The following is a 72089-nucleotide window of genomic DNA, read 5'->3' on the forward strand; positions in this document are numbered from 1 at the left end:
TCCCTTCTCCCCATATTTTTATTCTGGCATCTTCCCCTTTCTTTTCCAGTCCTGAAGAAGGGTCTTAGTTGAAAATGTTGACTGTTTATTCATTTCCATAGGTGCTGCCTGGCCTCCTGAATGTCTCCAGGATTTTGTTGGTGTTGTTTTATACCGCAGTAGTTGGTCCCCGACATAGACACAGTAGCTTACCTAACTTGTCAAGTTGTTTGCTAGGAAGTTTATGCTGCTCGGAGAAAACATTGTGCATGCATGCCTACGTGTAAATATTGATTGGACATGAAAAGTTTAGAAAAGGCAGAAACAGCAGTATCTATAAATACTTTGCTGGGTGGCTTTAAAAATGTCTAACGGGACCAAAGTGTCCCTAAACGCTCCTTTAACCTAGCTTGACATCCCTTTAAAGTTACACTCCATGTGGCATCAAACAGAAGCAATTGAGAGGCTATCCACTCCACAGGCTGTCACGCTGTTTCTGTCCTCTGTCAGGTCAAGCCCTTACCCTGGACATAGTTATAACATTGCAGTGTAAGCACACCAGAAGAGCAGCATCACTGCAGGGGTCTGAGCAAGAGAGGAAATTGAGCTGAGGAAGAGATGGCCTCTGGTGCTACAGGGAACATGAGAAACACTGAATTGCTTCAAGTAGCTAGTAAGCCATGTTTTCTGACAGATTGTATATAATCACATCAAGATAAAGATAGCTTGTCAAAAACGATTCTCTCAAAATTCATAGAACTTCAAAAGTAACAGTCAACAATAACGCTGGACAGCATTTTTTTTTCAAATGCATTGCTTTCTGATAAATATTCTGTGTTTGTGATAGAATGCTTGAAGCTGAACACAAATATAATCTCAGTCTACTTCTAACACGTAGGAGTTTAGAGAAACAAGAAATTATCTTTTATTGACTATAATTCATTAAATTGCATAATGGTGCTGACGCTTTGCAATAGTTCAACTAAGCTAAAAACATTTGTTGATGATTTTCATTTGTACTCAGTGTCTGAAACTTCTCGCTTAAATGTCCAACAATAATCAGCCAGCATTGATGGATTCCAGTTGCCCTGATACCGTTTCTCTATGATCGCATTGTCCTGGTGAAATCTTTCACCGTACTCGTCACTGACAGTGCTAAGATTCGCAGGGAAGAAGTCTAAATGAGAATGCAGAAAGAGAATCTTCAGTGACATGTTGCACTTCTTGGTTTCAGCTTACATTGTGGGCAACATTTTAATTAACGAATTATGAAGTGAAATAACAAATATTGGTGATTTTAAAAAACGGTGCATGATAGGGAAACTTCATGATCAACAGATCAAAATCCATCAGATACACCCAGAAGTATTCAGGAAGCAAAGTCTTTGTTGTCCAGAGTAATTAGAACAAGTAACTGTAAAAATGTTATGGTGCCAACCTCAAGCGAGATTTTCTTGTAATAAGTCAAAACATTTAATTTCTATTAACCTTGCTCTTTTTTTTTTGGAGATATTGTCTTCAAGTTAGAAATATGCGAGCTGTTTTGGTATTGTATAGCATATTCTGCATCCAGCATCTATAGTAGTAAGTTGGTAAGTCAAAGTCCAGCAAACTTCCTAACTTTGCAGCTACATTGAGAAACAGCTATCCCATAGGTGAAATGTTATTGGTAGAGCCCAATGTCACAAGTGTGTAAATTTGTTTTTGATAATTTAATGGAGGCTCCGGATGAATTCTTGCTTGTTTCAAAATTTGAGAAGTGAAATGAATTATTTCAAAGAACTACTTCATTTTCCATATTAATCATTAATAATTGTTTGAAATCTAAAAGGTTGGTAGCTCGGGTTGGCTGCTAGATTGTAAGGTTGTTCACTGCTTCTGGAGGTTAGGTCGCAAACGTTTCGTCACCAGCTGAGGTGACATCATCAGTGAGCAATTGAATGTTGTTTCTGCCAAGTGCTTGCGTTTATTTTGGCCCGAGTCTTTGTTCTGATTGGTTGTCTGTCACGCTAGTCTCTGCTGGGTCCCAGCCAACCAGATAGCTGAGTGATCTAAAATGAAACGTTTGAGACCTAACCTCCAGACTTGGCAAACAACCTTAAAAACAAATTAATAATTGTATTTTTATGGAAATATATGATTATTATCAAACTATACAGATGAGCATAACACAATACTGCTTTATTATTTTGTGAATTTCTTTATAGTTATGTGGTATGCTGACCCATTGAATCCATCAACCTCCCAAAATAAAATCTATTTTCTAAAGTAAGAGAGCAAGCAAAATAATGGTTTCTCCTTACAAGATATAGAACATAGAGTATAGCACAGGCCAATCTATATAAGCCTACTCCACAAGCAAACTAACCTGTCCCTCCTACACCGCCCATTTTTCTTACATCCATGTTAGTTACTGCCCATCATACCACTGGTATTTAGGGCAGCAATGGAAGGTCCTCCATCTCTGGTGGTGTTCAGGGCTTCCTTTATCATGTCAGTAGCTTTCTCTCAGTTTTCACTACTGTCAGTCATGCAAGTCCCGGGTGGAGGCTCAGGAATACCTTTATACTTACATGCAGAAGGATTCTTCATTGCTGTTTCTGTAACAGTCAGGCGTGTTAGCCTTGAGCTGAACTCCCTAACCTTGAGAACCAATGGACCACTCTTAGCCCAGCCTCTACCCTTTGAGCTGTTTAGAATGGGTGACCCTACCAAGAGCCAAAGCATAATGACTTGACTTCAGCCAAATTAGCTCTCTGGGTCACTGAGGCACGCAAGCCTCCAAACCCAATGACAAGGTTGTGGTCCTCTTGGAGGTTACGTCCATGTGTTGAGCTGTTATTATGAGAGTACTTTAACCTTCCATATCGAATGCCTGGTTTTTGCTCAAAATATCTGCTAGCTGTTGACTTCCGCAGGTTTACTAATATCATCTAGATGTGCTTCACCACCACTATCCTTGACTTGTCATTGCGCTGTCTTCACACCTTGCCCAAGATCAGGTCAAGGATAGCCCAAAACTGTCATCAGATTAAAACTTCCAAAGCCTAAACTATGTTTGGTTTTAAATAAATTGTGAACCCTAACTCAATTTCCTTTCCTAGCAGGAAGAATATGCCTGTGAACTCTTTTATACTGTTAGTGATTTTTCATGCTTTATACACAATATAACTGTAAGACAATAAGATACAGGAGCAGAATTAGGCCATTTGGCTCATCAAGTCTGCTCTGCCATTTCATCATGGCTGATCCAATTTCCCTCTCAGCCCTAATCTCCTGTATTCTCCCTGTATCCCTTCATGTCCTGGCTAATCAAAAACTTATAAATTTCTACTTAAATATACCCAATGGTAGCCTTCACAGCCACCTATAGCAACGAATATCCAATGTATAACGATAATCACCAATCCTTTTCCACAATATTGTCTGTCCCAATTGCTTCGGTTATCGCTGATACTCACATTCACATCTTAGCCTCAGCCTAATTTATTCCAACAATGCCAACCATGAAAAATTCAAACTTGTCCAATACACTGGAGTGATCTCACTAAAATGCAGAAAATTATTCGGGGATTTGACAAGGTCGCTGCCAGATTAATGTCACCGCTGACTACTCTATCTAAAGCCTAGCATAACAGGGTTAGCCCCTTTAGAGCAGAGATGATTAGAAATGTTTTCACACAAAGGGGAATAAATGTTTGGAATTCTCTATCTAAAAGGACTCTGGATGATTAGTCCCTGAGTATATTGAAGACATAGAAAGATAGATTTTTGAGATAACAATTACAGCACGGAAACAGGCCATCTCGGCCCTTCTAGTCCATGCCAAACGCTTACTCTCACCTAGTCCCACCGAACTGCACTCAGCCCATAACCCTCCATTCCTTTCCTGTCCATATACCTATCCAATTTTACTTTAAGTGACAATATCGAACCTGCCTCTGATGATACAAGAATTAGCGGAGACAGGGTTAGTATGAGGAAAGGGGGCTAAGGGTCAGAAGTAAGCCATTATTAAAGAGTGAGAAGAGGTGAAAGACCAAATGGTCCATTATTACTGAACAGGTAGGCTAAGTCACAATGAACTCAAGTAGGAAAGGGTCTCTTGAACTTATCTATACTCTTATTGGGTTCGCAGAACTCAGTTTTCTGAATTCAAAAGCTTTGCCCTAATTTAGAAATCAGCCAGTAGGATTTATCTTGCTACATCACTGCAAACATCTTGCATTTAGCTGCACAGTGATATTTTATACAGGCAATTGCTTCTATTTCTTCACTTCTCTCTCATCAGTGAGAAAACATCGGTTTGGAACTCTGCTCTGGAAGCCTTTTACTTATACATTCTTCTCCATCTTCAAAAATCTGGTTTTTACCCATACCTTCTCTCACATCATTTTATTTTCCCCTTGGTACGGAAGTACAGTGGATTCCAGTTAATTAGGCCATCAGTTAATCAGAGCAGTCACTTATTTGGGATAATTCTTAAAGCCCAAAAACTAATTGGGAAAATAGCCTGGATTCCCTTCATTTATGTGGCACATGGTGTCACTTAATTGGGGTAGGAAACTGTTGCCAAACAGTTTCTAACTAACATCAGTCACATCCGCTTGTGTGGCCGTTAGACACTACATCGCGCTTTGAGCGAACAGTTTTTAAATAGCATCAGTTGCATATGTTTGCATTCAAAACACAGCGATTTTTCTCTCTGATAGTTGGTGAGAAATTAGCAATAAGACAACTTGGAACTCTTTTGCTCACTGCAGTTTCAAGCATTCTGGCTTAGAGATGTGAGAAACAACCAGGAGTGAAAAAGAAATAATTTCACAACTTCAACAATTTTCAAACAAAGAAGAATTTGAAGGTATCAACAATTATCTTTAATGTTATAATGAAAATGAAGACTTGGAAGATGCAATCATTGACAGTACTGTATGAAGGTAGCCCATTATCTACACTAGGTGCCTGCACTGACTTCGTCCATTTACCTTCAAGAGAATGTGAGTATCAGGAACTAATACACAGAATTTTATAATACTGTAGTAGTATTGGTCATGTTCTAGTTTGTTCTGTGTTTTACTTAAATACATAACTTGTTACTCAGTTTGTCTTTTTTATACCATTTTAACTACTTCCATGCAACTATTGCCTAATTGCAGCAGCTGGTTAATTGAGCCAAAAAAGTACTAGTCCTGGTCCCAGTTAAACAGAATCCACACTATGTATGTGTGTGTGTGTGTGTGTGTGTGTGTGTGTGTGTGTGTGTGTTTATGTAAATTAATAATAAGCCCAGTGCATCACGGACAAAGGCCTCCCCACCATTGAGTAAATTTACATGGAGCATTGCATCAAGAAAGCATAACCCATCATCAAAGAGCCCCCACCATCCTGATGATGCCCTCTTCTCACTCCTACAATCAGATAGGAGGTACTGAAGCCTCGGTCCCTCACTACAAGGTTCCGGAGCAGTTATTATTTTCCATTCATCGAGCTCCTGAACCTACGAGGATAACTTCATTCACCACTACTCTGAACTGATTCTACGACCGACAGACTCACTTCAAGGACTCTTTACAATTCATGCTCTCTGAATTGTTTTTGTTTGCACAGTTTACACAGAACACAGCTCAGTCTTTTAAAGGCAGAGAAAGTGGAGTATGCTTTATGATTAACTTACTGAGGTCTACAAACATGGCAGTTTTGTCTCAGTCCTGCTCACGCAAGCTGGAACGTCTAGTGGTCAAATGTTGTCCAGTTTATCTGCTGAAGGAGTTTTCCATCATATCCTGGTTGTGGTGTACATTCCACCTCAGGCCAACATCAGGCAGGCAGTGCAGAAGCTGAGCGGCATCATAAGCAGGCACAAAACTGTGCTTTCCCTATCATTACAGGGGATTTCAACCAGGACAGCTTGAAGAAATCACTGAACAATTATTACCATTGTACAAGCTGTGGAACCAGAGGATCCAACACACTTGACCACTGTTATACCACCATCAAGAACGCTTACCATGCCATCTCACACCCACAATTTGAAAAGTCTGATCAAATGAAAGAAGGAACACTGTTCAGTTTTGAAATGCTCAAAGAGAAACATTTATTAGAAAAACAAGACTTTCAACGGTATTTACAGATATGACAGTATGTTAATAGGATGGTTAAAATTGTAACCAAGGCAAGTACATGTCTGATAGAGTTATTTAGAAAAGCATATAATTCTGACAACGGTAGTAGAATAATTTCAAGCATTTATAAGGGTTTGTCAAATCTTAGAACGCATTCGACTTCATACATTAAAACAAAATGGGACAAGGAAGGAGGGATAATAATATCTGAGGAAGACTGGACAATAATATGGAGGTATCAATGGAAGTGTACCAGTTCATAGAAATGGAGGGAGTTTGGGTGGAAAAACTTGGTAAGATATTTTATTACACCCTCCTCAGAAACCCCAGTAACTCCCCTGTCTGCTGGAGAAATTGTGGAAATCAAAATGCAATCCATTATCATATTTTCTGGGAATGCCCCATTATCAAAGACTGTTGGAGTGGGATACATAATGTCCTACAAGACATCTTTAAATTTGAAATACCCTTAGAGAGTAAGACCATATATTTTGGGTACATACCTCAAGAATGGTTGAAAAGAGATAAATATTTAATGAATGTACTGCTGGTGGCTGGTAAAAAGACCCTTACCAGGAAATGGTTATCACAGGAGAGCCTAACTTTAAACGTATGGATGGAAATTACAATGGCCATTTACAAAATAGAGAAGATAACAGCATCTGTTAATCATAAGTTGGAACAATTTGATTCATACTGGGAAAATGGTTTAACTACATAACACCTCATAGACCTGATTTTATTCTCACAGTCAATGAATATGTTGTAAAAAAAATCACTCTCTACTCTGTACATAGTTTTCTTCTTTTGATTATCCTTTCTTTCCTCTCCTTTCTACAAGTGCATACCTCAGATAAATATTACATGGAGATTTGTGACAAATATGACTATATGATACATGTGTACAGTATCTGAAATACATCTTACGGAAATGTTTGTTTGATGATGTAATTCAGTAAAAAATAAAAGTCTGATCAATTGACTGTACTTCTATTCCCAGTGTAGAGGCAGAGACTAAATACTGCAGCACCAGTGGTGAGGACCAAGAAGGTATAGTCAAGGGACATGCAGGACCGATTACAGGACTGCTTTGAGCTGGTGGACTGGACAATATTCAGGGATTCATCTTCAAGTCTGAAAGAATCTGCCACAGTTGTCACCAACTTCATCAAGACCTGTGTGGATAAGTGTATGTGTTCGAGAACATATGCAAACCAAAAGCTATGATGAACCACAAGATTTGTAGTCCATTGAGAATTAGATCTGTGGTATTCAAAACTGGTATTCCAGATTATACAGAAAGTCCAGGTATGACCTACAGAAGGCTATTTTAAGGGTGGAAAAACAACTCCAATTAAGGTCAGAGACAGACTCAGACGCAGATCAGCTCTGGCAGCTTTGGCAGGCCATTACTTTCTACAAAGCAGAACCTAAAGTGAATCACTGTGATGCTTCACGCCCAAATAAGCTCAACACCTTTTATGCTCACTTTGAAAGGGTGAATAAAACTACACCTGTGCAAATTCTTGCACCATCTTGTGACCCTGTGATCTCTGTCTCAGAAGTTTACACCAGAACATCTTCCAAGAGGGTGAGCACTCACAAACCATCAGGCCCTAATGCTGTACCTGGTAGGGTTCTGAAAATTTGTGCCAACCAACTGGTGAGAGATCTTCAGTTTCTCACTGCTGCAGTCAGACGTTCCCATCTGCTCCAAAGGGCGACAGTGTCAAGAAGAAGAGGGTGAGCATCCTCAATGACTATTGCTCAGTGGCACTTAAATCTACTGTCTTGAAGTGCTTTGGGAGGGTGTTCATGGATAGAATCAACTCCTGCCTAAGCAAGGATCTGGGCCTGCTGCAAGTTGCATATCAGTCTACAGCAGACGCAGTCTCTCTGGCTCTCTATTCAGCCTTTGGTCACCTAGACAATAGCAACACCTACATCAGGCTGCTATTTGTTGACTTCAGTTCAGCTTTCAACACAGTCACACTCTCAGTTCTAATCAACAAGCTCCAAACCCTGATCCTCTTCACCTACCTCTGCAACTGGATCCCTGACTTCCTCACCAGGAGACCACAGTCTGTGCAGATCTGGAATAACATCTCCTCCTCATTAATATACCTCAAGAATGCTTGCTTACCCAACTGCTCTACTTTCTCTACACTGGTGACTGTGCAGCCAGGCACAGCTGAAATGCTATCTATAAATTTGCCGATGACACACTATTGTTGGCTGAATTTCAGATGGTGACATTGGGGCGTACAAGAACGAGAGGTATTAGCTGGCTGAGTGATGGTGCAACAACCTTGTACTCAACATCAGTACGAGAAAGGAATTGATAGTGGACTTCAGGAAGAGGAAGTTGAGGGAACACACCACAGTCCTCATGAAGGATCAAAAGTGGAAAGAATGAGCAGTTTCAAGTTTCTAGGTGTCAATGTCTCTGAGGATCTCTCCTGGGCCCAACATATTGATACAATTACAAAGAAGGCAAGACAGCAGCTATACTTCATTCGGATTTCCAGCGTCTGCAGATTTTCTCATGTTTGTGGTATTTCTTGAGGAGTTTGAGAGGAGAATTTGTATGACACTTGCTAATTTCTACAGATGTGAGGAGCATTCTGATTGGCTAAATCATGATCCGGCTACAGCACAGGATCACAAAAAGCTGCAGAAAGTTGCAAACTTGGCCAACCCCATCAAGGGCACTAGCCTCCCCAGTATCCAGGACAACTTCAAAGGTGATGCCTCAAAAGGGTGGCGTCCATTGCTACGGACCCCTATCAGCCAGGACATGCCCTCTTCTCGTTGCTACCATCAAGCAGGAGATACAGGAGCCTGAAGGCACACACTCAGTTAGATTGCATCCACTTTAGAGAACTAAATCTTTGCTATCAGGAGACCTTGAAGCTTAACTTCTGACTCTTCCTCCCTCGCAATCTCCCACCAGAAAAAAACCTCTAGTAGATGTGACTCCAAAATGATGTGTGGTCTTCTTCATTTTATTAACAATGTGCCCAGTTTTAAATATTTTCTAGCAGTCATTTACTTCAGTGACATCTTGCAAAATATAATTTTCTCTAAGAATCCTTGTCTACCCAATTAATAAACTCTGCAGCATTCTTCTCTCAGGCAGAGTTCAAATTAAACCATGTTTAACTTTCTGCTGTGGTCTATTCAGTCAGGCTTTTAGTCTATGGAATCTAATCTGATTTCCTGTGGATTAAGTCAAAAATTTAAGCTCATTGTTCACAACACTTGCATGAGACCACAAAATAAATAACTTCCGATTGTATGTGTAATACTGAACACACACTAATCACAATTTGCCACAAAGAGTGGGTCATGCACTATGTTAAATGGGTAAGCGGTACAAAAGAATTAGGAATTTCTTTGTAGTTGCCAGTCCTGCAGTAATGCTACAAGTTTTTTGTTTACTGACAAGACAAGTCAGGCACCATCCTTTCTCATCTGACCTAAACCATTTCCTGAGTTCCCTAGCAGTCCTGGGGCTGCATGGAATCTTCCTGTGACGCAGCCACTGACCTATTTCTGCTCAGGTCAGAATGAGAGCTGATGGCAGAGGACACACAAAGTTTCCGGACTTTACACAGCTGCTGTGCTCCGGGCCAGTTGCACTCGGCTCAATGAGAGCCAGCTGCAGCTGATATCAGCTGTTTAAGGTGGAAGAGAGGTACTTTTGACAGAGGAAAGGCAAGAGATTCTTACAAACAGATTTCAGCCGGCAGGAAACACATTTGGAGGCAGCTTTTTTTTGTGGTTGCCATTCCGCCTCAGGATAGAAGACCGTTCCCACGGCATCAGAATACAAGCAGATTTAAGTATCGTCCTCTGTCTAACCTCCTTCAACTTCAAGTACATCACAGACATTTGGGAGGAACAAATATGGTATTTCCTATGGCACTGACCTCCCACATCATGAAGACCCTGGAGGGACTTGTTCTGGAGCTGCTCCGGCCTATGGTCAGGCCACACTTAGATCCCCTCCAGTTCGCCTACCAGCCCCGACCAGGAGTTAAGGATTTCATCGTCTACCTGCTGAACCACGTCTACGCCCACCTGGACAAGCCAGCGAGCACTGTGAGGGTCATGTTTTTTGACTTCTCCAGTGCGTTCAACACCATCCGCCCGGCTCTGCTGGGGGAGAAGCCGACAGCGATGCAGGTGGATGCTTCCCTGGTGTCATGGATTCTTGATTACCTGACTGGCAGACCACAGTACGTGTGCTTGCAACACTGTGTGTCCGACAGTGTGATCAGCAGCACTGGGGCTCCACAGGGGACTGTCTTGTCTCCCTTTCTCTTCACCATTTACACCTCGGACTTCAACTACTGCACGGAGCCTTGTCATCTTCAGAAGTTTTCAGATGACTCTGCCATAATTGGCAAGGGAGATGAGGCTGAGTACAGGGCTACGGTAGGAAACTTTGTCACATGGTGTGAGCAGAATTATCTGCAGCTTAATATGAAAAAGACTAAGCAGCTGGTGGTAGACCTGAGGAGAGCTAAGGTACCAGTGACCCCTGTTTCCATCCAGGGGGTCAGTGTGGACATGGTGGAGGATTACAAATACCTGGGGATACGAATTGACAATAAACTGGACTGGTCAAAGAACACTGAGGCTGTCTACAAGAAGGGTAAGAGCCGTCTCTATTTCCTGAGGAGACTGAGGTCCTTTAACATCTGCCTGACGATGCTGAGGATGTTCTACAAGTCTGTGGTGGCCAGTGCTATCATGTTTGCTGTTGTATGCTGGGGCAGCAGGCTGAGGGTAGCAGACACTAACAGAATCAACAAACTCATTGGTAAGGCCAGTGATGTTGTGGGGATGGAACTGGACTCTCTCACGGTGGTGACTGAAAAGAGGATGCTGTCCAAGTTGCATGCCATCTTGGTCAATGTCTCCCATCCACTACATAATGTACTGAGTGGGCACAGGAGTACAATTCAGCCAGAGACTCATTCCACCGAGATGCAACACAGAGCGTCATAGGAAGTCATTCCTGCCTGTGGCCATCAAACTTTACAACTCTTCCCTTGGAGGGTCAGACACCCTGAGCCAATAGGCTGGTCCTGGACTTATTTCATAATTACCTGGCATAATTTACATATTACTATTTAACTATTTATGGTTTTATTACTATTTATTATTTATGGTGCAACTGTAACGAAAACCAATTTCCCCCGGGATCAATACAGTATGACTATGACTATGACTATCTACTCTCGTGCTCCTTCAGGTCAGGAAATGGATCTGCCCAGCATCTATTGCTGTTCACCAATTCCCTTTGACCAGGTGAAGGTGATCCATGTTCATTAGTCACTTCCATTGATATGATATTACTGGATATGGGCTCCAGGATGTACTACAGGCAATAAAGGAATGGGGATACATTCAAATGACCAAGACCGTGTGTGACTTGGTCAGGTGGAATTTCGCTGTCCTTGCTGGTGTGGCACATGAGAAGTGGTTGGCTCTTGGTACTATGCAGAAGGGACACGGATCAGGTCAGATTAGTTTGGTCATATACACCAGCATGCAATAAAATTCCTTGCTCACATGCACGGAGTCAACATTATACATAACAATAATAAATGCAACAAAAAATATGCCACCAAGCGCAGAAGAGCAGAATGGTGCAAAGATCAGAATCAGGTTTAATATCACCAGCATACATTGTGAAATTTGTTGTTATGCTGCAGCAGTACAGTGTAATATATAATAATAAAAAATGTGAATTACAGTATGAAATATATATATATATAAAAGACAAATACATATTAAAAAGTTAACTATGAAGTTAAATAGTGCAAAAAGAGAAAAAAAATGCAGTGAGGTAGTGCTCATGGGTTCCATGTCCATTCAGAAATCTGATGGCAGAGGGGAAGAAGCTGCTTCTGAAACAGTGAGTGTGTGCCTTCAGGCTTCTGTACCCCCTTGCTGATGGGAGCAATAAAAAGATGGCGTGTCCTGGGGGTTGGGGATCCTTAATGATGGATGCCGCCCTTGTGAGACATCGCTCCTCAAAGATGTCCTGGATCCTGAATTGTTGTGCAGCCTGAAGTAGTGTGAAGAAAAAGCGAAAGTGACAATGAGGGAATGACTGAGAAAGGTAGAATCAAAAGTATGGGAATGTGACAGCACCAGCAGGAAGGAGCAGATGTGAAAGAGATGAAAGAGTGTATTGCTACTGAGTTCTAGGAGGTGCTGTTAGCAATAAAGGAAAGGGATACACTTAAGTCAGGATATTGTGTAATTTAAATGGAATTTCCTGTACTTGCTGATGTTGTCCTTGTGAAGTGTCTGGCTGTTGGTCCTGTGCAGAAGGGACATATGACTAATGTGAACTCATCCCTCGCCACCTGGTTCCTACGTGGGGTTGTTAATAGCTGCCTCTCTGGCGGGCTGTGCTGAGTGGCCATGCTTCACTGGCTTTGAGTGAGATGGCAGGAGGCCAGAATGTGCAGTTTCTGAGATACAATCAAATCACGCATTTTTTACTCCATTGATATTATCATCTTCATTGTTATTATGGACCGTGTCTATGACGTGGGTGATTCTGGTCTTCCATCTGTTTTTAATCTACTCTTCTTATTCTTTTCTCGATCCGTGGCCATGACCTCTTGGCAAATATTCTGCAGAAGTGGTTTGCCATTGCCTTCTTCTGGGCAGTGTCTTTACAAGATGGGTGGCCACAGACTTTATCTACACTCTTCAGAGATTGTCTGCTTGGCGTCAGTGGTCGCATAACCAGGATTTGTGATATGTACAAGCTGCTCATACGGCCATCCACCACCTGCTCTCATGGCTTCACATGACCCTGATCGGGGGCTAAGTAGGTGCTACACCTTGCCAAAGGGTGACCTGCAGGTTAGGGGAGAAGAGGAGCACCTTGCACCTCCTTCGGTAGAAATGTACCTCCATCCCACCCCAGCGACCTCAATGAATCTAATTTACCATCATTCAAAAATTCAAAATTCAAAAAAAACTTTATTGTCATTCTAACCGTACATCAGTTCTGCAGGACAGAATGAGACAGCGTTTCCCAGGAGCAGTGCAATCATAACATAACAAACGCAACACTACATAATAAACTTAACAATAGATAGTAAAACACAACAGCCACATGTCAGTTAAAATCAAGTTATAAGTGTCCAGTGCAAGTAAAAAGTGTCCAAAGCAGAGTCAGGTAGAGCAGCTATTTAGCAGTCTGACTGCCTGTGGGAGGAAGCTGTTTAGTAGCCTTGTGGTTTTAGTTTTGATGCTCCTGTAACATTTGCCTGATGGCAGGAGAACAAACAGTTCATGGAGAGGGTGTGAGGGGTCTTTAATGATGTGCCGTGTCTTCTGGAGGCATCAACTCTGAAAGAGGTCTTGGACAGAAGGTAGGGAAACCCCAATAACCTTCTCTGCTCCCCTAACCACCCTCTGCAAGGCTTTTTTGTCAACAGCACTGCAGCTGGAGTACCAGGTTCTGATGCAAAAGGTCAGCACACTCTCAACCACACCTCAGTAGAATGTAATTAAGATGTTAGTGGGGAGGTGTTAAGATGTTAGCGTATCTTCCTTATCCTGCTGTTAGAGACCAGTGATACGGGAAGACAAAAAGATCCTGCCTGTGAAGTATTTTGGAAATATACCTGGGCAACAGTCCAGTTGTTCTGCAGTGTCAGGGACAGCAGGACATCATGTACTTTGGTGTCCTCCACATCAAGGTCTGTCATCATATCCTTGTGAAGTAGTGTATTTGTCTTCCTCATCATGTCCTTGATGGTCTCTGGGCACAGTTGGAATTGATTGTTTGCAAAAAGAAAAACTAATACCAAAACTTAGCTACTTACAACACAGAAGGAGGTCACATACCCTCAAATCTCCTAGAAAAAAAGTACCCAGTAAGCTACACAATGTAAGGTTGGTAGAATGAAAGAGTCTAGGTGCTTAACCGTACATCAGTTCTGCAGGACAGAATGAGACAGCGTTAAAACTGAAAGAGTCTAGGTGCGGTCCTGCATTGTTCCCTACTGTGCTGCTGACTAACACAGACAGAATAATGCATTTGAAAGGTTGCAATGAGGTCTCTCGTTGCTTGTTCCAGTGGTGAATCAATCTCATTCCTGTGAACACAAGTCAGCGTACAGTATATGGCAGCTCTCTATGTATCTAATTCTGGAGCACGACCACTTGCTTAAAACATATTTCCCCGTAATCCAGAATCACAATTCATTATCACATATTTCATTATCTTGGAGAATATATATATGTGAATGAACAATGGGGCCATAAGTTCTGTTGTCAGTTTATATGCAGAGGACGAGACGCTACATCTCTGTTATTTCTCTGCCAATAATAACACGTATAGATTCTGTGTGATGTGTCAGAATTGAATGGCTGTAATGATTTGTAATAGCATGTGATTACCACAGATGTCCACAGAGAGGGAGAGGAAGTCTTTTATCTAGTTTCCTGCACAAAGATATAGTTTCTTTCTTTTCACACCAGGGGTTGCAGAACAGGCAAGGCTCAGGGAACAGGAGAAGGAAATGACACACAGCTACTCAAGCTTTTATCATCATGGAAATCTAAATTGTAGAAAATGAGAATGGACACTTCAAATGGAGCTTAAACGGCAAGGCATTTGTGATAAGGATTTTTAGCTGTGTGTGAAAGGCAAGGAGGTCCTCTGAATGTTGAATTGGCCTTCAAGGCAGCAGTCTTGTGTATTGGAAATGATACAGCCTTCATCTAGGACATGCTCTCTTCTTATTGCTAACATCAGGAAGGAGATACAGAAGCCTGAAGGCACACACTCAATGATTCAGGAACAGCTGCTTCCCCTTTGCCATCCGATTTCTGAATGGACATTGAACCCATGAACGCTACCTCACTACATTTTTATTTTTATATTTTTGCACTACATCTTTAATTTAACTATGATATATATATACACTTCCTGTTATTCACAGTCTTTTTTGTATTATTATGCACTACATTACACTGCTGCTGCAAAGTTAACACATTTCACAACATATGCTGGTGCTATTAAACTAATTCTGATTCTGATTCATTTCAGCCCATTTACTCTATTTTTGATTTGGATCTGATGGTCAGTCATTTCAAGGGATCATCTAATTACAAATGAAAATTACTGTACATATCTTGATATTTTGGAATATTGTGTACAGTTTTGGTCTCCAAATTTGAGGAAGGACATTTAGCTATTGAGGGAGTGCAGCGTAGGTTCACAAGGTTAATTCCCGGGATGGCGGGACTGTCATATGTTGAAAGATTGGAGCGACTGGGGTTGTATACTCTGGAATTTAGAAGGATGAGAGGGGATCTGATTGAAACATGTAAGATTATTAGGGGATTGGACAAGCTAGAGGCAGGAAACATGTTCCCGATGTTGGGGGAGTCCAGAACCAGAGGCCGCAGTTTAAGAATAAGGGGTAGACAATTTAGAACGGAGTTAAGGAAAAACTTTTTCACACAGAGGGTTGTGGTTCTGTGGAATGCTCTGCCTCAGAAGGCAGTGGAGGCCAATTCTCTGGATTCTTTCAAAAATGAGTTAGATAGAGCTCTTAAAGATAGCGGAATGAAAAGATATGGGGAGAAGGCAGGAAAGGGGTACTGATTGTGGATGATCAGCCATGATCACAGTAAATGTTGGTGCTGGCTCGAAGGGATGAATGGCCTACTCCTGCACCCATTGTCTATTGTCTATTTTACAAAAGCAAAGAGCTTCAATCTTAATTTTGAATTTTTTAATTGAGAACTTGTGTCGCATTCATTTTTAAAACTATAATCAATCTATATGATGGAATATAACAAACCTGGTAACATCTTTCACTTCTATCAACACAAGTTCTCACAATAAAATAAGTTGAATGAAACACAAAGTTGTCCATAATCATATATTTATTTAATTATAATAAATAATGTGCTAAATTAAGAAGGAATTAGAATGACTGAAGCTTTCATATAATTGATTAGAAAAATCAGCTGCAGTTAGTTTTCGCACTTTTGGAATATTAGCATGCACTGTGTTTTCAGAATATGCTTTTGTTCGTTAGATTTTGAAATTCAAGATTTGTATTTTTCCAAAATTAAGATCTGGAAAGGCTTTATGCAGACAGTATTTTGTGTTGGCAAGATGCTTTCTTTTTCTCCACAGACTGTTCCTCTAGAGGTAAATATATGAAATTCGAATCCTGATATGCCGGCATGATTCAGCATTCAATTTTAAGTATGAAGTAAGGCAAAGCATTTCCAAAACTTCAAATCTTATAGCAGATAACTATCTAGGTTAGGTCCATTGACTTCAGACAGTGGATGCTTCTCTTTATGGAAAGTCATTTGTAAAGGTGACATTGCTCGAACATTACATTCAGGCATTGATTATTTAATAAAATCAGATAAGATTAGCTTTATTCGTCACAAGTAGATCGAAACATACAGAAAAATGCATTGTTTGCATTCAATCAAATCAGCAAGGACTGTGCTGCGTAGTCCACAGGTGTCACCGTGCTATAGCATGCCTGCGATTTGCTAACCCCAACCCTAACCTTTTGTCTCTGGAATGTGGGGAGTACCCAGAGGAAAGACACTCAGTCGTATAGAAAACGTACAAGTTTCTTACTGACAGTGTCGAGTATCGAACCCCTGATCGCTGGCACTATAAAGCAATTGCACTAACCACTCTGTTACTGTACCATAGTAATACAGGGCTATGTGGGAGGTGTCGTATATTCAATATGTCAGTACTATTTGAGTGATATTGTAAATATATTATTTGATTAAGCATCCTTCATTTGTTTACATAATTCATTATGAGTTATATGTAGGAAGTACATGATGGCATTATGTCATTACACCACCACATCATATGTGAGTACCTCACCTAAAAAAAAAGAATAAACACTAGTCTCAGCTCCTGTGTTTTTCTTTCATTTACTTTCTGGAGTTACAAAACGTAACAGTGGCAATGAGGAAGTTTTAAAATGAACCCAAGATGACTACCTACCAGTTGAATCACAGCACGTTTTTCTTTGGAAGGGGAGAGAGACGTCCAAGTTTAAAAGGAGACAGAAAACAGTCAAAATTAATAAGTAATGAGTATGGCCATGGATTCATAAACAGTGAATACAGGGTGATAATAACATTAATTTTTTTTTTTGAAAGCAGAAATGGCTGGCTATATCGGAAAGATAGACACGTTCCATTGTACAACAGATAACTGGATATTGTGTCTACTGAATGGAACGTGCAGTATTTTGAAGCAAATAAAATGATTTTTTTGTGATACAGTGTAGAATAGGCCCTTCGAGCTGTGTTACCCACAACCCCCAATTTAACCCTAGCCTAATCATGGGACAATTTTTCAATGACCAATTAACCTACCAACTGGGAAGTCTTTTAACTGTGGGAGGAAACTGGAGCAACCAGAGGAAATCTACGTGGTCACAGGGAGAATATACAAATTCTTTGCAGACAGTAGCAGAAATAGCCAATGAAAAATGAATGCCAGTATTACTGAGTGCAATAGATGAAAAAGCATAAAGTTTATTGAGAAGTTTAACTGTTCCAACCAAACTGATGAAATGAGCTTTGCTGATATCATGAACATAATATAGGAACATTTAGAACTGACACCATTGTTGATTGCAGAACACTTTAGGTTTCATAAGCAGAATCAAAAGGAAGGAGAGTCCATTTCAGCTCATGCAGCTGAATTGATGAAATTGTCCAAGCATTTCCAGTTCATTGATGGGCTTGATGATGCACTGAGAGATCATTTAATTTGTGGAATCTTACAAGAAAGCTCCTAACTGAAGCACAGCTCACATTTAAAAGAGCAGTTGAAATCTCTTTATCAATGGAAGCAGCAGGTACAATTGAGTTGCAGTCAGGAGTGAAAGTGAGCATAAACAACATTGTAATTTTCAAAGAGAAATTGCCTGGCTGAATAAAATGAGTTACCCCTGTGGCAGGGGTTCACGTGCACCAGGCCAATGTGGGTTTAAACATAAAACTTACAAAAAATGCAACAAGATAGGACATGAACAGAGAGAACATAAGAACATAAGAAATAGGAACAGGAGTAGGCCATCCGGCCCATTGAGCCTGCCCCGCCATTCAATAAGATCATGGCTGATCTGTCCATAAACTCAACTCCATCTACCTGCCTTTTCTCCATAACCCTTAATTCACTTACTAGGTAAAAACCTATCTAACTGTTTCTTAAATATATTTAGTGAGGAAGCCTCAGCTGCTTCCCTGGGCAGAGAATTCCACAGATTCACCACTCTCTGGGAAAAACTGTTTCTCCTCATCTCCATCCTAAATCTTCTCCCCTGAATCTTGAGGCAATGTCCCATGGTTCTAGTCTCACCTACCAATGGGAACAACTTTCCTACTTCTATCTTATCTACCCCTTTCAAAATTTTGTATGTTTCTATAAGATCCCCTCTCATTCTTCTGAACTCCAGAGAGTATAGTCCCAGGTGACTCAATCTCTCCTCATAGGTTAACCCCTTCATCTCTGGAATCAACCTGGTGAACCTCCTCTGCACGGCCTCCAAAGCCAGTATATCCTTCCTCAAGTATGGAGACCAGAACTGCACACAGTACTCCAGGTACAGCTCTTGATGAAATTCCATTCTTAAATTTCGTTATATTCCACTAAAATAAAATTTGAAAAATGAGAAATCTTCCTACACGTTCATGCCTTAACACTATCCTGCTTTGAACATATCCTGGACAACAGTTCACCTCCACAACAAATTGAGTTGGCATTGTCCAGATGTATTTCAATTAGGACCTCATCATTAGCAGACACAAGACTTCTAACTGGTCAATTGGGACTAGGTGTAAGTGCAGGCCCCAGAAATGGCAAACCACCATACAAATCTCTTTAGAATGACATATATCCGCTGACTGGCCACACCACACTGCTCTTCCTGCATAGAAATGAAGAATGCTTGCATCTTCAGATTGGAAGAAAGACTACAGTATATGGCAGCCTACTAGCCAAGTAGCATCTACAGGGTCAGGGTGGAAGGAATTGTTCACAATTTGGGTCAAAATACTGTATCAGGACTATACAATGGTGTCTCCCATTGAGCAGTTAAGATATTTGCTCTAGTGACTCCCTAGACTTAATTAGCCTTGACTTGAACCCTGACATTTTAAAAAGTGAAGACTTCAGAAGGAAAACAATGTGAAATGAGCATGCAGATAAGTGAAAGTCAATGCAATCAAATGTAATGAGATTCATTTTTGTATAAAGAAAGAGGGTAGATAAGGACTATACAAGGTACAATGATGGACAGGGAGAAAGAAACAGAGATAAATGTGCATAAATTTTGAAAGAGATGAACTATGCCAAATTAAATTTTAAAAAACTAAAATTAGATTTTACTAATATAGTATTAGAATTTAACAAAGAAATTATAACATAACTTCATGACATACAGGTTGGACCTCATCTAGAAACTGTAACCAATAATTAACATTATACTCCAGAAAAACGACATAACCTTAAAATAGAAATACACTACATCAGAGAGAGATCTGAAAATAATTCATCACAATGGCACTGAGTTTTTGTTAACACTGCCCAGGGCATGTATTCAAGGTGGAAATGGAAGGAGATACAGTACAAATATTGCTGTGATTTTTTTGTTTGTTGTCCAATCCCTTAGGTAAGAGGGACAAGGTTCTATGGTACTGCTCTGCACTGCATCATGGCTTGAATATTTCCTTTCAATGACTGTGGGCCAAAAATACCCAATATGCACCATGACAATCTGACCGTAAACTCCTCATGCTTAATTACGAACTGAAACTGCAGGATATACTCAGCAGGTCAGACAGCATCCATAGAGAAAGAAACAAGAGATAACTTTTCAGATCTATAACCTTTTTCAAAATTAGAAAACTTTAGAAAACAGGCATGTTGTGACTTGGTGAAAAAGATGAGAAGTGGATAGCATGAGATCTGTGTAACTAAGTCTACCCTTTGCACAAACACTACCTGATCTGATGGGATTTCCCATTTCTTTATCAGATTTCCAGCCATTGCCATGTTCTATATCTCACAGATATAGCATAGATATATTTTGTTCTCCCTCCCGAGACACACTTTCTATTTACACTATCTCCATAGAGATTGTTATCACTAACAAGACCCTGCCACCATTTCATGGCAGACACCAATCTACCATCAATTTCCTATTGATGTCCACACCATTACTGATATTCCATTTGTTCCCACTACCCTTGCCTCCAGCCTACAACCTTAAAGCATGGCTGCTAACTCACTTCTCCCAGCTGACTAACCAGAAATTTTATTTCTAATTCTCTCTTCACAGATGCTTTGGACCAACTGTGTATTCCCAGCATTTTCTTCTTTTATTCTAAGCTTGAAGCATCTGCAGATATTGCTGTTTGGATACTGCCCCGTGGTCCATTTCACAAGCTAAGACCATAAGCTAGATGAGCAGAATTAGGCCATTTGGCCCATCGAGTCTGCACTGCCATTTAGTCATGGCAGAAGCAACACTCAACACGGGCTCAAACCCACAGCCTTGGCATTAAGAGTCCCATGCTCTACCAAACGAGCTAGCCAGACATCACGCCTAACTCTTTAAATGCTGATATGTAACCATGGGGCACAGTGAGTTTAGGACTCTAATTTATCACACCATATCTTTGTTTAAAAGAATGTTATGACTGGCAAATCCCAGAGCTTGTATCAAATAAGAAAATCTACATCATGGACAAGAGAAATCCTGGTGAGTAATATACCAAAGTAATCCAGGGGTACAAGGACAAGCACTTTGGATGAGCTATAGTGCATGATTTCATTTTCCAAAAGTTGCAGCACAGGCAGAAAAGATTCTCATTCTCATACTGCCATGTCTGTCCCTGGCCTCACCGCCATGGAATAAGCCCAGGCTGGAGGAGTAACACCTCATATTGTCTGGGCATCCAACCTGATGGCAAGAATATTGCTTTCTCTAACTTCCAGTAAACTCTTTTCTCTCTGTTTCCCCCATCCCTCTTCCTCCATTTTCCTTTTTTCCTCCATTCTGATGGCCATCTCACTCCTCCTCTTCTCCTCTATGCCCTCTTGACCTGAATTGAATTGACTTCATTTCTTACATTCTTCATGTACATGAGGAGAAAAATCTTCATTTTACTTCTTCGTCTAAATGTGCAATGTGCAATCATTGTAATTTATAATAAATAGAACAGTCAATGTATCATAAAAATATACTCAAATCAGCGTGAGTTAATCAGTCTGATGGTCTGGTGGAAGAAGCTGTCCCGGAGCCTGTTGGTCCTGGCTCTTATGCTGCGGTACTGCTTCCCGGATGGTAGCAGCTGGAATAGATTGTGGTTGGGGTGACTTGAGCATGCTGGGAAGACAAAAATAAATGGACTGCACAGGGAAGAGAAAAGATAAAAAGTCAAGTTGCAGTTTCAAAAAGGGCATTAATCTGTATGCTGTTGATGAAAAATCAAATAATGATGAGAGTGACACAGGACTGAGTAGACTTGAGACTTACCATGTGAAAACTAACAATAGACAAGCAATTTGGCTTACACCAGAACTGAATGGCAACTTGATTAAAATGGAACTAGACACTGGCTCAGCTTTTTCAGTCAATTCACAAAATGAATTTGAACGGCATTTTAAATTACTGAACCAAAGCCTGCAGATACCTAAATAAGAACTTATACTTGAGAAATCATAACTCCTGTGGGAATAAAATTCAAGGCAATGAAATACAACACACCCGACAAGCCACACTGGACTTGTTTGTAGTAAAAACTGGAGGCCCAGCTTTGTTGGGCCGTGATTGAATGAGATAGCTACAACTTGATTGGAGATCCTTCTACGATTTGCCTACACATCCCCTGCAAAAGAGTTAGTTGAATGCAAATGAAGAAAGGTACTAGATGATGCCACAGCACTATTCAAGGTTGGCATTGGTAAACTCAAACAAATCAAGGGTAAAATAGCGTTAAATGAAAATGCCACACCCAAATTTCTCAAAGTCTGTGTGGTTCCTTATACCATCCGTGATAAAGTAACCCATGCGGTAGATCTCATGGAGCCTGAGTGAATTTTTTCCAAGGTTGACTGAAGCCAATGGACAATGCCAGTGGGTGCTAGTAGCCAAGAAAGATGGGTTGGTTAGGATCTGTAGTGATTTTATGGTCACATCAACCCAATACTGAAAGTTGACGATAAGGATATCTTTGCAAAACTTTCTGGAGGAAAACGATTCAGCAAAGTGGACTTAGTTGAGGCCTACCTACAGATGGAGATGGCAGAAGAGTTCGAAGTGTTTCTGGAGACGGCATATTGATTAGTTGAGGAGAGCAGAGTCAATTATTAGAGAAGAAAGATGTCCAGCATGGTGGGGAACCATTTTCTGCAGTTCCAGAGTCAGCTCCTACAACCACCACAGAGGAGGCCCCAGAACCTGATACTTTTTCACAGCTTTAAGTCTCACCTGCCAAGCAAAATGGCCTTCTCTTGTCAGGAAAGGTGTTATCCCACAAGAGGAAGAAATCCTCCACAATGGTGAAATCTTTAGGTCTGAATAGGACAACTTAATATTTACTATGCTGTGTATATAGTAACTGTATTGCATACTGGGGATGGGTGAGTCCAAGACTGGACATTCTGCTCACATTAGGAAGGTGAAGCATCTCCCATAGCCTTTCCTTTCCAGGTGTAATGATCACCACAGGACCTCTGTTTGGCTTGCAATGCAGGAAGTTGCTCACATATGGTCTCTCCTACACACCTGTGCCTGCAGCAACACCTTCACATGGCATTCCTGTTCTTACTAAGTTTGCTATGTCATGGCATGTCCAAGTGTCCGGCAATGTAACTGGGTGGGTGGGCAGGCTGGGCCACTACAGCCTTGGTTGGCAGCCAGCCTGGGAGAAAGACAACTCCTATTGGAAACCCGGGTAGCTGGGACATGTTTGCTTTGGCAATAGGGTTGTCAACTGTCCCATATTAGCCGGGACATCCCATATATTGGTTTGTCCCATATTTCCGCTGCTAAGGTAGAGCGTTCCTATGAAACCTTTTGTAAGTGAAATGGCGTAAAGCAAAGAAGCAATTACCATTAATTAATATGGGAAAAATTTTTGAGCGTTCCCAGACCCAAAAAATAACCTACCAAATCATACAAAATAACACATAAAACTAAAATAACACTAACATATAGTAAAAGCAGAATCGGGAAGATTAAGCGAAAACCGATTTGTAGAAAAAAATAGGTACGTACACGCATGCGCACACAGGTGCCCACGCAAGGCTTCATGGTCATGGTAGTCTTTCTCAGGGTAAACACACATGTCTCGTATTTGACTGCTATTTTTGTCCCTTACTTGGGAGTGAGAAAGTTGGCAACCCTACTTGGCAGGCAGTCTGCCTAGGAGAAGGAAAACTCTGATACTCAACCTACAGCCTTGTTGTCACCACTGTTATCGCATCCCACTATGCCACTGTGGAACGTTTCCCGGCGTAAAGAGTGGAATCAGTCAATGCACACCAATCCTCACTATAAACCTACGCAGCACAGGCGGGAAGAAAAAAGATCCTACAGCAATGGAGAAGGGGTGCCTCTACAGTCACCAACAATTATGCTATTGCTCCTGAGAACTCTTCTTCCCTCTTGATCTTCGAAAAGAAAGGACCGGCCATTATTATCACTATGTAGTATACTGTGTACATATATATGAAATGACTAGGGAACAATACATTACCTTTTTGAGTGGGAGTTTATAGCTAAACAGGAAAGAGGATAGTGTATTCAATATTTCAGTAACATTTGAGTAATATTGTAAATATATTTGATTCTTTTGTTTCTTTACACAATTTATTATGGGTTATAAGTAAGGAGTATGTGAATGACATTAGGTTATTATGCCATCACATTATCTGTGAGTGCTTCACTAAAAAAAAGAAAAAATTCTAGTCCCAGCTCCTGTGTTTTTCTTTCAATTAGTTTCTGATGTTTCAAAACATAACAAGGAGGAAGGGGTAGATTGATCATAGAGTTGCTTAAAAGGTTAGCACAACATCATGGGCCGAAGTGCCTGTACAATGCTGTACTGTTTTATGTTCTAAAAGTTTTGCATGTGTCCAAATGAATTTATTTATTCATTTATGCACCAACAATCAGGAGGAGTTGTAATTTTCCAACAAAAAAAATCAAGTTCAAAGTTTTTCCTGTTCCTGTACCTCCTATTTTCTAACTTTTACTTGTCAACATCTGGATTGCTCAGAAATAATTACCCATGGAATCTGATTCTTGTGGTTTAATACAACAGTTGGCATCAACAAACTTGAGCACTTCCATCTCACCAAATCAACTCTGAAGGAAAAGCTGCAAGCGAGACTCGCAGGTGTGAGAGAACCACATGAGGAACTGTGGGTTTTTAAGAATCTGGAAGCCTCAAATAGAATTCAACAACAACCAACAGGTTTTCCAAGCATAATCTCCAGATCTCAATGAATGGTGACAAGCTGAAATTTCAAGAAAGTGCATTTTCTGGTCAAGACAAGGATGCTCTGAGTCAGAAGATTCAGCTAGACAGTCAATTCTTTGTTCTGCTCTCTGTACTGGTGCCATCTCTGGCAGGACTCTATCCTGTTAGTTTCCTGTTATATAAAAGGAACCAGTTGTGTCCAGTGAGATCTGGCATACACTCAAGAACAAAGTGCATATGGATCAAATCAATATACAATGTATTATTGTACAAAGTTAATTGAAGCTATTCTTGGCTACAACTTTTGTTAATAGAAAATGGCAAATTATTGTCTGATATCTAAAGTTTGGTCAGTTAACCTCTCACTGATAAAAATTATAATCAAGTTCCTTTCAAGAGTTTTTAAACAAATGTTTACAAGTGGATTATTTTGTTAAGAGTTTTAATCTGTCGCATGCAACTTCACTCTAGTTTCTCTATTATTCCATTATAATTTAAGAACTGTCTAATGAAACGTTGCCAGCATTTCACTCTGCGCTATCTAGAAGATCATTCGTTCATTATGTGCCGTGTTATATGACATGGGCAGTCATGATCTTTCTATAACCATGATCCTTCTTGACAAATTTTTCTACAGAAGTGGTTTGCCATTTCCTTCTTCTGGACGGGTGACACCAATCATTATCAACACCCTTCAGAGATTGTCCACCTGGCGTCAGTTGTTGCATAGCCAGGGCTTGTGCGCCAGTTGCTCAGGCAACCGTCAGCCACCTGCTCTCATGGCTTCATGTGAGTCTGATTGGGGAGTAGGGGGGTTGTGGGGCTAAGCTGGTGCCACAGTTTCCCCAAGGATGACCTGCATGCTAGCGGAGGGAAGCAGCGTGTTACACTTCCTTTGCTCAAGATGTATCTCGGCCCTTATTTGCAATGAATACTCATCAGTCCCTCTTGACTGATGAATCAAAGGCTCTAGCGGAAGTCAAACAGCAAAGGCTGATGCTGCTACCTAGATTTCTTCTGGAGATTGTCATCTTGTGAAACCATGCCTATTGTGCAACTAAATGGACATATTCAATACTGAGGTTTGAGGAGTAACTCCTTAGACTCTGGGACGTGAAGCTCGAGGGGGACCCTTTCCTTAGAGAGGACCCTTTCCTCCTATCAATCTACAAAATTTCATCAGTGGTGCTGCCTGCTCCCAGATCCTTGTGGCTTGTTGCATGGATACGGCAATTACTCAACATCAAGAGCACAGGCATACATTCTTACAAAAATTAAAATGCAGTTATATTTCCCATCCACAGCACAATAGCAGCACTCATGAAGAACATGTACTCAGGGGAGGGAAGTAATGTGACTGTAATGGAATATCCTGACCAGGGTTTATTTTCCTTGACCATTTCTTAGTTCAAATTAGTTTTGGAACATCACTCTCAAAACTGAAATAATTCATTTATAACTTCACACGTCGGCCAGACAAACATTTTATGGTCAGGACTAAGTATTGCTAAAGCATGCAAGTTCTGATTGCTGTGGAGATTGTTACTTTCAGGAACAAGTCACCACTAGGCCAATCAATTCTCTCTGCTGCTTTCACAGTTCTGTCAGTGGTGTTTTGAAACTGGAGTTGAAAGAAATGTGATTTGTCCAGGCTTTCCTTAAGTCACTTCTTATCAATAGGTTTCAAAACCTGTAGCTGCAGATAACCTACATCAAAGACAGACTTCCAGGAGTTTTATGAGCATCATAATCCAGCACACTTATCAGCTATTCCACTTCTCACAGGTAATGTTATAGAATGCAATCTCTCTCTACAAGCTGGGATAATCATATCACTCCCACTAATATTTTATTTGGCTTGCTCACCATTCATCTGAATAGAATCTTATTGCTGAATCTACAGGGTGGCTTTCAAGGGATTACATCCAGCTGCTTTATTTTTAACTCATTGTGGACTGGTTCCAGACTGATGTTGCTGAATTGATTTCAAGACTGTATTATTACTAGTTGCTGTTGAGAATGCCTGCTAATGAATGGTCAAGGGTTAGCCTCTCTCACCTTATCTCCTCACCAGCCCATCACCTCCCTCTGGTGTTCCTCACCCTTCCCCTTCTTCCATTGTCTTCTATCCTATCATATCCGATTACCCCTTCTACAGCCTATTTCACCTATCAATGTCCCAGCTCTTTACTTCATCACCTCCTCCTCTCCTTGTTTCACCTATCACCTGCTACTTTGTAATTCTTCCTGCTCTCCCTCCACCTTCTTGCTCAAACTTCTCATTTTTTTTTCCAGTCTTGATGGAGGGTCTTGGCCTGAAGCATTGACTGTTTACTCTTTTCCACAGATGTTGCCTGGCCCGCTGAGTTCCTCCAGCATTTTGTGTGTGTTGCTCCAGATTTCCAGCATCTGTAGATTTTCTTGTCTTTGTGTTTATTAATCCTGTTTTGAGGTTCCGAACCAGCATTGATAACTTCACTCATCTCAACTCTGAACTGATTTCTCAACCTATGGATTTACTTTCAAGGACTCTGCAACTCATGTTGAGGAGGCACAGTAGTGCAGCGGTTAGTACAACCCTTTACTGTACAGGCAACCCAGGTTCAATTCCCACCTCTGCCTGTAAGGAGTTTGTACATGATTAGGCCCAGATTAAATTGGGGGGATTGCTGGGCAGCATTCCACTCTGTATCTCAATAAGTAAATAAATGTTCTCAATATTATTTATTTATTTGTCTTTTTACATGCACAAGTTGTCTCTTTTTCCACATTTGTTATTTGTCAGTCTCTATGCATAGTGTTTCATTGATTCTATTGCATTTCTCTGTTCTACAAGAAAATGAATCTCAGGGCAGTATATGGTGCACTTTGTTGATAAATTTACTTGGAGCTTTGAGATACTATGCCTCTCAAATGTTTTGTTTCAGAAGCAACCAGAATCTGAAATTCTGGGGCTTAGGGAATGACTGAAATTCTGATTCCTGCCAAGACAGGGATTTGAGGAAAGCTTGGTAGTGCTGGCATTGCTCTTATTTGTACAAACCCTCCAATGAGTTTACATCAGAAAAGCCTGGTTTAGGGAGGCTCTGAGATTCTTAGGAATCCATTGGCACTCGGGCTAAATGAAAGAGTGAGAAAGAAATGTTCTATTTCCATCTTGGCCAAGGGCTATTACTGCATGACCAAAAACAAGCAAAACAAAGAAAGAACAACTCTGTCAATATCAATAGAACATAGATGAACTCATGCAATGGTGAAGCTAATGGAGTTCTACTCTGTCTGCATCTTGTATGCTGCATTCAGCTCTGATCACTGAAGCTCCGCATAAGGATCTAAGTGTAACATGCTGTAAGGTTTCACTGCTGATGTAATGGCTTCTCTGTAATGCTCCACTGCTAAAGTAATGGTTTCTCTGTAGCAGCAATGTTTGGGTTATGACTAGAGATAACAGAGCACGTTAGCCACTGAGTGGGATGTCGCTGTTTCTTGTGTGTCTGGGAGCCGGGAATTCATGGACTTTTGCTGGGGAGAGATGAGGAGAGAAGACGCGAATGGAGAGAGTTGGTAGACCGCCGGACAGAGTAGACTTGGAGTGAGGGTCCAAAAATCAGCGACGATCAGAGGAGGTCAATGGTGGACGAACAGCTTATCAGTGAGCTCCAACATTGTGCTTTAGACTGTTTCATGAGAATAGGCTCTTTTTCTTTTTTTTTTGTCTTCTTTACTAACCATATAGTCAAATTAAGAATTATAAAGCTCAATTGTTTAATCGCATATTGTGTACTGTTTGTTATTTGATGGGACTGATTTGTAACAGGGGACACATTGCGCAGCATCCACCCAAACGAGATTTCTTAAGTTTGGCCGGGCTGGAGGGCTATCATCCCCTATATTAAGCTGCTAGCCAAAGCCAGAGTCACATAAGCCATAAACAGGCTGCATTGAAGGATTAGGAATATTGTACTCCTGGGCACAGTTCTGGGTTTCCCTTTGTTCTCAGTAGTTTTGTAGAATGTTGGATAAATATCTGAAGTGCCAAAATCAGCATGACTAATACCAAGGATAGAAGTTAGAATTAATAGTTCTTAATTAGCCACCAAGCTCATAATCGACCAAAATGCTGCTGTCCATTTCAATGATTCTATGGTGTGCAGATGTGTGGTTCGTTCATTCAGTATGGAGACATGTTGTATGATGTGGGCAATTATGGTCTTTCCATGACCATGATTGTCCTTGGCAAATTTTTCTGTAGAAGTGGTTTGCCATTGACTTCTTTTGGGCAGTGTCGTTACAAGATGGGAGACCCCAGCCATTATCATTACTCTTCAGAGACTGTTTCCCTTGACTCAGTGGTTGCCCAACCAGGACTTGTGATAAGCACCAGCTGCTCGCAAGACTATCTAACACCTACTCCCATAGCTTCACGTGACCCTGATCAAGGTGGGGTGAGGGTGGGGGGGTGTGTTTCGAAGCAGGTGCTGCACCTTGCTTATGGGTGACCTGCAGGCTATCAGAAGGAAAGAACACCTTACACCTCCTTTGATCGATATGTAGCTCCACCCCAAGACCCTGGATGCTTACACTTTGTTATAATAATTACAATCTCAATGCTTTCAGAATTTGCATAAATTGGAAGTATGATAAATGGTGAGGAGATACTTCGAAAAACAGGAATTCTGCAGATGCTGGAAATTCAAGCAACTCACTTCAAAGTTGCTGGTGAATGCAGCAGGCTAAGCAGCATCTGTAGGAAGAGGTGCAGTCGACGTTTCAGGCCGAGACCCTTCGTCAGGACTTCCTGAGGAGACACTTCGATCCAGGCAGGCTGGACAGACAAATAAAGAAATGGTTCAATGCCAACTTATGTGAACGCAGTGCAATTTGATAAAAGTAGAAAAATAAACTCGGATAGCAGAGGATAAAGAGATTCAAGGATTTAGTACAACATTTCCAGCAAGTACTGATCAATAATATCAAATTCCAGGTATTAAAAAATTTGCTTTTCACACCTCACAACACCTCCATGCAAATTGTATGCACTTGAATAGAGTTGTTTCCCAATGCATGAGGAAATTCATAACATTCATAAAACATAAGTATGATAGAGATTCACTGTCCTGAGGCCAAGGGGGCAGGCAGTTTCTTGCCAAGCTCAGCTTTCTAACATAGCAGCAGATGCTTCCAGAGATCAAGGAGCCATTTTTGAGTAAGTTAACGTTCCAATCAATATTCTTTGTTCAGCTTCTTGTTGTAAAGGAGTACCAGTCTTTAGTTTATTTTTTCGGTAATTTATTTTTTATTGAAGTTTATCATCAAACAAAAGTCTGAAGTTAAAAGGACAGCTTTGTAAACAAACAGCACTGACCATAGAGCACAGAGTGCTGGCCCACAGCACAGGGCCGACTGCTCAAAACCATGAACCATAAGACACAGGAGAAAGATTAGGCCATTCAGCCCATCAAGTTCACTCAGCCATTTGATCATGGCTGATCCTGGATCCCATTCAACCCCGTACATCTGCCCTCTCACCATATCACTTGATGCCCCGACCAATCAAGAATCTATCAACTCTCGCTTTGAATATACCCACGGACTTGGTTTCTACTGCAGTCTGTGGCAGAGAATTCCATAGATTCACTACTCTCTGGCTAAAAAAATTCCTCCTTACTTCTGTTTTAAATGGTCACCTGTCAATTTTCCACCCTATCTAGTCCTTTCAACATTCAGCAGGGTTCAATGAGATCCTCCCACATTCTTCTGAATTCCAGTAAGTACAGGCCCAAAGCTGCCAAATGCTCCTCATATGTTAACACCTTCATTCCCAGAGTAATCCTCATGAACTTCCTCTGGACTCTCTCCAGTGACAATATATCCCTTCTAAGATAAGGGGCCCAAAGCTGTTGATAATGTTCCAATTGCAGCCTGACTAGTGTCTTATAAAGCTTCAGCATTATCTCCTTGTTTTTATAAGCCAAGAGATACAACATAAAACAATGGCTTACATTAAATGGGTTTCTACCAAACCAGACACCATTGGCTACATTATTTGGATCAAGAAAGCTTGTGGACTGGATTGCTTCCATAACTTAATACATTAAATAGCTGATCTATCAATAGTTGGAATATTTGTGTGCTCAGAGGGTAACCTCTCACAGCATTAATTCTGGGTATTTGGGAATTCTGGCCCCAAATACTTTTAGACCAGTGATTCCCAAAAGCGTTCATGGACCCTTCAGTTAATGGTAGGAATCCATGGCAATATTAGAAGTTTAGGAACCCCTGTTTTAGACTATCCTTGTGAAAAGGATCTGAAAAAAATATCATACGCGTGCAAGGTCAACCAAGTGGCAAAAAAAAGCATAAATGTTATTCAGAAGTCAGGCTTCTTAGGAATGGTCAAGGAACAGCAAGAAGAATGACAGAAAGACAGGGTGAGCTAGAATCCATCCCCCTTCCTTCAGTTTCTCTGACAGACGATTTGCTCATCTGCAACTCATTGTTGCGTCTTTTCAGCTTACAGGAACTGTACCTGTGTTTTAGAAATCCTTTGTAATTTGGAAATCTTTTATAAGATAGAAATCCTCTGTGAGTTTTAGGTGTGCTTTAAGAATCTTATTTAAACTCAAGTGAGTATCACTAAAAATAATAAATGAAATATGTTTAAATGACTACTAGCTGGAAGTATCTCCTCCTTGGTAGGAAGGGGAGACCAACTACTCACATAATGGTGTATTGGCAGCTAAACTTGCCATGGAAGTGGTATAGCTTTTGAAGAGTCAGATGTTAGAGTATAAGCTCCTTTTATTGAAGGTACCCATAGCTATGTCAATCAGATAGTGCTTAAGCTCTTCATTTGAGTTTAGAATTTCACAGTCTATGTCATGTTTAAATTTATAGAAGATCCGTTGTTCAATTTCTGAATCTAGCCAAGACTTTCAAACATTATGGGGACCATTTTTGAACTATTTTCAAAACCTTTGATTTGCTGATAAAGTACAAATGTTGGCTAATAACATATTTCACAACATGATAAGGATTTTTTTCCTTTTTTCTTTCTTTACCAAACAGATTCGATCTTGGTAGTGGGTTTAGATTCTTCTTTTTGTATTGTTACATGCCCACAGTTTGATCACGGGACAGTGGGATGATGTAATGGTCTTGTGAGTGGGATGATATAATTGTCTCATGACCATGGGGTGATGTTATGTCATGTGATGGCATGTTCCCTACGGTATTTAAGGAAGCAGCCAAAGTGTGACACAAAGTTTTACTTTCTGTTGCAAGGTGCAAACACGTTATGCCAGTAGTTTCAACAAGCGCTGCCTGTTTTTGTTTGTTGCACCTTTGTTTTACCTTTACAGTCTAGTATTGGAGAGTGAAGACCTTACCAAAGTACAAGAACCCAAAAGTTATGATGTTCGGTGTTTTGGTAGTGACCAACTATTTGGAATCAGAATCGTCCGGGAAATTGTGGCATGCACGTTTGAGTACACCCCTGCAAGGTCAGGACGGTTTGTGCAGTGTCCACCCTCCCGAGAGAAAAGGTCAGTTATTTTATGACTTTATATTCAGCGTGACTCCTTTGGACAAGGCATTGCTCAACTGCGATTGGCAGATTCGTCATTTTCTTCGGAGGAATTATTGCTGCAGTGAAGTCTCTCCTTAAAGACTGTAAAAATCACTTGCGCTTTTCAACTTACTACTTTAATACTGTGTTTGAACTTATCACTTTTAGAAGTATTTCTATGTTCAACTGTTTGTTCGATCTAGCCGAATAATGGTTAACTTCCAGTTAAGCTAGTTTGTTTACTTTTCTGTATTTTGAGTAGAGGTTAATAAATATCGTTGTTTGTTTATATAACCTGACTCAATTTCATATCCATTGTTGCTGGATTCGTGACAAAGGTGGGGGCTCATCATGATCTGTTCTGATTTTGAGCTTAATTGCTTGTTTAATTATCGATCCAATTTGGAGAAGGGGAAATATTCGATTCCCTTTGTTTGATTGGTTTGTGTGTGGTAATCAGCAGCAATGAATATTGACGGCTTTCTGACATCTCCAGCCTTGGCGGTATTAGCAAAGGCAAAAAAGGGTGATGTATTAGAGGTTGCTGGAAGGTTAGACCTTAAAGGAATATCTTCAGTTACAACCAAGCCAGAAGTTCTGAGGAAAATAGCGGAACACTATATAAATTCGGGAGTATTGATGAAGCGGAGTTAGATAGGTTCCCTGTAAGTAAAGAAGCGATCCAGTGACACATGGAACAGGTAGCATTAGAGAATCTTAGAGTAGAAGCTGAGTCAAAACAAAAATAATTAGAAGTGACTTAGAGCAATATAAAGAGGAGGTGGCGGCTAGAGAAGCAGATAAACAGAGGGAATTTTAGCTTGCGATAGTGAAGTTAAGGTTCGAGAATCAGTCCTCTGGTTCTAGGAAACTGTTTGTTGCTAGAAATGAATTTAAATTGGCTCCTCCATTTAACAAGGCAGAAGTTGATAAATACTTCCAGCATTTTGAGACAGTTGCTCAGATTTCAGAGTGGTCGAAAGAGAAATGGCCAGTGGTGCTACAAAGTGTAATTAAAGGTAAAGCGCAACAAGTTTATACAGCTTTAACTGCTGAACAAGCACTTGATTATGATATTGTGAAGCAGCATATGCTGAAAGTGTATGAACTGGTTCCGGAAGCATATAGAGAAATATTTAGAAATTTGAAGAAATCTATGGACCAAACTTATTTGGAATTTGCATACAATAAATCTGTGTGCTTTGAGCGATGGGTTACCTCTAAAAATGTGAATAGGGAGTATGATACCTTGAAAGAGTTGATTTTAATGGAGGAGTTTAAAAGGTACGTCCCTGTTGACATAAAGATATACTTGAATGAGAGGGACACGGCTACATTGCAGGAATCTGCTAAGTTAGTAGATGAGTATGCTTTAATCCATAAAAGTAAATTTCCTATGGGTAGAACTTTTAAGAAAAAAATTAGCATGGGTAGTCAGGGTAAACCCGAAATTAAATCAGAAGTTAGTGAGAAAGCTAAGGAGGAAGGGAAACAAGTGAAGGAAAGACCTTTTAGTCCTATTTGTAATTATTGTAAGAAACCTGGTTAAGTAATTGTTAACTGTTTCCTACTGAAGAAGAAGGAGAAGGAGGCAGTCCCAGATGCCTGTGTGCAACATATTGAAACAACTGTAAATCCACAGGGTTCAAGAAATTCAAATGAAGCTTTGTCAGGGTCTGACCAAGTTAACAGGGGATATGACAATTTTATAACTGAGGGATTTGTATCCTTGAAAGAGGGGTCCACTTTGGTGCCAATAAAAATTCTTAGGGATACTGGAGCTTCTCAGTCACTTATGTTAGACAGTGTTCTAGAAATTAGTAATGAGTCTGACATTGGTGAGTTAAACTATATACAAGGTGATGGGAGTGCCCTTATGCCTGTACATCAGCATAGAGTAATTTTAAGGTCAGGGTTAGTTTCAGGACCTGTTAAAGTAGGACTACAACCCTGTTTACCCATGAATGATGTTTCTCTATTACTAGGGAATGACCTAGCGGATGGACAAGTTTTTCCTGAAGTGCATTTGACAATTAAGCCCATCTCTGAGGAACCAAAGATGGATTCCTCCTGCATTGTAACCAGAGCTATGGCCAAAAAGATTGCTGTGCAAGATGGGTCTGCTACCAATGACCATTCAATTCGGGACTCAAATTTTGATGATTTGCTGGAAACTTTCTTACCTTCATTGTTTGATCAAGGTTCTTGTAGTAAGTCTGACCATGGAGATTTTTCTCTGTCTCGGAAGGAAATTATAGCAGAGCAGTGTAGAGACCTTGAGATTATCAAATTAAAAGGACAAGCTCTTCCAGATAGTGAAATTTAGAAGGTGCCAGGAGGATAATATTTTAAGAGTGGAGTGTTAATGAGGAAGTTGAGATCACCTACAATTCCTGCAAGTGAGGAATGAGTGGTTATTCACCAGGTAGTGGTTCCTAAAGTTTATAGGAATGAGATTTTAACTTTGGCTCACAGTATGCTCTTGGGTGGCCATCAAGGTGTGAAGAAAACTGTGAACAAGGTTTTTAAACATTTTTACTGGCCTGGTTTAAGAAAAGATGTGGTGACATTTTGTCAAACTTGTCACACTTGTCAGGTGGAGGGTAAGCCTAATCAAGTTATATCATGGGTACTGCATCTAGGTTTCCAGAGTCAATACCTCTTAGGAATATAATGGCTAAAACTGTAATAAAGGCTTGTATAAAATTCTTCACTTATTTTGGATTGCCCCTTAAGGAGACCTTAGGCAATCTGATCAAGGTAGTAACTTTATGTCTGGAATGTTCCAGTAGATAGTTTATAAGCTGGAAGCCAACAGATTACAACATCTGCGTATCATCCCGAATCACAGGGGGCCTTAGAGAGGTTCCATTCTACCCTCAAAACCATGATTAGGACATTCTGTGTTGAAAATGAGAAGGATTGGGAGGACGGCATTCATTTACGTTTGTTGTCAGTAAGGGAGTCAGTGCAGGAATCCCTAGTTTTAGTCCTTTTGAACTTGTGCTTGGGCACAGAGTACGAGGACCTTTGGCATTGTTAAAGGAACAGTGAACAAAGAAGTACATACTAATTTGTTGGATTATGTTTTAAAATTTAAGGAAAGATTACAAAAAGCTTGTAGTTTAGCAAGGGAAATTTTAAAACCTGCTCAGGAGAAATGAAAACTTGGTATGACAAGAAAGCTAGAATGAGGTCATTTAAGCCTGGAGATAAGGTGTTGATTCGTTTCCCAGTGCAAATGAATCAACTGTAAGCTAAATTTCATGGTCCTTATGAGATTATATTTAAAGTTAATGATGTAGATTATGTGGTAAAAATACCAGATCGAAGAAGGCCAATGCAGCAAAGAAGGTACAAACACGTTATGTCGGCAGTTTCAACAAGTGCTGCCAGTTTTTGTTTGTTGCACCTTTGTTTTACCTTTACAGTCTAGTATTGGAGAGTGAAGACCTTACCAAAGTACGAGAACCCAAAGGTTAATGACGTTCGGTGATTTGATAGTGATCAACTATTTGGAATCGGAATCGTCCGGGAAATTGTGGCATGCACGTTTGAGTACACCTCTGCAAGGTCAGGACGGTTTGTGTAGTGTCCACCCTCCCAAGAGAAAAGGTCAGTTATTTTATGACTTTATATTTGGCGTGACTCCTTTGGACAAGGCATCCCCCGACTGTGATTGACAGATTTGTCATTTTCTTCGGAGGAATTATTGTTGCAGTAAAGACTCTCCTTAAAGACTGTAAAAATCACTTGGACTTTTCAACTTACTACTTTAAGACTATGTTCGAATTTACCACTTTTCGAAGTATTTCTAAGTTCGACTGTTTGTTTGAAATAGTCGAATAAAGGTTAACTTCCAGTTAAGCTAGTTTGTTTACTTTTCTATGTTTTGAGTAGAGGTTAATAAATATCGTTGTTTGTTTATATAACCTGACTCATCTTCATATCTATTGTTGCTGGACATGTGATGGTATAATAAAGTTATCACAATTCAATATTACGATTTAATTTAATTTACATGAATGTAAGGTAATGAGATTGCAAGTGTGACTCAAATATAATGCATTTGGTAGTATTTAATCGTAAACACAAAATAATCTGCAGATGCTGGGGTGAAAGCAACACTCACAACACGCTGGAGGAACTCAGCAGGTCGGGCAGCATCCGTGGAAAAGATCGGTCGATGTTTCGGGCCGGAACCCTTCGTCAGGACTGAAGAGGGAAGGGGCAGAAGCCTTATAAAGAAGTTGGGGGGAGGGTGGGAAGGAGAAGGCTGGTAGGTTCCAGGTGAAAAACCAGTAAGGGGAAAGATAAAGGGGTGGGGGAAGGGAGGCAGGGAGGTGATAGGCAGGAAAGGTGAAGAAAAAATAGGGGAAAACACAATCGATAGTAGAAGGAGGCGGAACCAAGAAGGAGGAGGTAAGCAGCTGGGGGAGGGGGCAGAGAGACATAGGGATAGGGGAAGGCAGGGGGAGGGAATTACCGGAAGCTGGAGAATTCTATGTTCATACCAAGGGGCTGGAGACTACCTAGACAGTATATGAGGTGTTGCTCCTCCAACCTGAGTTTAGCCTCATCATGGCAGTAGAAGAGGCCATGTATGGACATATCTGAATGGGAGTGGGAAGCAGAGTTGAAGTGAGTGGCTACTGGGAGATCCTGTCTGTTTTGGCGGACGGAGTGGAGGTGCTCGACGAAGCGGTCCCCCAATCTGCGTCGGGTATCACCGATGTAGAGGAGGCTGCACCGGGAGCAACAGATGCAATAGATGACTCCAACAGACTCACAAGTGAAGTGTTGCCTCACTTGGAAGTACTGTTTGGGGCCCTGAATGGTGGCAAGAGAGGAGGTGTAGGGACAGGTATAGCACTTGAGCTTACAAGGATAAGTGCCAGGTGGGAGATCCGTGGGGAGGGACGTGTGGACCAGGGAGTCGCGGAGGGACCGATCCCTGCGGAAGGCGGAGAGGGGTGAAGAGGGAAAGACGTGCTTAGTTGTGGGGTCCTGTTGAAGGTGGCGGAGGTTGCAGAGGATAATGTGTTGGATCCGGAGGCTAGTGGGGTGGTAGGTGAGGACAAGGGGAACTCTGTCTCTGTTGTGGTGGCGGGAAGATGGGGTGAGAGCCGAAGTGCGGGAAATGGAGGAGATGCGGGTGAGGGCATCATTGATGACAGCAGAAGGGAAACCACAATCCTTAAAGAAAGAGGACATTTGAGATGTCCTGGAATGGAAAACCTCATCCTCAGAGCAGATGCGGCGGAGACGGAGGAATTGGGAATAGGGAATGGCATTTTTGCATGTGGTGGGGTGGGAAGGGGTATAGTCGAGGTAGTTATGAGAGTCAGTGGGCGTGTAGAAGATGTCAGTGGACAGTCTGTCTCCAGAGATGGAGACCAAGAGATCGAGAAAGGGGAGAGAAGTGTTTGAGATAGACCAAGTGAATTTGAGGGTTGGGTGGAAGTTTGAAGTAAAGTCGATGAAATTGACGAGCTCAGCATGGGTGCAGGAAGCAGCACCAATGTAGTCGTCAATGTACCGAAGGAAAAGTTGGGGAGCAGTACCAGAATAGGTTTGGAACACAGACTGTTCCACATAACCAATGAAGAGGCAGGCATAGCTAGGGCCCATATGAGTTCCCATAGCTACATCCTTGGTCTGAAGAAAGTGGGAAGAGCCAAAAGAGAAGTTATTGAGTGTGAGAACCAGTTCCGTCAACCGGAGGAGGGTAGTGGTGGTGGGGAACTGGTGAGGTCTATTATCCAGAAAGTAGCGGAGGGCTTTGAGGCCTTCTTCATGGGGAATGGAGGTGTATATAGATTGGATATCCATAGTGAAAATGAAGTGGTTGGGACCGGGGAACTGGAAGTTATTGAAGAGGTGGAGGGCATGGGATGTATCCCGGATGTAAGTGGGGAGGGACTGAACTATGGGTGACAAAATGGAGTCCAGGTAGGCAGATACAAGTTCGGTGGGACAGGAGCAGGCAGAAACTATGAGTCTGCTGGGACAGTCAGGCTTGTGGATCTTGGGGAGGAGGTAAAACCGAGCGGTACAGGGTGTGGGCATTATGAGTTTAGTGGCTGAGGATGGAAGGTCTCCAGAGTTGATAAGGGCGGTGATGGTATGGGAGACAATGGTTTGATCTTTCCCCTTACTGGTTCTTCACCTGGAACCTACCAGGCTTCTCCTTCCCACCCTCACCCCACCTTCTTTATAGGGCCTCTGCCCCTTCCCTCTACAGTCCTGACGAAGGGTTCCGGCCCGAAACGTCGACCGATCTTTTCCACGGATGCTGCCCGACCTGCTGAGTTCCTCCAGCGTGTTGTGAGTGCTGGTAGTATTTAATCTTCTTTTTAACTTATAATATATAACTTCGTGTACTCTGTATTCTTCTATGTAGAAGTTAATAAAAATATTGAAAAAGAAAATAATTTCACAGTCAGCAAACCCAATACCATCACATAAGAAGACTGAGTTCTGAATATATGCTAAGTAGAAAAACTAACAATTTATTTAAAGAAAACATAGTTAAGTACATTACAATTATGAGCATACATATAAGAAAAGGACATAAAGCCAATAAAGGTTTACAAAGATTTACTAGCCTATGTTCAAGGACAGATTAGCATCAGAAGTCACATTAATTTAATGCAAGGGTATACTGCATGTGAAAACCAGTTTTGAGCTATGTATTGTTGAAGTGGGCTTTAAGGAAAGTCTTAAATAGGCAAGAGGATGGCAGATGGGCAATGGAGTGGTTGATTTGAGGACTAATAGTCATTGCCATCAACACATTGCCCTATATCCTTGCCACTGATTCCCTTCTCATTCAGAGGCATTGGCTCAGGTTGCAGTGAGCTCCGGTAACTTACAGTGTAACCAAGTCTTTATTGTTAGAACAAAACACTGCCGCAAAGGAAGGAAAACAAGGCTGGACTCCTTTGTTTCTTTCCACTGAATTCCAGAGGCACTGGAAGTCAGTAGTTCCAGTAATTCTAATTTCTTGAATAGATATTCATCAGCACCTCATCTTCTAATTTGGAGCATTTGAATGAAAACTTAGAGTGCTTATAATCAACCCTAAATCAGTAGATATTTAAACACAGCCAAATCCATATTTAGTGAACATCAATATAAAATTATGATTTATTTTGGCAGGTTGACATTTATTCTATGTATGGTCCTTCTTATTAAACTGTTTACCGACTGCTTTATCATATTTCCTGAGGTTTAGTAACATCCTAATGTAAAATATCAGGATTTCCTGGTAAAATCAATCCTAAATGACTCCATGGTAATGGAAGCCTAGCTAGAAGTGCAAGGACTAATTGTTTGCACGTTTCCCTGGTCAGCTCATCTACATAATTATTCATAATTCCCTGCAGGAGTTTTGGCCTTATGCAAGGAGCAGGTCTGATGGGAGGATCTGTAAATCAGGTCAGCCGAAATTCAAAAGGATGCATCTACTTAAAGTCTAAGTTGTCAACATTTGGTTTTGGAAGGATTCAAAAGACACTTCAAGATGTTGGCAGCTTTTTTTGAGCTGGAGGGAAAAAAGGTGGCTCAAGCAGAAATGAAGTGAAAGGAAACACTTTGAGGTCTTGAAATCTGCTGGCAAATAACTAAGTAGCTCTGTACTACACCGCCTGTTTTAAAGTTCCAAAAAAAGACACAATAAAGCTTGAAGTGATTCTAAGAAAGGTTGCCATGTTTGGCACTCCTTGGTGTTCTCCCTATTGTGCAGCATTTCTGAAATGAAGCAAGAGGAATTAAAGTTTCAGCCAAAGAAACTTCCATTTCATTAGCAGTGACATGCTTATGACAGAGTTTAGTGGTAGGTCAGATCATATCTTTCCACACAATTGTGCCATTCATTTCCTAATGATTCAACAGCCATTCCCACTTACTTACACTGTGTAGTGGAGAGTGTGCTGATTGGCTGCATCATGGCCTGGTATGGAAACACCAATGCCTTTGAATGGAAAATTCTAGAAAAGGTAGTGGATTCAGCCCAGTACATCATGGGCAAAGCCCTCCCAACCATTGAGCACATCTACACAGGTAAGCTGCACCTATCATCAAAGACCCACACCGTTCAGACCATGCTCTCCTCTCACTGCTGCCATCAGGTAAAAGGAACAAAGAGTCTCAGGACTTGCACCACCAGGTTCAAGGACAATTACTACCCCACAACTAACAAGCTCTTGAACAAAAGGGGATAATTACACTCATTTGCTCTTCCATTGATATGTTCCTACAACCAATGATCTCAATTTACAAACCCTTTATCTTGTAATTTCATGTTCTTGTTATTTATTGCTAGTTATTTATATTTGCATTTGCAAAGTTTGTTGTCTTCTGCACTCTGGTTGATCTTTCATTAATCCTGTTCTAGTTACCATTCTATAGATTTGCTGAGTATGCCACAGAAAAATGAATCTCAGTGTTGTATACAGTGACATGTATGAACTTTAATAATAAATTTACTTTGAAATTTGAACTTTGCTTTGACATTCATCTCCTTGCTAAATCTCATTCTCTCGCTCTCACTTAGAATTTATAAAACAGAATGGAATTGAGCGAGCAAATAAAAGTAGCATGAAACACCCTGCATTGTTCCTCCACCTTCTTTGGAATGTTAACACACAACAGGGAAGTTCATTAACCATCCTTCTAAACTTAAATCCAACATGGCCATACATCCAAGATGACATTATCAATGAATCTCACCAACCAGGTGGGCAGGGACTTGCTGACAAATGTTGCTCAAACTTATTTCTCATCCTCCTCAGTAATATTACATTAACATTAGCAACTGGCAAAAACCTAGTAAAGACTGGATCCCCATTGTACATGGACATTACAAGTGAATGCTGGTTTTAAAGAGTGAACGAGAAATGGTGAGGGTATCTACATGGCATTATAGTCACCTTTGCTCCACTATGCTGTTGATTCCCTTCCAAATATCTTTTTAACCCTAATAGCATCCTCATTGAAATATGACAATAATTCCTTTTTTCCTCTCCCTAGTAAAGACTGGGTACATTTACATGTACATGGACGTTACAAATGAATACTGATTTTAATGAGGGAAAACATCTTTTTTGATATATGAATGTGATAATGATTCTTTTTTCCTCTACCAGCAAAAACCAGCCCACATGTACAGTCGCCAAGTGGTTGTAGATTAAATATGGCTGCTCTAACCTGCTTTGCACTCTAACGTCTGACTGGAATCCAAATCAGAGGATCAGATTGTGGCGTAGAACTTTTTTATTTTTATTTATTTAGTAATATGGCATGGAATAGGTCCTTCCTGGCCTTTGAGACATGCCGCCCTAGCAACCCCACAAACCTGATTATTGCTAACCTAATCACAGGACAGTTTACAATAAGCAATTAACTTAACCCAGACGTCGTTAGACTGTGGGAGGAAACTGGAACACCTGAGGAAAACACAAGCATTCCACAGAGAGAACATTCAAACTCCCTACACTGGAATCCCAGAACACCCAGAGCTGTAATAACATCATGCTACTGTAGGGCCCATATTTTTTTTTATGGGGAGGCCTGTTTGACAGTTCTCATGAGAAGCCTGTTTCTTTCAGCCAAGCAATATCAGATACTGGCGCGTCTTGATGCAATTAGAATGAAGAGATGTCCTTCTGTTCGGATTCCTACCTATTTTTATATCAGTTTGAAATAATTTTAGCAGCTCTTATCTTTCCTGGAAATTCTTGCACAGTCTGAGTTTTTGATGCAATGAGGACTTCATCATTGATTTTTAAATATTTACCATCTTACAAATTAGGTTATATTTAATTAATTAAAACTACTAACCAAGGAATCACTTGTCAGGTTGAATTTGATTTGAAATCAATAAGATTTCCCTGAGCCATGTGCAGAGTTGGATAGAACATACAGTGTATAGTTAATTTCAAACCTGATCCATTTTGTGGAACATTTTTGAACGTATCGTACAACTACAAAAATAATACACATCTTTAAATGGGTGTTTGGCACACATTAAGGTTTGAAGAGTCAAGTTTTTGCTGAGGGTGACCCTGAAAATCTCCATCACCTTCAGTCACACATGGAAAAAAATAACCAAATCTACTGATGCAAGGTCACAGTTACTTACTTTGAGAAAAAGGACAATAGAGACTAACTATCACTGGTGGAAAATTATGTGTTTCACAGGAAAATGTTATCTTTATTAATGTGAACAAACAGTATATTTCCACTAGTGTTAGCACACCTCGGTTGTTTCTTTTTCCCCATGTTAACAGAAGTGTGCTTTAAGTAAAAGGGAATATTAATACTACTAGGGCATTCAACAGCAAAGCTAGATTTAAACACTGTTTAAGAATGTTTAGATTATGTACATAATTGATTATGTGCAATTTTGAAAGATACTGACTTGTGAAAAATCAGTTCACAATTCACTCACACATTTATCAATTATTTTATATTATATTTTTTTCTTTATTTATTGAGAAACAGCACGGAACAAACTTCTCTGGCCCTTTGAGTCGCGCTGCCCAGCAATCCCATTTAACCCTAGCTTAATCAAGGCACAATTTACAATGGCCAATTAACCTTCCAGCCAGTACATCTTCAGACTGTAAGAAGAAACCACAGCACCCGGAGGAAACCTAGGTGATCACGGGGAGAACATACAAACCCCTTAAAGACAGCTGTGGGAATTGAAGCCCGGGTGCCTGTACTGTAAAGCATTGTGCTAATCACTATGCTACCAGGCCATGGGGTAGTTGATTTATTAAAAGCTTATGAATAAAACTAAATTGAAAATATGGATGGAAATAATTATCCAAAAGCATTAATAATTAGGTAGCCCGAAATATCTACCGTCTAAATTTTGCTGAATCGTAAATAGACAATTTAAATACATGTTTTCCACTTTAAATCAGCAATTGAGAAACCACACGAGGATAAATTTGAACAGTTTATTAAAAATAATTATGTATCAGCAATCTGAAATTACTACAAATATTCAACCTTACACACCCTGTCACTGGCATTCTCATATTTCACATTGGTACAATTTATTCTGGATTTCTTTTTCAGCATTTTGCCTGACCTAAATATTCTCCTTCCTGTACAGTTTTCCCAGGTAAACGCTATCCCCATTGTTATGGTTGTTTCAAAATAACACATCAGTCAAAAGAAGTTTCTGCCCACTCATATTTTCAATTCAAAAGTAATACGTGTAATTGATGTATATCATTCATTGTACTGTCAATTCAATAAATTTTCTCAGAGAATCTCGGGGCCACTGATGTTTCCTCCCAAACTGCAGTTGTACAGGGCCCTGGTGAGACCACACCTGGAGTACTGTGTGAAGTTTTGGTCTCCAAATTTGAGGAGGGACATTCTTGCTATTGAGGGAGTGCAGCGTAGGTTCACAAGGTTAATTCCCGGGATGGCGGGACTGTCATATGTCGAAAGATTGGAGCGACTGGGCTTGTATACTCTGGAATACAGAGGGCTGAGAGGGGATCTTATTGAAACATATAAGATTATTAAGGGATTGGACACGCTGGAGGCAGGAAGCATGTTCCTGCTGATAGGTGAGTCCAGAACCAGAGGCCACAGTTTAAGAATAAGAGGTAGGCCATTTAGAACGGAGTTGAAGAAAAACTTTTTCACCCAGAGAGTGGTGGATATATGGAATGCTCTGCCCCAGAAGGCAGTGGAGGCCAAGTCTCTGGATGTTTTCAAGAAAGCGATGGATAGAGCTCTTAAAGATAGCGGAATCAAAGGTTATGGGGATAAGGCAGAAACTGGATATTGATTATGGATGATCAGCCATGATCACAGTGAATGGCCCGAAGGGCCAAATGGCTTACTCCTGCACCGATTGTCTGTTGACTATTGTCTATTGTCAAACAATGCACCCGTTAAGGGTTAGAGAAGATGTTACACAGGTCCTGTCCAGCCTACCAGTCTCCAGTACCAGCAGGACCACAGACGCTGGGCCTTCTCCACCAAACCTTTGCAGTGGCTGCATCAAGCTACAGTGAATTCCTGAGACTGCATCATGGAAAGTTGCAATTTGCAGAATTCTTTTGTTCAACGTCCTTCCCGTGGAAGGCCAACACATAATTAATATCATTGACATGTAATATATCATGAAATGTGTTTTATTTTTGCAGCAGCAGTACAAAGCAATACACAAAAATATGAATTACAGTTAGAAATATACAGTATATAAAAAAAATAAAAAAGTGCAAAAGAAGACTAAAATAGTGAGGTAGTGTTCATGTCCGTTCAGAGATCTGATGGTGGAGGGGAAGAAGCTGTTTCTAAAATGAAGTGTGTGCCCTCAGGCTCCTGTAGCTCCTCCCTGATGGTAGCAATGAGAAGAGGATATGTTCTGGATGATTGGGGTCCTTAATGATGGACGCTGTCTTATAGAATCATCACTCCTTGGAGATGTCCTCGATGCTGGGAAATGTTGGGAAAGCCAAAATGTATCTTCCACTGAGCTGATAATCTTTCAGCAGAAGCTGTTGTCTCTCTCTGTATGGTTCCTGGGAACCCCCATAGATCACAGAGTCCTCTGTTATGCTACTGCTTGTGGTAAATTTCAAGAAGGATCATCGCATCCTTGGTGAATCCGCTTTATGAAGAGTGGCACTACCCTTCATAGAGTACATTTATAATAGTGTAGCACTAACCGCGATGGTAATACAGCATTTGGAGTTCAATTCCAGCGCTGTCTGTACATCCTTACGTCTCATGACCGCATGGGTTTTCCCTGGTTCTCCAGTTTCCTCCCACAGTCCAAAGGCACACCTGGAAGGCGAATTGGTCACGGCAAATTGTCCTGTGTTTAGGTTAGGGTCAATCTGGTCCATCAAGGATGATGGAGCAGTCTGGTGCAAAGGGCCTAGGGCACACTGTATCGCCAAATACATAAATAAGAACTGGATAAGCATCTCATCCAGAGCAGCCTCACATTTACCTTGAATTTGTCACTCTTGGCCATTCTATTATCCAGTCTACCCCAGCACTGGAAACTTACTGATGCCACATTAAAGGAATTGGTGCCAAAGATCCAAATACATTTTATGGCAAAAAAATGTTTTCATTGTTTAAAGCTGTAGAAAATTCACAAAAAAAAACTGGAATACATTCCAATAATAGAAGCATGCAAGATTGTTCCATGAGGAAATACCTGGATCTTCATTTTTGGGTGGAATGGAAGGGAAAAATAAACATTAAAAAATACTAAAAGAAGGAACTCGTTCAAATTTCTGTCTATTTCCATTTTGATTTATCTCTGGAAAAGTAGCAACTTCTGAAATGGAACTTTCAATAACTTCTGTAGATTATATACCAAATGCTATAGTACCTGTAGTATTCTAGTGAAGAGTTCAATTACTGTGGCCAAAAAGGCAATGTACCAAAGCAGTTAAAACATCTTAATTCACAAGCACTTGCCAATTTGGCTGCCAGGAAGAGTTTGCTTCAGCAAAAACATGGACAGCCTCAATCTTCTAATGCAAACCTCAGCTTAAAGTTGTGAAATTGGACACATAGAAACATAGAAAACCTACAGCACAATACAGGCCCTTCAGCCCGCAAAGTTGTGCCGAACATGTCCCTACCTTACAAATTACTAGGCTTACCTATAGCCCTCTATTTTTCTGAGCTCCATGTACCAATCCAAAAGTTTCTTAAATGACCCTATCGTATCCACCTCCATCACCGTTGCTGGCAGCCCATTCCACGCACTCACTACTCTCTGAGTAAAAAATCTACCCCTGACATCTCCTCTGTACCTACTCCCCAGCACCTTAAACCTGTCCTCTTCTGGCAACCATTTCAGCCCCAGGAAAAAGCCTCTGACTATCCACACGATCAATGCCTCTCATCATCTTATACAACTCAATCAAGTCACCTCTCATCCTGCGTCGCTCCAAGGAAAAAAGGCCGAGTTCACTCAAGCTATTCCTATAAGGCATGCTCCCCAATCCAGGCAACATCCTTTTACATATCCTCTGCACACTTTCTATGGCTTCCACATCCTTCCTGTAGTGAGGCGACCAGAACTGACCATAGTACTCCAAGTGAGGTCTGACCAGAGTCCTATATAACTGCAACATTACCTCTCGGCTTCTAAATTCAATCCCACGATTGATGAAGGCCAATACACCGTACGCCTTCTTAATCACAGAGTCAACCTGCGCAGCTGCTTTGAGCGTCCTATGGACTCGGACTCCAAGATTCCCCTGATCCTCCACACTGCCAAGAGTCTTACCATTAATACTATATTCTGCCATCATATTTGACCTACCAAAATGAACTACTTCGCACTTATCTGTGTTGAACTCCATCTGCCACTTCTCAGCCCAGTTTTGCATTCTATCAAAGTCCCGCTATAACCTCTGACAGCCCTCCACACTATCCACAACACCTCCAACCTTTGTGTCATCAGCAAACTTACTAACCCATCCCTCCACTTCCTCATCCAGATCATTTATAAAAATCATGAAGAGTAAGGGTCCCAGAACAGACCCCTGAGGTGCACCACTGGTCGCCAGCCTCCATGCAGAATGTGACCCATCTACAACCACTCTTTGTTTTCTGTGGGCAAGCCAGTTCTGGATCCACAAAGCAAGCTCCCCTTGGATCCCATGCCTCCTTACTTTCTCAATAAGCCTTGCATTGGGTACCTTATCAAATGCCTTACTGAAATCCATATATATTACACCTACTGCTCTTCCTTCATCAATGTGTTTAGTCACATCCTCAAAAAATTCAGTCAGGCTCATAAGGCACAACCTGCCCTTGACAAAGCCATGCTGACTATTTGTAATCATATTATACTTCTCCAAATGTTCATAAATCCTGCCTCTCAGGATCTTCTCCATCAACTTACCAACCACTGAAGTAAGACTCACTAGTCTATAATTTCCTGGGCTATCTCTACTCCCTTTCTTGAATAAAGGAACAACATCCACAACCCTCCAATCCTCCAGAACCTCTCCCATCCCCATTGATGATGCAAAGATCATCGCCAGAGGCTCAGCAATCTCCTCCCTCGCCTCCCACAGTAGCCTGGGGCACATCTCATCCGGTCCCGGCGACTTATCCAACTTGATGCTTTCCAAAAGCTCCAGCATATACTCTTACTTAATATCTACATGCTCAAGCTTTTCAGTCTGCTGCAAGTCATCACTACAATCACCAAGATCCTTTTCTATGGTGAATATTGAAGTAAAGTATTCATTAAGTACCTCTGCTATTTCCTCCAGTTCCCTACATACTTTCCCCGTCACACTTGATAGGTCCTATTCTTTCATGTCTTACCCCTTTGCTCTTCACATACTTGTAGAATGCCTTGGGGTTAGTAGCATGATGCAATTTTGTCAGTACATTGTTACAGTAATTGCAGTAGTGTGCATGCTTAGTGTTCTAAAGCTCTTGCCTTGAATAGGAATTGACTCAAATTATATCACTTCTTCAAAGCATGAACACCTTCAATGGTTGGTGGTGAAATTTGCTCTTTTGGTTGATACCAAGTTACTTTGTTCACAGTGATATGTTAATTGTATTGAATTAGGCAGTTATAGCTAGAGAACTGTACACCCAGTGGCCATCTTATCAGGTACACCTGTACACCTGCTTGTTAACGTAAATATTTAATCAGCCAATCGGTGACAGCAACTCAATGCATAAAAGCAAGCAGACAGGTCAAGAGGTTCAAACATCAGAATGGGGAAGAAATGTGATCTAAATTACTTTCGCTGTGGAATGATTGCTGGTGCCAGATGGGATAGTTTGAGTATTCAGAAACTGCTGATTCCCATTCATTTTCATGCACAACAGACTCGAGGGTTTACAAAAAATGGTGCAAAAAAACACAAAAAAATCCAGTGAGTGGCAGTTCAGTGGGCAAAAATGCCTTATTTTTGAGAGGTCAGAGGAGAATGGCCTGACTGGTTCATGCTGACAGGAGGAGGACAGTAACTCAAATGATCACCCGTTAAAACAGTGCTATGCATCTCTGAATGCCCAAAGCATTCAACCTTGAGGTGGACAGGCTACAGCAGAGTCCCACAAACATATACTCAGTGGCCACCTTATCAGGAGGCTACTGGGTGTATATTGCTACTAGCCAGAGTCCCACATCCACATGATACATTGCTCTTTGAATTCAAGCACACGTTTCTATTGTCTACTTTTCCGTTAGGATGAGTAAGCAAAGTTGGCCATATGTTTCATACACAACACTCACGTTCCATACATTTAAAACGAGTAGAAGATTAGGAAAAAAGAAAAGAGGGAAATGCAAAGTTATTAGTCACAGCAACATGAGACGGTGTCACAGGCTGCTTCGCTCTATCCTCTCTTCTGGGCAAGTCCAATGAGACCACCCAGCTTCCTGGCCGATAGTCCTACAGGAGGCAATAGTCCCATAGGAGTAAATAATCCCACAGGAGTTCATAGTCTCACTCTGGTCAATAGTCCCACAAGCATCAATAGTCCCACATGAGTCAATAGTCCTACAGGAGTAAATAGTCCCACAGGATCAATAGTCTCACTCTGGTCAATAGTCCCACAGGAAACAATAGTCGCACAGAAATCAATAGTCCCACAGGAATCAATAGTCCCACAGGAGCCCATAGTCCCACAGGAGCCAATAGTCCCACAGGAGCCAATAGTCCTACAGGAATCAATAGTCCCAAAGGAACCAATAGTCCCCCAGGAGCCAATAGTCCCACAGGAATCAATAGTCCCACAGGAATCAATAGTCCTACTGGAATTAATAGTCCTACAGGAACCAATAATCCCACAGGAATCAATAGTCCCACAGGAATCAATAGTCCCACAGGAACCAATAGTCCCTCAGGAGTCAATAGTCCCTCAGGAATCAATAGTCCCACAGAAATCAATAGTCCCACAGGAACCAATAGTCCCCCAGGAGCCAATAGTCCCACAGGAATCAATAGTCCCACAGGAATCAATAGTCCCTCAGGAGTCAATAGTCCCCCAGGAGCCAATAGTCCCACAGGAATCAATAGTCCCACAGGAATCAATAGTCCCACAGAAGCCAATAGTCCCACAGGAACCAATAGTCCCCCAGGAGCCAATAGTCCCACAGGAATCAATAGTCCCACAGGAACCAATAGTCCCCAGGAGCCAATAGTCCCACAGGAATCAATAGTCCCACAGAAGCCAATAATCCCACAGGAATCAATAGTCCCACAGGAAACAATAGTCTCCCAGGAGCCAATAGTCCCACAGGCATCAATAGTCCCACAGAAGCCAATAGTCCCACAGGAATCAATAGTCCCACAGAAATCAATAGTCCCACAGGAGCCAATAGTCCCACAGGAACCAATAGTCCCACAGGAGCCAAAAGTCCCACAGGAATCAATAGTCCCATAGGAGCCAATAGTCCCACAGGAGTTAGTCCATTTTAAGATCAGAATCAAAATCAAGATTGTTTATAGTTATTTTTCAGTCCATGAGTGTAAAGAGGAACAAAATGATTACTACTCCAGATCCGATGCAGCACAAAATAACACAATAAGTATAAAGAACACATTAAAAAAACAACTTTGTGGGCTAAGAAACAGATTGTGCTAGAAAAAAAAGATGATTTCACAATGCTCAATCTCTTCATAACTCTGAGAACAGTCCATTGCTATGTGAACCAGGGCCTGCATAGCATTCAGGCATGAACTGAAAAGTGACAAGTCACATTGTGGGCATACACACACAAGCCAACAATGGTCCCTAACAAGTGTGACGAAGAGAGACGGACAGAGTGTCATCAGATGAATGCAACACTAACACAGTAAGTTTCATGTTATTCAGCACTAAGTGATCCTCTTTATCAATGCCTGCAAACTCTGATGGATATGGCCCTTATATTTCCAATTAATCATTCTCTGCTGGCAGGTTAGAAGTATGGCAGCTTTTTTTATTACCGCACATACAATATTGGGAATGCTTAAAATTAAATTCAGTATTCTTAAAGAGGAAATGTAATCAGTTTCCCTAAAAAGATAACGAAGTAGCATAACCAATCACAATAACATAACAATCATGGCACCCAGTCAGTGTTCCCTCTAAATTTTAGTAGTCAGTGTGTGCAAAAATCTTAGGTTGTGCAAATTTTTTTCTGGTGACAAAAGTATGTGCGCACTGAATGCACACATGGCACAGTTTATGTAGGTTTACAAAATACTTGGCATAAAATTGCACAGAATAACAACAAAATAACATTTTAATATTTAAGTCACGCAGTTATTTTTTCTCTCTCCTGTCTTTGGCATTTACCCATTCTTTGTAAACTCTATCTAGACTAACAGAACTTCCATCCAATTGATAGCTTTTGATTCTCATTAACATATCCAAATGACATTCACCTAAATGGTTTCTCAGCTTGTTTTTGAGTTGATTCATTAGGCTAAAACCTCACTCGCAGTCCACACTAGATGCAAGAAAGGTTACCCCAATGTCCATCAACTGTGCAAGGTCGCAAAACTGTTCATTTTGAAGTACAAATGCCACCATTTGAGAAAAGTTTGAAATCAGTTTGGATTTAATTTTTTCTTGCACAGAAAATTTGAAAGCATTAAACTGTCTAACTATTACAGTATTTTCAGCTAGAAAATCATGATATTTTAGACATAAGGCATTAACTTGTTCATCGCCAAATGTGAAGTCACAATCTGCAATTGCGGAGAAATCAAAAGCTGGCCATTCTTGTACCTCACCTTGAGGAAACCTTTCTTCTAAATGAACAAAGACTATTTATAAAAGTCAACAGTGAAGTTGTATCTACTGTGATGTTTTCTTGTTAGCTTAGCAAAACTTTAACTTTGTCACTCCACAAAACATTGTCTCCCAGATACTGCTTTCTTATCTTGTTAATTTTGCCTCGCGCAAAATGAAGTGAATCAATCGGTGTCAGATCACTCTTTTGCAGAATCTTGCACAGTGCAGCCAGTTCATCAAAGACATCACTTAAAGCCTGTAAAGCTACTTTGTATGTGATGTTTATCAGTTTCTTATGACAGTATTTAGCCACAGGGTCATTTGACTGGTCTTTTTCAATAAAAGCTTAGCAAGCCATCTACAGGATTTGAAACAGATCTTTGTAAACTTTACAATATGAATACTGTCCACCAAAGATGGCTGCTGCTGTGATGCAGCTGTACAAACCGGAACAGGAAAGGTGAGGTGACATAAATTAGTGACGTGCATTGTGGTATTTGAAAAACTGACTAACTAGTTAACAGAAACATTTAGCTAAAAGATTATTTTCAATAAGTATAATTATTAATTACTACATTATTTTAGGTAACTAACCTTCTGTGCACACATTAATTTCTTTTGTGTACTGGTTGAAAAACGTGTTTGCACGCGCACACGCACACAGCTTGGAGGGAACATAGCACCCAGTCCTCATTTGTTCCATGAATTTTAGCTACAATATGTACCATCTAAAAATGCTCTGCTATAGCATGCTAGTTCTTTATCTCCCAATGAAGAATGATATGGTGAATACTTTGTTGTAAAAAGCTCCCATTTTTATTCAATTGCTTCCATCACTTTATATAAGCCTTGAGCACAGGAAGCTTCAGGTTATCCTAACTTTTAAAATACACCAGCATGTTACATATATTCATAAGAACATAAGAACGTAAGAAATAGGAGCAGGAGTAGGCCATCCGGCCCATCGAGCCTGCCCCGCCATTCAATAAGATCATGGCTGATCTGTCTGCAAACTCAGCTCCATCTACCTGCCTTTTCTCCATAACCCTTAATTCCCTTACTATGTATAAACCTGTCTAACTGTTTCTTAAATATATTTAGTGAAGAAGCCTCAACTGCTTCCCTGGGCAGAGAATTCCACAGGTTCACCACTCTCTGGGAAAAACAGTTTCTCTTCATCTCCATCCTAAATCTTCTCCCCTGAATCTTGAGGCAATGTCCCCTAGTTCTAGTCTCACCTACCAACGGAAACAACTTTCGTACTTCTATCGTATCTATCCCTTTCAAAATTTTCTATGTTTCTATAAAATCCCCTCTCATTCTTCTGAACTCCAGAGAGTATAGTCCCAGGCGACTCAGTCTCTCCTCATAGGTTAACCCCTCCATCCCTGGAATCAACCTGGTGAACCTCCTCTGCACTGCCTGTCAGTATATCCTTCCTCAAGTACAGAGACCAGAACTGCACACAGTACTCCAGGTGCGGCCTTACCAGTACCCTGTATAGTTGCAGCATGACCTCCCTGCTCTTGAATTCAATCCCTCTAGCAATGAAGGCCAACATTCCGTTTGCCTTCTTAATAACCTGTTGTACCTGCAAGCCAACTTCTTGTGATTCATGCACAAACACTCCCAAGTTCCTCTGCACAACAGCATGCTGCAATCTTTCACCATTTAAATAATAATCTGCTCTTCTATTATTCCTTCCAAAGTGGATGATCTCTCATTTACCATTCAGCATCCTTTTTTAAAAAGTGGCGTGACATTTGCTGTCTTTTAATCCGCCGGGATCTGACCAGAGTCTAGAGAGTTTTGATAAATGATTACCAACGCATCTACTATAACCTCCGCCAATTCTTTCAGCAACCTAGGATGCATCCCATCAGGACCAGGGGACTTATTTACCTTCAGGCCCTCTAGTTTTCTCATCACTATCTCTTTATTGGTAGTGATTTTATCGAGGTCCTCACCTCCCATTTCGTCCATAACATCATTCTTTGGCATATTAGACGTGTCCTCCACTGTGAAGATCGACACATTCCTAGACAGAAGAGCTACTGCAGATGCTTGAAATCTAGAGCAATACAAACAATGTGCTGGAGGAGCTCAGCAGATCAGGCAGCATCTACGGATGGGAATAAACAGTCGATGTTTCGGGCCAAGACCCTTCATTAGGACTAGAATGGCAGGGGGAAGAAGTCAGATTAAGAAGGTGGGAAGAGGGGAGGACAAAGTACAAGGTTGTTGGAGATAGGTGAGATGGGGAAGTGGGGAGGGGGTGAAGTAAAGAGCTGGGATGTTGATTGGTGAAAGAGTTAAAGGGCTGGAGAAGGGGGAATGTGATAGGAGAGGACAGAAGACCATGGAAGAAAGGAAAGGGGGAGGAGAACCAAAGGGAGGTGATGTGTAGGTAAGAAGAGAAGGTATGAGAGGGAAGCAAGAATGGGGAATGGTGAAGTGGCGGGGGGCAATTAGCAGGTGTTCAAGAAATCGATGTTCATGGTATCAAGTTGGAGGCTACCCAGACAGAATACAAGGTGTTGCTTCTCCAACCTGAGTGCAGCCTCCTAGAGTTTTGTGAAAACAAAATCATTTCCCTGGGATGCCGTGGGATATACTAAGGTTCTCTGACAGCTGGGGTTGACCATGGATATTGCACTCATGCTGTCTATGTGGTACTCAAACCAGGACGGTACAATATGGAGAGCAAGCTGTTGCCCGTGCAGCAGGCTCTCCCTCTCCGGGTAGCTGATAATCCAAGAGAATGTTAGAGACCGATATTGTTTAGCACCAGCAGCATGGCAGAAGTTGTCAGGTAGCATTGAACTCAATATAGGACTGCTTTAGGGTCTCCAGCTTCAGACTTTTCCTTGGGTTTACTCCCAGAGCCATCCCCATGAACGGGTATAGGTACCAGGCAACAGAGGTTTGAGATCAGAGATTTCCTTCTCCTAGAAGAGCTGCCAACCACAGTTGATGAGCCCCATCTGCCCAAACCCACTGATTTGGGCCTTTGCCCCTTCTTCTGTCAGTACAAACGGTTCAGCTGGGATCGTAACTAAGCCAGACATGAAGGCCAGGAGCTGGACTTGGTTGTCAGAGGATATTTGAGACGCACGTCGTTGGGAGCATTCAATAGGTCATGGGAGCCTATCCCCACTACCACACTGGTTATAACAACTTTAAGGAACCATGGGGTAAAGTAACAATCATGGATTTTGTTGAGAAACTTTGCTCCAAAAAGGCAAACATCAAGAGGCTAAACATTAACTTTGACTCTCACAAATAATTTGGAGATCTGATTCCCCAGTGAGAGGATGAGTTTCTTCTGTTTACTCTACTGTTTCCAAACACCGCCCTGGAACTGCAGTCACTGGGCATCAACATTTTTATTCTATCACAGAACAGGGCTCTATGTCTCTTTATTTGGAATCACACAGAGGTCAAACCAGGTATGACAGAGAGTGCATGGTAAAAGCACTCCTTAGACACACACACACACACACACACACACACACACACACTCTCTCTCAAAAAACAATGCCCTGTCACTTTGTTGATTGTACGCACTTCAGTGTTTCCCCAGCATGTTCTAATAACAGTGGACAACAAAGAATTTGCTTCCTCAATACTTTTGGGTGAATCTTATGAATTTTGGGCTGCAGATCATGAGAATCACCATGAAATTTCCCTATCAAGCACGATTTTTTTGAAATCTCTTGTATTTGTTATTCCAATTCATAATTCAAGTCAGAATAAATGATGCCAAGATTAAGGAATGCATTTTGTTAGTCCGCAAATCAAACAGGTCAACAATGACAGGCAATTCAAAGAACTTCTAGTGGGACTGGAGAAAATCACATGGAAGGCATTGAAGGAAGTTGTTGAAAATTTTCTTAGCAACTACAGAGCACCAAGCTATGTGTGGCTGGTTGACAACATGCTACAAATATACAAAACCATGAAGTGCAACATGTCACTAAAGATTCATTTTCTGAATTCCCATTTAGACTTCTTCCTTGCATGATGAAAGGACTCACTAGGACATTACGGTCATGGAGAAACTGTATCAGGGTCATTAGGATCCATCAATGCTGGCTGATTATTGTTGGACACTTAAGCGAGAAGCCTCAAACACTAAGTACAAATGAAAATCATCAGCAAAACATTTTAGCTTAGTTGAACTGTTACAAAGCATCAACACCGTTATGCAATTAAATGCATTATATTCAACCCTTGCATATCATTTGTGAAAGAAGGCTCCAAGTCAAGGGTGTACAGCGCAGGCCCACGATCAAGCATATTTTCTTCAGCCAATGATTGGTGTGTCAAGGCCAACCTGGATGGGAAAGGCAGTTTCCCGGAGCAAATAGCTGTCACCACATTGAGTCCAGATATAATCATATGGTCTGACACCAGTAGAGAATTGGTTATGGGTGAACTCACAGTCCTCTGGGAAGGCAACATTGATGAAGCCCTTGAGCGCAAGATAACCAAGTATGCAGAATTAAGATCAGAGTGCAGAGACAGAGGGTGGAAGGTCTCATGCTATCCATTCGAAGTAGGCTGCCGTGGGTTTATTGCGTTCACTTTCCAGAAGTGGCTGCGTGACTTTGGTTTCTCTGGAAGAGAGATCAATTCAACCAGCAGGGCTGTAGCTGAGGCAGCAGAGACAGGATCAGCATGGGTGTGGACCAAGTATGTCCAGAAGGGCAGATAGTCAGACAGTGTATCCATCTTTAGCAAACTCTTCAGTAGTTCCATAGATACTTGAAGAGTAGACTATCTGTTGGATGGAAGCGACCAACAACTCTGATAGAGGCAGATGCCAAGTTTTTAAGCTCACTAGTGGGAGGTGGTGCCTTAGCACTGCTGGCCCACCACCTCAAGGGAGTCTTGATCATAAGCGGGCCGAAACTCCTGAAGACAGGTGGCAGATCAACTGACGATCCCACTAGTGATAACACAGAATAGTTAACATCTAAGTCCATGCGTATTTTCAATTCAATTCTTCTTTCTCCAAATTCCTATGTGATACAAGTAGTCCAAAATGATATTCGTGTTCAGCTTTAAGTGGTCCATCATAACCAAAAATCATTTCTGAGGAAGTAACACTTCCAAAAAAATGTGTAGCCCAGTGTTGTCCAGGTCCTAAAGGGGAGCCTTTGCACTGTGTTTCCTACCATACAGGGTGGAATATTCAATTTCTTTAGCAATAGGGATATGTAAATGTGTAAGGGTTCATCCATCGTCATCGATGAAGACCTCGACACCATTAGTACCTTTTATGAGGTTGAGTGGCTAGCTCGACACTCAACCCGGCACGGATGGAAAGCATGCCCGGGAGCAGCCCAACTGGATTCAATCTCGGGAACCTCTGCTCCGGAGTCCAGCACTGATGTCACTGCATCACCAGCCAGCTTGATGGTGTCGAGACTAGCACTGGATTTGGATTTAAGTGAGGGAAAGTTGCGCAGTGTCAGCCTCACTCTCTCTTCCCAATTCCCATCTGGATCCAGTGGCAAGACAAGAGTCGAGACGGCTGGAGATGGGACTAGGCGCAGTGGATGACCAGGATGTCTTCTGTGACTTGTCCTGCTCTGCACGTTCCACGACGCTTGCAGAGATCGCCTTCGTGACCGTTGGACCTTCCATTGGTCTCGTCCGCTCAATCCACTGGAGTCTGTCTTCACATGCTGGGATAGACAACTCCCTATATCATGGAGGGTTTGAGACCCATCGGCTAGCCTCACTTGGTTTAGCCGGCTTGTCAAAGCCGTTGCCCGGGGTGTGGCCACTGTCGCATGCAAACAGCTATGGGGAGCCACAGGTGAGAGCTGAGTGCCAGGTGGGGACCAAAGGTGGACTAACCGCCTTGAAAAGGACGCGATATGTTCCCCCACCAGAGGTGCTACCCCTCCCTGACACCCCATACACTCCATGTAAATGTGTATGTATTATTTGTATACTGTATTTAAGGTAGATACTTTTGTTTATTTTGTCATATGATTGTAACTACATTGTGTAGTCCATCATATCCTAATTCATGTGTAGCCTTAAGTTAACTTTGTGGGTGTTCAGACCTGATGCCTGATAAACAGGGCTCATCGCTCGCAGTGGGAGAGTGAGAAAGAGACTGCCAGGAGTTCACACTGGACTAATTGTATGGAGCTATTAGTGTGTTATCTGGTTGATATCCTTTTATAAATATTGGTAGTTTTCTTTTCATTATTTTTGCTAATTTTCAAAAGTTTGATTTATGATGCATCTAATGAACACCCCTGCACTACAGTGCGAAGTGACTCCACCCATTTCTTCTTCAGTCATAAGAGACGTACCCAACACCAGGTAAAAACTGCACATTTATTTCCTTCAACTACGCAAGTAACCCAGATGAGTTTTGACAACAGTTCAGTAATACCATGGTCTTTGTTATGGGTCCTGGTATTTTTTTTCTTTCATTCCAAATTATTTATTTGACTTGAATTCCCTGGTTACCATGGTTACACTTAAACCAATCATTAATTCAGTAGATAAACATACTTTATTGATCCCAAAGAAAATTGCAGTATCACAATAGCATTACAAGAACACAGATATATAACTATTAGAAGAAAAGTGAAAGAATTAAAAATAAGTTACCTCAGTCAAACAGGAGGCGAGGGTCATCACTCCTCCAGTAGTTGGGACTGATAATATAGTAATTTAACCATTATGATATCTTATCAATTGTAATGGTCGGAACGTTAACAGACCAGTTTTAAATACAACCTCAATCTTGGTACAATGTTGAACTCTTTCCTCTGATTCAGAAAGTCATATGTTCAAGACCCATGCCAGGATTTGAGAAGTAAACATCCGCCCCCTACAACGACCGCCGGCTACCCGATATTCGATTTGTTTTTGTCCTTCTGCATATGTAGGGTCACATATGGAAGTCTGAGGTGACATGAAGGTCAGATGCCACTGGGCTCACCACTGAGCCCAGCAGTGGAACACTAATGGCAGGCATTCAATTCCGCAGCTTCACACCAGGGGCACTGGTTACCGGAGGAATGGCAATCACTTTCTTTAATGGTGTTGCCAGGGCTGGAAAATTACAACTGTTAATTGGATTGACCGGTGTTGTTTTCTTTGAAGCAGAGGAAGCAAAATGAAGATTTAACTGCAAAGAATGAGAGGCCTGTAAGTATGGAGTAAAAAAATGATGTCTGTTTCTCTTAGCAGAGAAATCAATGATGTGGATTTAACACAATGGACAGAAGGATAAGAAGGGTGATGAGGAGGAAAATGCTTTCCACGCAGGGTGCGAGGGATTTGGAACTTACTGCCTGAAGGTTAAAAACTCTCATCACATTTAAACAGAATTTGAAAAGCTGTGACCTACAGGTGAACAGACTCAATGCTAGGGTGTGGGACTAGGATAAGTAGCTCCTAGAAAAAACATAACAGACTGAATGGCATCCTATTGTGCTGAATTAAAAAAAAACGAATCTGACCAGGTGCCTCTTCCATGCACAAACAAGAGAAAATCTGCATATGCGTGAAATCCAAGCAACACACATAAAATGCTGGACGATCTCAGCAAGTCAGGCAGCATCTATGGAAAAGAGTACAGTCAACGTTTCGGGCTGAGACCTTGCATCAGGACTGGAAAAAGGGATGAGTAGTCAGGACAAGAAAGTAGGAGGAAGAACCCCAAGGTGATAGATGAAACTGGGAGGGGGGTGGGGTGAAATAAAGAGCTGGGAATTTGATTGGTGAAAGATACAGGGCAGGAGTAGGGGGGATCTGATAGGAGAGGACAGAAGGCCATGGAAAAAAGAGAAAGGGGGATGAGCACCAGAGGGAGATGATTAGCAGGTAAGGAGATAAGGTGAGAGAGAAATGGGAATGGAGAACAGTGAAGGAAAGGGGTGTGGGGCATTACCGAAAGTTCGAGAAATCAATATACATGCCATCAGGTTGGAGGCTACCTAGACAGAGTATAAGGTGTTGCTCCTCCAGCCTGAGTGTGGCCTCACTGTGACAGTAGAAGAGGCCATGGACTGACATGTCAGAATGGGAATGGGAGTGGAATTAAAATGGGTGGCCACTGGGAGATCCCGCTTTTTCTGGTGGGAACACCTTATATTCCATTAGGTTGGAGGAGCAACACCTATCCATATCCCTATTCTGGAGAATCAGAGCATCTAAACCCTAGAGTCTGGTGTGGTTGGGTGCATACCGTATGTATGAAATACTTTGCATGCCCTCCAAACAAAGTATTTCATACATAAATACAATGAGGTATTACGAAGAGGAAAAACAATACTAGAATGCAGGATTCATTGTCAGCAAGACCAAATATCTGATTGTGGACTTCAAAAAGGGTAAGCCAAGGGAACACAAACCGATCCTCATAGAGGGATCAGAAGTGGAGAGAGTGAGCAATTTCAAGTTCCCAGGTGTCAATATCTCTGAGAACCTAACCTGGACGCAACATATTGATGCAGCTATTAAGAAGGCAAGAGAGAAGCTATGTTTCATTAGGAGTTTGTGGAGATTTAGTTTGCAAATAAAACACTCATAGACTTCTACAAATGTATTGTGGAGAGCATTTTGACTGGCTGCATCACTCACTGTCTGGTTGTGGGGGCACTGCTCAAGATTGAAGAAAGTTGCAGAAAGCTGTAAAGTTAGTCAGCTCCGTCAAGGGTACTAGCCTCGATGGTATCTGTAACATCTTCAAGGAGCGGGGCTCAGAAAGGCAACGTCCAACATTGAGGACCTCCATCAACCAAGGCATGTCCTCTTCTCATTGTTACCATCGGGAATGAGGTACAGAAACCTAAAGGCACACACTCAGCAGTTCAGGAACAGCTTCTTCCCTTCTGCCATCTAATTTCTAAATGGACATTGAACCTACAAACACTGCCACAGTACATTTGTATTTCTTTACTTTTTGCATTGCTTATTTTAACTTAACTATTTAATAGACATAAGACTGGAAATATCACAGTATGCTTCAAGAAGGAAGAGAGGCAAAAAAAAAGGAATTATAGGTCAGTTAATCTGACCTCAGTGGTTGGGAAGATGTTGGAGTTGAATGTCGGATCGTTAAGGATGTGGTTTGGGGTACTTGGAGGCACATGAAAAAATATGCCATAGTCAGCATAGTTTCTTCAAGGGAATATCTTGCCTGACAAATCTGTTGGAAGTCTTTGAGGAAATAACAAGCAGGATAGAGAACGAAGAATCAGTTGATGTTGTATACTTGGATTTTCAGAAGACCTTTGACAATATGTCACACATGAGGCTGCTTAACAAGCTATGAGCCCATGGCATTACAGGAAAAAGCAGGATAAAGCAGTGGCTGATTGGAAGGAGGCAAAGAGGGGGAATAAATGGAGCCTTCTCTGGCTGGCTGCCAGTATCTAGTGGTATTCCACAGGGTCTGTGGCGGGATCAATTCTTTTTATGCTCTATATCAATGATTTGGATGATGGAGTTGATAGCGTTGTTGCAAAGTTTGCAGATGATACGGAAATAGTTGGAGGGGCAGGTAGGTTTGAGGAAATGGGGAGCTACAGAAGGACAGATTAGGAGAATGGGCAAAGAAATGGCAGATGGAATACGATGTCGGAAGTCTATGGTCAAGTACTTTGGAAGAAGAAATGAAAGGAGTGATTATTTTCTAAATAGAGAGAAAATACTAAAAAAATCTGAGGTGCTAAGGGATTTGGGAGTCCTTGTGCAGGATTCCCTAAAGGTTCATTTGCAAGTTGAATCTGTGGTGAGGAAGGCAAATGTGATGTTAGCTTTTATTTCAAGAGCACTAGAATATAAAAGCAAGGATGTAATGTTGAGTCTTTATAAAGCACTTGTGAAGTGACACTTGGAATATTGTGTGCAGTTTTGGGCCCTTTGCCTTAGTAAGGATGTGCTGAAGCTGGAGAGGGTTCAAAGGAGGTTCACAAAAATGGTTCCAGGACTGAATGGCTTGTCATATGAAGAGTGTTTGATGGTTCTGGACCTGTATTCACTGGAATTTAGAAGAATGAGGGGTGACCTAATTGAAGCCTATCAAATGGCGAAAGGCCTTGATAGAGTGGATGTAGAAAAGATGTTTCCTATGGTGGGAGTGTCTGAGCCGAGAGGACACAACCTTAGAATTGAGGGACGTCCTTTCAGAACAGCGATGAGGAGGAATTTATTCAGACAGAGGGTGGTGAATCTGTGGAATTCTTTGCCACAGTCCACTGTGGAAACCAAGTCTTTATGTATATTTAAGGCAGAGGTTAATAAACTCTTGATTGGTCAGGGCATGACAGGATATGAGGGAAGGCAGGAGACTGGGGCTGAGTAGAAAATTGGATCAGCCATAACAAAATGGTGGAACAGATTTGATGGGCCAATGACCTGATTCTGCTCCTATATCTTGAGGTATATATACTTACTATAACTCAGTTATTTTTTCTCTTTATTTATCATGTATTTGATTGGGCCGCTGCCACAAAGTCAACAAATTTCACACCATTTGCCAGTGATATTAAACCTGGTTCTGATTCTGATATAGTGAAACAATTACAGAGAGAGTGCAGTACAGGTTGACAATAAGGTGCGAGGACCATAATGAGGTAGATAGATCATCCTTATCATAAAAGAAGCCCATTCAACTGTCTTATAATAGTGAAGTTCAAGTTGTCCTTGAGCCTGATGATAGATGTTCTCAAACTTTTGTACCTTCTGCAATACGAAAAGGGGGAGAAGAGAGAGTGACTGGTCTGGGAGGGGGCCCTTCACTATACTGGATGCATTCTGGAGGCAGCAGTAAGTGCAGACAGAGTCAATGAAGGGCCTGTTCGCCATTCACCGAGACTGTGACTGGTCCACCAACTACCTCCATCTTCTCACTTGTGGTAATAGACTTGGATTAATTATCTTATTAGGTAAAAAGAATGGTAGGAGCTTAACAGATGATCTAAACTTGTCACTGAACAAAGAACACTCTGAGTTCCTTGCTTTTATTGCTAAGAATATTGGAGAAAGTTGAAAGAGAGATTTAAGAGAGGGTATACCCAGTGAAGCAAATAGATCTGGCAGAAAACAGAAAACAATTGCACATTAATTTGTCAATTTTAAACCCAAACTTTTGATGAATATCCACTGAAATATAACTTGACACCAATCTTTTAAAGTTTATTATGTATGCACAAGAATGAAATTAAAGCAAAGCTACTGTATATTCAAAATGCATCTTTACAACCTAGTTTAAAGGGAATAATGCGGTAAGTACTATATATACCCCAAAACTCACTAGGTGGTGTTTGACAATATTGTACTCAGTGAATGGTAAATGGCTTTTTTCAATCATTCATTCGACTTGCTCCTCCATAGAACAAACTGGCACTGCATGAAACACTCGGTAGAGATTAAAAGGTATTAAGAGAAAAGGGAAATCTCTGTTTGTCTTTCTATATTGCTGCAACTACAGGAAATCTCTCTCCAATTTTCCTTCCAGTTTATTGAAAATCATTTGCAAGCAGAACAAGAGAGAATCCCTTGGGATATTTATTTCTACTCTGGTTAGGTGATCCATTCATTATGCTTGGCAGGCATAATTAGATTTTCTACATGATAAAGCATTAGCCTTCATTCAACTGCTAAGTCAAGGAGGGTGTTACTCAATACTACTTTACTTGTGAAAAAAAGCTGCTCCACCCCCTGATGAAAATATTTTCTTTCTCAAAAGGAGTTTATTTTGTAAAGGTTGGGAAATATTTTCATGTGACATCGTAGATTATCAACTCTGATAAGAATCGTGTGAGAAGAAGGCTTAGATATGGTTCAAAGTTCAAAGTAAGTTTTATTATCCGAGTACATATATATTACCACATCCAACTCTGAGATTCATTTTCCTGCAGGCATACTCAGCAAACATATAGAATAGCAACTGTAAACAGGATTAATGAAAGATTAAATAGAGCATAGAAGACAAGAAACTGTGCAAATGAAAATATAAATAAATAGCAATAAATAATGCAAAGATGAAATAACAAGATAAAGTGTGCTTGAAGTCAGATCATTTGTTGTGGGAACATCTCAACGGATGAGTACAGTTTTCCTCTTTTGTTCAAGAGCCTGATGGCTAAGGAGTTGTAACTGTCCTTGAACCTCCTGGTGTGAGTCCTGAGGCCCTTGTACCTTCTACCTGATGGCAGCAGGGACTTATTGCTGAAGTTTGGTAAAGCCATTCGATTAGCTGCTCACATAAATGCCCATTTATAACATACTTTTAGGAACATCTTAAGGATAGTGTAGGACTTGGAAAAGATCATTATGGCTGCATCACAAAAGATGTTTACATAATAAATTGAACTGAACCTCATGGAATAACTTTACCTCTGTTCTCTAGGTGTCAACCAGGAAGTAAAAATTATTCTGGTGTACCACCTTCCTAAAGCTGTGGAAAGCTGAGCAATGGGAATTTAAAGCTATTCAATTGAACTGGCACCAGAGGGCATTGACATGAATAGTAATAAAACTTCGATGGTGATGTGAAAATTTTATGAATAAACCAATTCAAAGAGTAGGTTAAGCAGCTTTTACTTTTGTCTATGGCCTTTGTGTGCTCAGTACATACAGTGCATGAACCGGATTCAGTTACGTTCACGTAATTTGGTATAGTTGAAGTTTTTTTTCAATTTAAAATTTCTAAGAGAAAGGTTAAAAATTAAAGTAAATTACATCATTTGTTATTGTTAGAGTCTTTTTTCATGTAGTCATATTGGGTCCTGATGACATCAGCAAAACTGGTGTTTGATTTTAACTGGACCATATGAAAAGGTCACATTTTTTTTTAAAACTCATAGCTGGAGTTCTCCAAAGCCCCCTCAAGGAAATCTTAAGCCTCCAAGTTATATTTTCTCACCCTCAACCACTCACCTACCAATCTCCCTGGAATGCACTCAACAAATCCCTGGTCTAGTATTCCTGGCAGGGCTACCATTTTTAACCACTTTCTACCTTGAAGGTCAGGGTAGTCAACTGACTCAGTTTAAATTTAGCAGAAGCTTAAAATACCTTAGCTTCAGTTTGGAAACAGGTTAGATTCTAGCTCTCTATGCTGCAAACTTACCCCCAAATTAGCAATCAATATCAGAGCACTGACATTGAAATGTCTTTTTTTAAAGTAATGGTTGGCTTATAAAACAGCCATGCCTTGATCAAGTAGAGGATAAAGAGTTGAGATAAAAGATATATCACAAATCTTTTATCACTGCTAGGATATATGGGTCAAGTGATGCCGCTTTCCAGTATTGAGAGATTTTCTTTAAAACATTTCATTTTACAACTGTTGTTCAGGAATATTTCCCATGGAGGAACCAGTTCCAGCTGCACGGTGTATGAAATATTTGGAGAGTTAACTTTGGGCCACACTACATTAATCACTCTAACCACATACATCACAAACAACAAATGGAACAGATTGGAACACGACTATACATTTGTGGGCATGGTGACAGCTCATTAAACAGTTCACCTTGTCTGTAGAATGGCTCTACAGAGCCAATATAGAGAAACCACGTTCCCGAAAATGGCTGCAGCCAATTTGGTTCAAAATTAATATGCAATCATCAGGCAGTACACTGGCAAGATTACTTAGAGGTCAAGTGAAGCCTGATAAATTTGCATTTATGTAGATAAGGTCAATTAGAATTAAATTGATTCTTTTTCTTCATTGGCAATGTTGAGTCGTTCGATTTTTAGCATTCTAAAAATAAGTTTGTTTAATAGGAACCCTAATTTTTATTACAATATTGGAGCAATTTCACAGAGATTTTAGCATGGGAGTGTTAACATGAATACAAATTAGACTTCTAAAGTGATGTGACAATTTATGTGATTAAGATAATCTAAGGAATTAGTCAAGCAACTTGCTTATGTTAATGGCCATTTGCTGCAAGATTATTCCACTCATTGGTATGTAGGGTACACAAGCTAGAATCATTTATATTCCCCTAATTTGCTGTAGTTATTTTTCTTCAATTTGAAACGTGAAATGAGATCTTAAAATTCAAAGCAAACTGCATCAATTATTGTTACCCCAGTAACACACATTTCATTGAGTTCAAGCAAAAGAGATTGTTGTTCACAGGGGAGCATCTGTTCTCCAAATCCTTGGGTTCCATTAATGCAGAGCACAGCCAGGAGAATTGAAGAAATAACATGCACATAAATTGTGAGTGGTTGTGGTGGCGGGGGTTTATATTTAGGATAACTACCTTCCTTAACACTGGTTTCATTAGAACTGCTACATAACCTGGATTGGAAACACACAATATGCTGACGGCATTCTTGATAGATGGTCGCATGTGAAATCGATCTGGTAAATCTGAGGCATGAACCCACAAATAATCCACACTTCTCAGCCATCGCCTGGAAAATTGTGGCTAAAAGATTCCTGTATTTGCAATAAAAAGAAAAAATTTGAAAACAATGAGCAAGTCAGGAAGCATTGGTGGAAAAAAAACGCTGTTCATCTTTTAGATCTGGAGGGTTTCTGAACTGAAACGTTATCTGTTTCTTTTTCCATTGATGCTACCTCACCTGCTGAGTGTTTCCAGCAGTTATGTTTTCATTTCAGATTTCCAGGATCTGCATTTGTTTTAATTTTCACTCTCATATTCTCAACTGGCATCAAATGTGCTGACAGTAACCGAAGATAGCTTGTATAATTTTTTTCAGAGATTGATTACATCTGGATCAACATATTGTGTGAGCAAAATTGAATCCAAATTCCACAGCCAAATCCATTTTTAACTGTATTTGATATTGGATGAGAGAAAGCTGAAATTCTTGGAAGATAGGTCTGCCTTCAAATTCACAATCTGAAAATAAGCTTAATGTTAGCTTGGAAAGAGCTTAGTAAGAGAATGTTAGCTCTTTGGTGACACGAGGCAATCGTAGCTCTGCTAAGTTTGATAGAAATAAAGCTACACATAGTTCCAGAGAAACATTACCAGTGAAGGACCATCTATCAAAGTAGCCAGGACTAGACACCAAATGAGAAAAATATCAACTTTCATTATACTGGACAACAAAGGTTTTGTTTTCTGAATACTATTAGGTCTGTTTTATAAATTTTGGGCTGCCTATCATGCAGATCACCAGGAAATTTCCCTATCATGCACCATTTTCTAAAAATTAACTATATTTATTTCAATTCATAATTCAAATCAGAATAACTAACACCAAGATTGAGGAATGCATTTTTGTTGGTCCGCAAATCAAACAGGACATCCATGATTGACAATTTGAAGAACTTCTAGTGGGACCAGAGAAAATCGCATGGAAGGTATTCAAGGATATTGTTGAAAATTTTCTTGGCAACTGCAGAGCATCAAACCACATGAAGCTGATTGACAACATGCTTCAAGCATACAAATTCACGAGGCGCAGCATCTCACTAAAGGTTCATTTTCTGCATTCCCATTAGGACCTCCCTACAAATCTTGGCTCTGTCAGTGACAAGCATGGTGGAAGGTTTCACCGGAACATTGCGGTCATGGAGAAACCGTATCAGGGCAACTGGAATGCATCAGAGCCGGCTGGTTATTGTTGGACACCAATATGACAAGCCTCAGACACGGAGTACAAATGAAAATCTTCAACAAAACGTTTTTGGCTTAGTTGAATGCTTGCTAAGTGTCAGCACCATTATGAAATTAAATGCATTATATTCAAAAAAAGTTAATTTCTTATTTCTCCAAACTACTACTTGATATAAGTAGTCTGAAATTATATTTGCATTCAACTTCAAGCGATCTATCAGAAATAAAAAGAAATTTGAGGAAGCAACACTTTCAAAAAAAATTGTTCTCCAATATTATTTTAAATATATTCTGAGTGTTTGTAAGATATTTCAAAAAGCTGAGAGGCTTTCAAAAGCTTCAAAATAACCTTAGAAATGTGAAACACTTTTAAACACTGAAAAAAAAGCGATGGTTCATGACAGCCATTTTGCCATGAAAGCACTAGATCTTTTTCTTAGTTCATGACAGAGTTTTTGTGTTAAACTATTTGATATATTTAAAGTCTTTATCAATTAATAAGCTGTGGCATTGTGCTTTTATATTTACAAGCAGTCAACTAAATCCTTTTGCAGTCATTCCATCTTTATTAAAATTAACAAGGAAATTCTTGTTGCCCTTTCTCAGGTCTGACACAAGATCTCGAGGTGAGTTCTCTATGAAAGTAAAAGATGGTCGGCACGAGTTCTTCTTACCTTTTGAAATCCACAGTGATTTCAAAGACTAATTGCAGCCTGAATCCTTGCAATATATCATTGTCAGGAGCTTCAGATTTCTGCTTCAAACTCATAAACAAGGAAATCCCAAATTTGCCATCAGGACTGGTGAAAACTGGCAAATGTGGCATCATGACTCCTGTAAAACTCTGACATGAAGTTCACCCAGCCACTCCCAAAATAATTTAGACAATAAGACCATTAAACATGGATGCAGCAGAATTAGGCCATTCACCCCATTGAATCTGCTCTACCATTCCATCATGGCTGATTTATTATTCCTCTGAACACCATTCTCCTGCCTTCACCCTGTAACCTGTAAACATCAATCAAGAACCCAGCAACCTCAGCTTTAAAATTACCTGGCGTCCATCACAGTCTGTAGCAGTGAATTCCATAAATTCAACACCATCTGACTAAAGAATTACCTCTTTGTCTCTGTTCTAAAGGGACATCCCTCTACTCTGAGTCTGGCACTCTGGTCCTAGACTTCCCCACTGTAGGAAATATCCTTTCTACATCCACTCTTTCTGGACCTTTCTATATTGATAGGTTTTAATGAGATTCCCCTCGTTCTTCTAAACTCCAGTGAATACAGTCCCAGAGCCATCAAAGGCTCTGTTATAACAAATGCTATATATTAAGAATCCAGCTGAGTGGTGCCATAACAACAACCTTTTACAACAAGACCAAGGAGCTGATTAGAGACCTCAGGAGAAGGAAACCAGAGACAGTCCTTATCAGAGAATCAGAGGGTTAGCAATTTTAAATTCCTCAGTGCTATTATTTCGCAGGACCTGTCCTGGGCCCAGCATGCAAATGCAATTACAAAATAGCCTGGCAGTACCTCTACTTCCTTGGCAGTTTGTGGACATCAGGTATGACATCCAAAACTTTGACAAACTTCTATAGATGTGTGGAGGAGAGTATATTGACTGGCTGCATCACAGTCTGGTATGAAAACACCAATGCCCTTGAAAGGAAAATCCTATGAAAAGTTGTGGATAGAGCCCAGTCCGTCACGGGTAAAACCCTTTCAATAATTGAGCATATTTTCATGAAATATTGTTCCAGGAGAGCAGCATCCATCATCAGGAACCCCTACCACCCAGGTCCATAGAAACCATAGAAACTACAGCACAGAAACAGGCCTTTTGGCCCTTCTTGGCTGTGCCAAACCATTTTCTGTCTAGCCCCACTGACCTGCACACGGACCATATCCCGCCATACACCTCCCATCCATGTATCTGTCCAATTTATTCTTAAATGTTAAAAAAGAACCCGCATTTACCACCTTGTCTGGCAGCTCATTCCATACTCCCACCACTCTCTGTGTGAAGAAGCCCTCCCTAATGTTCCCTTTAAACTTTTCCCCCCTCACCCTTAACCCATGTCCTCTGGTTTTTTTCTCCCCTTGCCTCAGTGGAAAAAGCCTGCTTGCATTCACTCTGTCTATACCCATCATAATTTTATATACCTCTATCAAATCTCCCCTCATTCTTCTACACTCCAGGGAATAAAGTCCTAACCTATTCAACCTTTCTCTGTAACTGAGTTTCTCAAGTCCCGGCAACATCCTTGTAAATCTTCTCTGCACTCTTTCAACCTTATTTATATCCTTCCTGTAATTTGGTGACCAAAACTGAACACAATACTCCAGATTCGGCCTCACCAATGCCTTATACAACCTCAACATAACATTCCGGCTCTTATACTCAATACTTTGATTAATAAAGGCCAATGTACCAAAAGCACTCTTTACGACCCTATCTACCTGTGACACCACTTTTAGGGAATTTTGTATCTGTATTCCCAGATCCCTCTGTTCCACTGCACTCCTCAGTGCCTTACCATTAACCCTGTATGTTCTACGTTGGTTTGTCCTTCCAACGTGCAATACCTCACACTTTTCAGTATTGAATTCCATCTGCCATTTTTCAGCCCATTTTTCCAGCTGGTCCAAGTCCCTCTGCAGGCTCTGAAAACCTTCCTCACGTCTACTACACCTCCAATCTTTGTATCATCAGCAAACTTGCTGATCCAATTTACCACACTATCATCCAGATCATTGATATAGATGACAAATAACAATGGACCCAGCACTGATCCCTGTGGCACACCACTAGTCACAGGCCTCCACTCAGAGAAGCAATTCTTTACCACCACTCTCTGGCTTCTTCCATCGAGCCAATGTCTAATCCAATTTACCACCTCTCCATGTATACCTAGCGACTGGATTTTCCTAACTAACCTCCCATGCGGGACCTTGTCAAAGGCCTTACTGAAGTCTATGTAGACAATATCCACTGCCTTCCCTTCATCCACTTTCCTGGTAACCTCCTCGAAAAACTCCAACAGATTGGTCAAACATGACCTACCACGCACAAAGCCATGTTGACTCTCCCTAATAAGTCCCTGTCTATCCAAATGCTTGTAGATTCTGTCTCTTAGTACTCCCTCCAATAACTTACCTACTACCGACGTTAAACTTACTGGCCTATAATTTCCCGGATTACTTTTCAATCCTTTTTTAAACAACGCAACAACATGAGCCACTCTCCAATCCTCCAGCACTTCACCCGTAGACAGCGACATTTTAAATATTTCAGCCAGGGCCCCTGCAACTTCAACACTCGTCTCCTTCAAGGTCCGAGGGAACACCCTGTCAGGTTCCGGGGATTTATCCACTTTAATTTTCCTCAAGACAGCAAGCACCTCCTCCTTTTCAATCTGTACAGTTTCCTGTACAGGTCATGCTCTCTTTTCACTGCTGCCACCAGGTACAAGGTATAAGAGCCTCAGGACTTGCACCACCAGATTCTGGAACAATTACTACCCCTCAACCATCAGGCTCTTGAACAAAAGGTGATAACTTCACTCAACTTCACTTGCTGCATCATGGAAATGTTCCCACAACCGATAGACTCACATTCAGGGACTCTTCACGTCATGATATTTATTGTTTATTTATTTATTATTATTATTATTATTATTATTTCTTGTTTGGTATTTGCACAGTTTGTTGTCTTCTGCACTCTGGTTGAACACCCAGTTTATGTGGTCTCTTATTGATTCTATTATAGTTATTATTCTATAGATTCATTGAGCATGCCCACAGGAAAATAAATCTCAGAGTTGTATATGGTGACATATATATACTTTGATAACAAATTTACTTTAAACTGGAAAACCAAATGTAAAATGCAAAATGTGGTTTCTATATAAAATACAAAAATAATCTGTTACTTACCATGTTTCTACAGCACATACAGTAGTTAACAAGCAAATCTATTTGACATCGCTATATTGAAAGAATCTCACTAATAATTAAAAGGAAGTATGAAATCTTGAAGCATATAAAGGGTTTGCTCTTTTTTCATCATCATACAGTCAACTCTTCTATAGTGCTTTGTCTCAGCCAGTCTTGCCTGGCACTTTTCAAGTAAAGCTCCCTCCTTTTAACTTACCCCACCTTCATATACTCATAACCATTTGCAAAGCTCCATCTATATTTTTTACCCTTAGACAGTTCTTGAAATTTTTTTCTTTTGTGTAATCTCGATTTTAAAATTTTTGCTTCTTGTATACTGAATGTTGGCACTGACAGACTGTGTTGGTTAGTTAACACAGTGATTCTTCGACTAATCTTCAAAGTTCAAAGTTCAAAGTACATTTATTATCGAAGTCCATATATGTCACCGTATACAACCCTTAGATTTGTTTTCTTGCAGGCATTTGCAATAAATCAAAGAAACGTAATAGAATCAATAAAAGACTGAAACCTAAAACGATGGACACACAACCAAAGTGCAAAAAACAACTGTGTAAATACAAATGGAAAAAAAGAAATAATAATAATAAATAAAAAAGCAATAAGTATCAAGAACATGAAATGTACACAGCAACTGAAAACTCAAATTTATTACTGACAAAGGATTTTGCAAAAAACGTCATTCATGGTTACTTTGGTATGAAGGGAATCAGAGAAGAGGATTTCACACATCTATAAAGCATTTAATATCAAAAGAAAATTGAAAAGAAGAGCACTTGAAATGCGCACAACTTCAATGCAAAGTTAAACGCGATTTTTAGAATTTCATAAATCATAATATGTGGAAAGAAATTTCAAATAGATATCCAAAGCATTAGTTGTTATGCAGGGAACCACAACCATTTAAAAAGGTTAATGAAAACATCCCGTGTAAAATTCATGTCTGGATTTTTTTTAAAGATAGTTTTTTTGCTACAAATGGAAGGTAACAACTTTTGCAGAAGTCTAGGAATGAATCATAATTCCACTTCCTACCCCACTACCTAATTGAAAAGGTCATGTTCTCAATATTTATTTCTTATTTATTTATCATTATTATTTCTTTCTTTGTGCATTGGCTCAACTTGTTGTCTTCTGCACCCTGGTTGCTCGCCCTAGAGACCCATCAAGACTGCTTGCCATTCTATCATGGCTAAGTTATTTTCCTTCTCAACCCCATTCTCCAGCCTTCTCCTCGTAACCTTTGACGCCTTGACTAATCAAGAAACTATCAACCTTTGACTGTTCTGTTGTGCATCTAACAGTGCATACTATTTATTACAAATTACTGTAATTTGCACATTGCACATTCAGACAGAGACGTTACATAACAATTTTTACTCCTCATGTATGTGATGGATGTAAGAAATAAAATCAGTTCCTAATTATACCCAATGACTTGGCCTCCACAGCTTTCTGTTGCAATGAATTCCGCTGATTCTTCACACACTGGCAAATCCACCTCATCTCTGTTCTAATGGGATGTCCTTCTATTCTGAGGCTGTGCCCTCTGGTCCT

This window comes from Mobula birostris, chromosome 9, assembly GCF_030028105.1.
Source record: "Mobula birostris isolate sMobBir1 chromosome 9, sMobBir1.hap1, whole genome shotgun sequence".
Lineage (NCBI taxonomy): Eukaryota > Metazoa > Chordata > Chondrichthyes > Myliobatiformes > Myliobatidae > Mobula > Mobula birostris.